General features: G+C 57.0%; 2 protein-coding genes and 1 pseudogene across 2 annotated transcripts; all 3 read right to left on the bottom strand.

Annotated features, from left to right (window-relative positions):
• Window positions 1-4,598: 4,598 nt before the first annotated feature.
• Window positions 4,599-11,399, bottom strand: LOC131092992 (Fc receptor-like protein 2; annotated as a pseudogene).
• A 26,038-nt stretch (window positions 11,400-37,437) lies between these two features.
• LOC131092990 (Fc receptor-like protein 4) lies at window positions 37,438-44,111 on the bottom strand. The gene is made up of 12 exons (XM_058039996.1): window positions 44,049-44,111; window positions 41,416-41,497; window positions 40,717-40,737; window positions 40,401-40,631; window positions 39,924-40,178; window positions 39,545-39,823; window positions 38,711-38,980; window positions 38,319-38,621; window positions 38,148-38,231; window positions 37,758-37,779; window positions 37,588-37,667; window positions 37,438-37,502 (listed from the first exon to the last, which is right to left on the bottom strand). The coding sequence occupies exons 1-12, from the start codon at window positions 44,109-44,111 to the stop codon at window positions 37,438-37,440; spliced, it is 1,755 nt and encodes a 584-aa protein (XP_057895979.1).
• A 15,653-nt stretch (window positions 44,112-59,764) lies between these two features.
• LOC131092989 (Fc receptor-like protein 2) lies at window positions 59,765-65,643 on the bottom strand. The gene is made up of 12 exons (XM_058039995.1): window positions 65,593-65,643; window positions 64,066-64,147; window positions 63,364-63,384; window positions 63,045-63,275; window positions 62,568-62,822; window positions 62,189-62,467; window positions 61,357-61,626; window positions 60,966-61,268; window positions 60,800-60,886; window positions 60,237-60,258; window positions 60,130-60,190; window positions 59,765-59,803 (listed from the first exon to the last, which is right to left on the bottom strand). Exons 1-12 carry the CDS (start codon window positions 65,641-65,643, stop codon window positions 59,765-59,767), a joined length of 1,701 nt encoding a protein of 566 aa, XP_057895978.1.
• Between the last annotated feature and the right edge of the window lie 3,943 nt (window positions 65,644-69,586).

The following is a 69,586-nucleotide window of genomic DNA, read 5'->3' as shown; positions in this document are numbered from 1 at the left end:
GCCTTCCTTATGAGTTTGGCCTGGGCCGTTTGGCTCAGGAGGTTCCTGGGCCAGGGCCATCACTTGGCCTCCTGATGTTTTTGGGGATTCTGGTTTGTCCTACCAGTCTGGGTCCCCCTTTGTGAGCCAGTTTTGGGGTTCCTGGTCCATCATGGGCCAGGGCCCCCAGGGCCTTTCCTTCTCTGGCACTGCTCTGCTCGGCTGGCTGCTGCTCTTTTGCTTTTCGATTAAAAAAAAAAAATAATTAAAAATTAAATAAAAAAGATTGAAAATGGTGGGCAGCAGCTCTGAAGCACTGAAGCACTGACTGAAGGGCCAGAAAAGGACATTCTAAAAATTGTACAAATTCAAATTGGTTTAAATTGTTTAAAATTGTGTTTAGACTGTCAATGGTTTTTGATAACTATTGATGGAACTCTTTTGCAGAAGTCTGTTTCAGGACCAAAAGGACTCTCAGATATTCCAAAAGAAACAACTTCAGCTGATGGACTGTTCCTGAAATTCATCTGCATGGACTCAAATTCTCTTTACATTGTATTTTGCATTTTTCTTATATTATAGCATTGTTTTAGTGATTTGTTAGTTATTGTATATTCTATAGGTGAAGAAATTTCCTGTTCATTCCACATGAGCATTTTTCTTTTATTTTATACAATTTAGAAAGGTGAGATGTCGCAGACATTTTTCCACAGAAATCCTTTCTTTCAGATTTCTGTGTCTTCTGGAAGGCAGAGGCCTCCGAAGAGAAGGTAAACAATTGTTATCAGCTGCTGTGGAATGCAATAGGATTCACCTTGATTGGCTCATTTTCTATGTTTATAATTAAGGGCCAATCACCAGTGCAAGCTAGGGGACTGAGTCCCTGGACACAACTTTGATTGGGATTCCTTTCTATCTATTCTTAGCTTAGCTAGCAGCTCTGCAAAACTCTCTCTATATTCTTTTAGTATAGTCATAATGTATTATATATAATATCTTAATAAATCAAGCCTTCTGATCAAGATACAAGATTCACCGTCTCTCTCTCACCAGCTGCGACCCACTCAGGCGCAGTAATAATTCTTTGCTTCTCTCACTGTTTCTCCCAGGTTCAGAGAATGTGAATCCCACAGGGTAGGAGGGCCAAGCTGACCCTCTGAGTGAGCCCCTGATCCCTGCAAGAAATGCAAAGCAAAGCACTCCTGTTGTGTCACAGTTAGCTGCTTTTATTTGCAAAGGCTCCTCCCACAGGCTGATTTCTCGGGCATTTTTTCATAGATATTTTTCCTCGGGCATCTGTCCCACCAGCCAGTGGGGGTCACTCATAGCCGGATCACTGAAGCTTTCTCTCCCCTGATTCTCTGTTGTGTGAAGCCTTGCCAGGGACAGGGTTCCCAGCACATGTACAACGACAGAGTCATTTTTCACCTCAGGGTTAGCATATGTTGAGACATAAATCAAAATCAGATTTGATCCTCTTAAGCCCAGTGTGCTTAGTGGCTCTGCAGTCCCCATCCCAGTGCTCCCAGTAAGGTGGCTTACTGGTACCCATCCCAGTTTCAAGGGGGCACAGGACCTGGTTCCCTGCTCCTGGGACAAAAACGCAGCTCTTTGGTTAAACTGGCAGAAATGGTGTTTCTTTGTTCAGCTCTGTCAAGGAAGCTGAACAAGGGGGGAACCTGCCTTGGAATGGAAAATACAATCCCCTTCTCTCTGAACTATTATAATTTTGAAATTACAGGGCTTTTAGGTAAAGATGTGGGAACAGGAATAACAGTTCTTTACTGGTATATATTGACAGAAACAAGTTAATGGAAGTTGACTTTTACTGGATATTATATGAATTGATATTACATTATTGATTATACTGTTGAATAAATATTGCGATTTTGTTCAGATAGCGAAAAGTATTGTGGAGTGGCTGATGTTGTTGTGGTGGCCATCCAAGGGTGGGGCCCAGCCATGGCCCAGCCCCACTGCACAGGGATGGTCATTGCCCAGCCCTGTTTTGCCCAGCCCCAGGGGGCAGCCAGGACTCGAAGGTCCCCCCTGCCCCTTGGATTTGATTCTGGCAGCTTTAGAGCTGCTGCAGAGGTGAGAATTCTGTGGGGGGAAAGGCCTGTCTGTGGTTTGCTCAGCCCTGCAAGAAGCACAAACCCCAAAGGGAGCCCAAGCAGTGGCTCTGGGAGGGCCTTTGATGGTTTTCAGAGCAGGGCTGGCTGGAAATCCTGCCCTCCAGGGGAGGCTGTGGGAGATCCCGTCAAGAAATGCAGCAATTGATCATTTGTTCGTCTTGGTAAGAGAGTGAGAGACCTCCAGCACTACGGCAAGTCCCACAACAATCTGCTCCAGAAGCTCACCTGGACCCTCCTTCTTGAACAAAACCTGCAGCCTTCTGGAACCTCATGGAAACAATGTTTGGGCTCAGGCTGTGGCCATCAAAAAAGAGGAAAATGTTTGGAAATGTCGCACAGGGGCTCTTGCCCTGGCTGTGGCAGAGCTCTGGGGAGTGACCTTGTGTGGATTCCAGGTGTCCCCAAAGCTGCTCCTTCCCTGCCCGCCTCACCTAACTGAAAGCCTGAGGGTTTGCAGGAATTGTGGTGTAAAGCCACCAGAGGTGCTGTTGTGGACCCAAGACCTGCCTGGGGTCAGGTGCTGCCTTCCTTCCATTCGGGATCATGGAGAGCAGTCACAGGTGTTGCGCAGGGCGTGTGTTTGGCGCCGGGACACTGCTACGCTGCCAGTGGGCACTGGGATCCAACCTGCTGCCTTAGCGGCTTCTGCCCACTGCCGGTGGTGGTGCCGGGAGCGATTGGTGCCCGTGAGTTTGCAAAAGGAACGATTTCCCCTCCTCCCTCCCGTCCGAGGCCGCCATGGCCCCTGAGGGGATGGAGCTGGACCAGGGCGCCCCCTGCTGGCCGGGAATGCTCCCTGCAGCGCCCCCGCTGGCCCCGGGTATAATGGCTGCAAAAACCAACAGCGCTGAGCGGGATGGAAAGTTCTGGGTTTGTGTTGTTTGTTCTGTTCTGGTTTATAAACTTCCCACTGAAGAGCTGTTATTCCTTTTCTTACACTTTTGCCTTTAGGCCCCATCATTTTTGAAATTAAAAAATCTTTTTGACATGTGTTGTCTTTTGATTCCAGGAGAGTTCCCATTTTCCTTGGCAGATATTTCTCATTTAAATGAGGTGCCAACTCCTGGGTTCCAGCCTGGATGGGACAGACACCCCAAGGGGAGACACGGTCAGGCACTTACCCACCTCATGCTCTGCTTTTTAAGCCAGTTGGGCCACCAAGGGCCCTCTCCCCAGGTGGCACTTCTGGTCACCCGGCCACTAAGGAGCTGGCTTTGGCCGAGCATCACACTTTCCTCAGTGTGCCACAGCTGGCAGACTGATGAACAGACAGGGCCCTGTCTCACCAAAAGCAGGGCCTTACCCATCCCTTCCACACATAGGTGTTCCAAAATGTCTCCAGACATCAAGCTTTTCCTGTTGCTGACACACTGTGGGATCTCAGCACCTCAGGATGGAGGTGCAGAGTGGCCAAGAACACCCTTGGGGGGCTCGGGAGTCCTGGAATGTTGCCAGAAGTGTCTGGTGGCTGGACTTTGATCCTACACAGGAGATGACACCTGTATGAGGACTGAGAGGATTTCACTGGGGTGAATGGTGAAGGGATAAGTTAATTAGAGTGTAAAACACAGGGTTTAGGATTTCTGTACAGGGGGGGTCTACAGAAGTAAGATGGAGGAATTGGGGCGTGTCCTGTCCTTCTTCTTCTTCTTCTTGGCCTCCATCTTCTGTGGTGATGTTGGCACTTTGCGATTGGTCTTTACTAGAAGTGCACCGGTTAATAAGGGTAGAAGGTATTGGGGAAAAATTATAAATATTGTATACGTAACTTCGGGTATAAAGATAAGTGACCGCCCCGGGGGCACGCCGTGTGCCCATGGCTGACTTGCTGTGCAGACCTCTGTCGGGCTGAAAGAAAATCTTTTAGATAAACAATTAATAAACACCGAGACCGAAACAAGATCAGAAGTCTCTTCTCGTCCTTTGAAGCGCCGGGCTGTCCAAGGCCACCCTGGGCCTTTCCAGGCCACCTAAACAGCCGAGAAACCGACAACACCCCACCCTGTGGCATGGCCTGATCCCGACTGCCCTGGCAAAGGAGGAGGCTCTGGAACACCCACAGGGACTTTGTGTCATCCTGGTGTGGGGAACACAGCAGATGAGGGGCTCAGGACAGGGGACTAGAGAATGCAGAGCCTCCTGAAAGCCACTTTGGCCATCAGAGCAAGGGAAGTGAGTACATCAGGGCCCTGCCAGCTTCCTCTGCTGGAGGAAACGTGCTTGGGCGAGTGTTCAGGGTATGTTCCTTTTTGGTGTCTTTCCCTGGAAATTGTTCCTTGTGTGACTATTGGGACTCTGAACCTTGTTGCTGTTGCTGTTGGTTTTATTCTCTCTGGTTGCTGTGTCAGGAAATTGTTCCTCTCTCAGCCCTTTGGGATCCTTGTGCCCCCACAGGGAGGCAGAGGGGCAGTTTTGAGTGGCAGCACACACACGAGTGGGTGCCCATGGGTGGGGACCCTCAGTCCCCCCGAGTTCCCCCCAGTGTCACAGCACATTCCCGTAGATGTCACCAGGTTCCTGCGGTCGCCCCTGGTGTCCCCGCAGCTCCGCGTAGGTCACCTGGGGATCCTGGAAGGTGGTGGCATGGGGGGACACTGTGAGAGACATGGGCTGTGGGATCTGGGTGGGGTGACACTCGTGGGTCATGTGTTCCCCTGCGTGTGTCCCCCCCGTACTCACCCCCTGCCCTCTTGGTGATCATGACGCGGGTGTACAGAACCTCCCCCTCCTCTGGGGGGGCCAGGGGATCCGGGGGGGCCCTGAGGGAATAAAGGGGATGTGGGGGAGGGGATGGGAGGTCTTGGGGATTGGGATAAAACAGGAGAGTGTGGTTTGAGCCCCGCACTCACATGTCCTGGTTCTTCCTGGCAGCTGCAATGGAAGTAGGGGCGGGGCGACTGTGGGGTCCCAGGGCCCTGACCCCTCTTAGGATTCCTGAACCCCTTCAAGACCTCCAAGTACTCCTGAAGCCCTCCAGAGCCTCCCTCGTGTCCCCAGACAACTCACACTCAAGAACCCAAATCCCAGGAGGGACAGAGACTCCTCCCAAAATCCCCAGGGCCTTAGAAAGAATCCCCAACATCCCTGCAGGACCATCCAGCACCTCCCCAAACCCTACAGGAACCCTAGCCAAAGTCACAATTGTGGTGCTGTGGGTATTTCCCTATGGTTTCTCCAATTCTGTGGGCCTCTACAGCTCCCCGGGCGCCCTGTCCCCCCATTGTCACCCACCCACACTGTGCGATCGGTGGCAGGCCACAATGACACCCACGAGCAGGAGCAGGAACAAAAGGGCCCCACCGACCCCTGCAGCCACTGCAAGAAACAGAGGGGGACACATCAGGATCACCCATAACCCCTGGGGTCCTGCACTCCCTGGTGACCCCATGTGACCCCCCCTGTGACCCTGGGTGAGCCAGGTGTCACCTCCAGGGCCAGCTCAGGGCTGAGTGCCTGGAACACGCGATGCCCGTCCTGTCCCAGCTGGTTGGTGGCCACGCACTGGTAGGTGCCCGAATGTCCAACATCGATGACCCTGAGCTCCAGGAGGGGACCCTAGGCCACCTCCTGCCCATTGTGCAGCCAGGTGAAGGTGACAGGGGCTGAGCCCACCTGCACCCAGCAGCGCAGGGTCACATTGTCACCTGCATGCACCTGGTGTGACAGGGGACCAGGGGTGATGGTGGCATTGTCCACGGGCACTGCCGGGACAGAGACAGGGTTGGCACCTGGCGAGGTGGGATGGGGGTGCGGTGGGTGGGGTCATCCCCAGCCTGAGGGTCCTGCTCACCCAGGACGGTGACATTCAGGGGGTCACTCTCGGCCACGCTGTTCCCGTCACTGACCCGGCACCGGTACTGGCCGCTGTCATTGTCCCCAAGGTGTCCCAGCTCCAGGTAGGGGCCGATGCCCAGCAGTGCCCCCGAGCCCTCCTGGTGCCAGGAGAAGGACACGGGACCTGTCCCTATGGTCACTGCACAGCTCAGCACCAGGCTCTCGCCGAGTGCCACCTGTCCCCCAGGGGGCTGCACTGACAGGGACACCGCCGAGGGCGGGACCCCTGCGGGAGAGTGGGACACCAGGGGACAGTGAGGGACCCGGGGGGGTGTCCAGGAGGGGCAGGGGAATTCCAGTGAGGGAGAGGGGGTGCCGAGATTGGGTGGAGGGAGTCTTAGAAAGGAACCCTGAGAGATGATAAGGGGGTCAGGGAGGGAACACCTGGAGAGGGAGGTGGGCAACACCAGGAAGGGTACGGGGACCATGGGAGGGGATGGTGAGACTTGGGCAATGTGCAGAGACCTCAGAGAGGGGTGGAGGGACCCAGGGATGGGGGAGGGGACCCAACGAAGGATGGAGGGAAACACAAGCCAGGAATGGGGGGAGCTTAGGAGCAACCCGGGGCAGCGATGGCAGGCACAGAAAATGCACCAGGGAAGGATGAGGGTACCCATGTACGGGCTGGGGGTCCTGGGGAGAGACCCGAGAAAGGATGGGGGCGGGTCAGGGAGGGATCTGGAAAAGGTTGGGTGCCCCAGAGCAGGCATCAGGGAGGGCTGGAGGGTGCCAGGCAGTGTGGGGGAACCGAGGCATCTGTGGGGGCTCCCCGTGCCCATCCCCACACTCACTGCACACCGTGACAAGGAGCCGGTTGTTGCTCTTCTGCACGGACCCCCTCCTCGGACTGCACCTCACAGCCATAATGCCCTGAGTGGGAGACCCTCACAGCGGGCAGCAGCAGCTGCGGGGACCCCTGCGGGTCCCCCACCACCTGCCCGTCCCGGTAAAACACGTGCAGGAGGGGGGCTCGGGGCCGCAGGGGGTGGGGGTGCTGAGGCAGCTGAGAGTCTGGGGGGACCCCTCAGTGAGCTCGCGGGGACCCTCCAGCACTGGGACCGAGAAGAGCTCTGGGAAGGAGAGGAGAGGTGAGGACTGTGAATCTGAGTGCACTGGGAAGTGGCTTTGGGGTTGTCAAGATATTGGAGTTCCAGCCGTGTGGGTGCTCACCTTGCACTCTCACTGTCACTGGTGCTGACCGTGACTGCCAGGACCCCACCAAGCCCTCCCATCTGTAGCGGCCGCTGTGGTGCAGCTGCAGAGGTGAAAGGGACAGCTTGTTCCCCCTGAGGGACCCCGCGAGATCTTTCTCCTCCCGGTAAAATTGCACCCTGGTGAGATGGTTGTCCTGCCGGCACCGGCAGCGCAGTGTCACGGTGTCCCCCTCGAGCAGTGCCCGGGCTGGAACCTGCAGCACCAGCTGGTCTGTGGGACAGGAAGGTCACATCTCACTGTTGAGACTGGTCTGGGGTGGGTGCCCATAGAACCGGGGATATGCGGGTGCTCTGTGGTGCTCTGGTATGCACTGGGATGTCCCTGTGTGCAGGGCACAGGCTCTTGTCACATGAGGGGTGTGACGCCACCTAGGGAATGGAGCCCACCCTTACCGCTCTGGGGCCCCCATGATCATTAAAGGTCTCCCCTCACCATCTAAGACGGTCACGGGGGGGCTGCGCCCGGTGCTGGGTCTGTCACACGTGTAGGTGCCACTCTCGGTGACACTGAGGCGGTTGTGTCCCTCCTGCCACCAACGCTGCCCGTCCTTGTACCAGGTGGTGGCACCGGCAGTCCCCGAGCCCTGGCAGGTCAGTGTCACCCGGTCCCACAGCACTGCTGGCCTCCAGGGAGGCTCCACCAGGAGCTGGGTGGTCTGGGCACCTGTGGGTGACAGGGGACACCAGCCTGCCCGGGCCAGTGTGGGGCTGGGGACAGCGGGGTGGGGCCATGGCATCCCCTGAGGACTCACCAGCAAGGCCGAGGGTCTGGGCTGGAAGGGAGAAGGGACAGGGCTCAGTGGGGGTGTCACCATGGGGACAGAGACACATGGGGTACAGGGTGTGGTGGCTGTCCCCAAACTGTCCCCATGGGGACAGATGCTCTTGTGGGAAAGTGTGTGGTGGTCCCCAAAAGTCTGGACAGGCAGGGGGACATGTCTCTGTCACAGCCACCTATGTACCACATCCACGTGGCACAGACAGCTTGGGAACAGGGACGTCGAGGCCACCCTGGGCTGAGGCAGAACATGGGGACACTGTGGACACCGTGGGCATGAGGACACCACGGACACAGCCCATGCTGGCCCACGTCACCCTCACCAGCTCATGATCCCATCCCTGTGATCCCATCCCCATGGCCACATCCTCATGGTTCTTGTCCCTGCATCCCAGTTCCCTTGTCCCTATCCCTGGAGCTGCCTGAGCCCAAAGGTGCCAGTTCCCACATTCCTGTCTCCACATCCCCATCCCCATCCCCATCCCCAAATTCCCGCCCCCTGTTCCTGTCCCCAAAGCCACCCTACATCCCCAGACACACCCAGTTCCACTGTGGGTAACATGGACTGGCTCTGCTGTTATTGGGGACCTCAGGGGACCCCACCACTCCCCTGTGCCCCCTTCCCTCCCCATTCCCAGGGTATCATGCCCGTGCCCGGGGCACTCACCCCACAGGAGCAGCGCCACCTTCCCGGCCATCCCGTTGTCCCCAGCCATGTGCACTGGCTGTCACTCGCTGCTGTGGCCACCGCTCCTCTGGCTGGCGGCTCTTCGGATGAAGGGGAGGGAAGCGAGGTCAGGTTTCGACCTCATGCATAGGTGGCCCTTGGTGGGGGCAGGGTGGCCACAGGCTGGGGACAGGCTGGGGACACGGGTGGGTGGGACAAAATGGGTCATGGGGTTCCCAGGAGTTGGGAACTCGGTGGTTTTGGGGAGGCAGGAATGGGGTCACTGGTAAATTGGGTCCTGATGAGGGGGAATATCCGTCAATGGGGGTGCCATTGGAATGAGCGTCTCCATACCTGGGGGGACTCAGGGATGGGAGTCCCAGGGGAATGTGGGCTCCAAGGATTTGAGTTCATGGGATGGGAGAATGGAGGGTCCTAGGAAGATTTCAGGGGATGGAATGAACGGGAAGGGGTTCCTTGGGAATGGGGTGCTGGGCCATGGAGATCCTAGGGAATGTCAGTGTTGGGATGGGGGCTGCAGAGAGAGTGGGACATAAAGAAAGGAGGTCCCATGTTTCTGTTCCCGGGGGAATGGGGATTCCAGGGATGGGCAGTGGCTGGTTGAGCCCATGGGTTGTAACTCCTTCCCTGGGTGCTTCAGATTTTGGGGTGACCCACAGCCAGCAACACCCCCACATGGTGCCGGTGTCCAGGGTGTCATCCCAGAGAGATTCTGAGCTGCTCTGGGTCTGTGTCCCCCAGCCTCCAGTGATTTTTCCCTCTCTTTATTCCATTTCCATCATTTTACCCCTCAATTTCACAAACCCCAGTTCGTGCCTTGATGGTCCTTGGGGGCACCTGGAGCAGGAATCATGCTGGGGGAAGCCCAGGGTGGGGGAAGCCCAGGGTGGGGGAAGCAGGGGTGAGGGATGCAAGGAGGGCTGGGGAGGCTCTGGGGGATGGGGGAGTGCAGCTTTTACCCCCCAACACTTTCACTTTCTGTCTCCCGCAGAAGAAGGAAAAGGCCATTTGACACCTTTCTCACATGGGGGGGAAGGGTTCTGTCCTTAGGGGGCACATCCAGGGGGCTCCTGTCCTGGGGGAATCCTGTCCCAGGGAGGACACATGCTGGGGAAGAGGGTCCTGTCATGGAGCTTGGCAGCTTTGGGGGGGTCCAGACTTCTCCATTCTTGCTCGTCCCCTGCTGGATCTGAGCCAGCAAGAGCAGCTGGGGAATGGAACCCTGAGCAGGAAGGAGGCCCCAAACTCCTGCTCCTTGAAGCCAGTGGCCATCCAAGGGTGGGGCCCAGCCATGGCCCAGCCCCACTGCACAGGGATGGCCATTGCCCAGCCCTCTTCTGGCCAGCCCCAGGTGGCAGCCAGCACCTGAGGGTCCCCATTATCCCCTTGGCTTTGATTCTGGCAGCTTTAGAGCTGCTGCCGAGGTGAGAATTCTGTGGGGGCAGAAAAGGCCTGCCTGTGGTTTGTTCAGCTCTGCAAGAAGCACAAACCCCAAAGGGAGCCCAAGCAGTGTCTCTGTGAGGGCCTTTGATGGTTTTCAGAGCAGGGCTGGCTGGAAACCGCCCCTGCAGCGGCAGCTGTGCGGGAACCAGTCTGGAAATGCAGCAATTGATCATTTTGTGCCTCTGCCCAAGGGACTGAGAGAGTCCCATAACTACTGCAAAGACAACAACAATTGGGCTCCCTTTGGGTTTTTGTGCTGCTTTAAGGTATGAGGAAAGCACAGGCAGGCCTTTTCCACCCACAGAATTCTCACCTCTGCAGCAGCTCTAAAGCTGCCAGAATAAAAGCCAAGGGGATAATGGGGACCCTCAGGTGCTGGCTGCCACCTGGGGCTGGCCAGAGCAAGGCTGGGCAATGGCCATCCCTGTGCAGTGGGGCTGGGCCATGGCTGGGCCCCAGCCTTGCATTAACAGGGGTCCCCAGGATGTGCCACCCCTGGGACAGGGACCCAGCCAGGAATGTGCAGGGATATTTCCAGAACTGTCGCCCCCTGGGACAGGACCCCCCATGCCAGGATGTGTCACCCCCTGGGATGGGATACCCCTACAACACGAGCCCCTGGATGTGCCAGTCCAGGACCGAACCACCCCCCCCCCCTTTGTAACCTTTGCCACTCAGCACAAATGACCTCTTCCTTCTTGTCCAGGAAAAAGAAAGTGAAACTGTTGAGTTGGTGAAGCTGAACACCTCCATCTCCCACAGCCTCCCCACCATTCCCTGCACCCCCAATCCCCATTTTCCTCCTCCCCTGGGTGCCCCCAACCCCTTCCCTGCTCAAGTGCTCCCCAGGATTGCTGAGCCAGGAACTGGTATTGGGGCTACATGGCACAAAATTGAAGAAAATAAGGAAAAAAGAGAAATAAAGAGAGGAAAAAGTCCAGGGCAGGGGAGGGCACAGAAGCAGAGCTACCCAGGACCTCCATGTGATGCCTACCTAGGAAATGAGCAACCCAGGCGGGCAGTGCTGGGCCCTCGGTCACCCCAAAATGTGAGGCATCCAGGGAAGGAGCTGTGACCCCTGGGCCCCCCCAGCTGCTGCCCATCCCTGGCATCCCCATTCCCATGGGACTCCAACCATGGGACCCTATTTCCTTCTGTCCCCCCTTCTCTGGGACTCCCAACCTTTCACTGCAATTTCTCAGAACTTCCATTCCCAAGGAATCCCATCCCGGTAATTCCAGAGCCATGGACCCCCCACTCCCTTGGGGACCTTGATTTCCCCAGGGCCCCCATTCTCACAGGGCCCCCCTTACCCCAGGCACCCCCATCCTATGCCACCACCCCATGATCAGAAATCCCTGGAGAACAAGTTGTTCATGGACCCTCATCCCCACATGTGAGTCTACCTAACCCTGGGCACCCCATTCCCCTGGACAACCATCCCTGGCTCCCTACACCACCTCAGCCTCAAATTCTGGCAACACCATTTCCCCACCATGTCCCACCATCCCCCCCATTAACCACAAGGTCCCCACCCTGCCCCCATCCTGTCCCCACCCTGCCTCCACCAGGTGCCACCTACACATGGGGACAGACGTGACCTCGCTTCCTTCCCCTTCATTCGAAGAGCCGCCAGCCAGGGGAGTGGTGGCCACAGCAGCGAGTGACAGCCAGTGCACATGGCTGGGGACAGTGGGATGGCCGGGAAGGTGGCGCTGCTCCTGTGGGGTGAGTGCCCGGGGCATGGGCCTGACACCCTGGGGATGGGCTGTGGTGAGGCAGAGACTGGTGGGGAGGGGGCAGAGGGGGGCTGTGGTGTTCACTGAGGTCCCCAGTGCCAGGAGAGTCAATGCATGAGGTGACCAAGGTCGTGGGGTTGCCCTGGGGAGAGGAGAGGGGATTAAGGAACATGGGGACAATAAAGGGGGGACAGGGATTTGGGGAGGCATCATGGGACTGGTGAAGGTGTGGGGACATGGGCAGGGTGCCGGGGGGGCCAGGACAGGAACTGGGGGAAAAGCACCATGCAGATGGGCCCTGGGTACAGAGACCGCAGGACTGGTGGGGGTGACCTCTGCTGGCACGGGGTGGTCCTGGCATCGCCATTCCCACGCTGTCCATGGTGTCCCTGTGTCCTGCCTCAGCCTGAGGTTGCCTTGGAGCCCCAGTTCCTGAGAGGTCCATGCCACTCTGGTGTCCCCACAGGAGAAATCTGGGGATGATGCCAAAACCCATTCTCTGGGTTCTGCTGGACTGACAGAGTCACCCCCACTGAGCCCTGTCCCTTCTCCCTTCCAGCCCAGACCCTCGGCCTTGCTGGTGAGTCCTCAGGGGATGCCATGGCCCCACCCTGCTGTCCCCAGCCCCACACTGGTCCTGGCAGGCTGGTGTCCCCTGTCACCCGCAGGCACCCAGACCACCTGGGTCATCATGGAGCCCCCCTGGATGCCAGCAATGCTGTGGGACCGGGTGACACTGACCTGCCAGGGCTCAGGGACTGCTGGTGCCACCACCTGGTACAAGGATGGGCAGCGCTGGTGGCAGCAGGGATGTGACCTCCTCACTGTCACTGAGAATGGCACCTACACATGTGACAGACCTGGCACTGGGCTCAGTCTCCCCATGAGAGTCTTAGATGGTAAGGGGGGTTGAGTGTCCCCATCCTGGCACCTGCGGGAACCCCAAGGGCTCTGGGTGGGCTCCGCTCCATGGGTCACCTCCTGTATGACAAGAGCACATCCCCTGCATATGGGGACACCCCAAAGCATGCCAGTGTGGAGGGGCCCCTGTGTTGGAATTGGGGCCCCCTAGTGTGCTGGCTGTGACCCACTAGGGGGGTCGCTATTGGGTGGTGCCTTCAGGACCCTCCAAGCCCTCCTGATGTGACAGGACCTACTTGTTCCCCAGACTGGCTGGTGCTCCAACTACCAGCATGGCCACTGCTGGAGGGGGACAGGGTGACACTGCGCTGCCGGGACCGGTAGAACAACCTGGTCACCTGAGTGTCCTTCTACTGTGAGAAGAAGCAGCTGGTGGAGCTCTGAAATGGGACAGAGCTGACCCTGTTCCCTCTGCAGCTGCACCACAGTGGGCGCTACCACTGCAGGGGCTGGCTGAAAGACAGGGAGTGGGTGGTGTCCGTGCCGGTGACAGTGACAGTGCATGGTGAGAACCCCACAGCGTCCACCCCAACACCCCCACAGCCCCTCCCCAAGGACTTGGGGTCACTGTCCCCACGGCCTCCAGTCTCCTGCCCTGAACTCCTCCCTGTGCAGGTGCTGGAGGGTCCCCCTGAGCCATCCTTCAGCTCCCCCTGACTCTCAGCTGCCTCAGCACCCCCAGCCCCCTGTGGCCCCGAGCCCCCCTCCTGCACGTGTTCTACCGGGACGGGCAGGTGGTGGGGGGCCCACAGGGGTCCCTGCAGCTGCTGGTGCCCACCGTGGGGGTCTCCCACTCGGGGAATTACAGCTCGCAGGTGTGTTCCGAGGGTGGGGCCATGCAGAAGAGCCCCCGTGCCGCATCACAATGCGCATTGAGTGCGGTGATGGGCACAGGGAGCCCCCACATCCTCCTCGGGTCCCCAGCCTGGGCACCTCCATGTTCCCCAGACAACTTTCTTGGGTCCTTCCACCACTCCCCTTGTCTCCACACATCCATGGCATAACCTTGGCCCCACTATCCCCGATCACACTCATCCCCTCCCATCCCTATCCCCCCACACCAGCTGGCAGCCCCTCTCTGTGGTCTCAGCCCATTCTGTGTCCCTGCAGGGCCTGTGGACAATGCCACCATCACCCCCGGTCCTCTGGCACTTGAGGTGTGTGCTGGTGACAATGTGACCCTGCGCTGCTCGGTGCAGGTGGGCTCAGCCCCTGTCACCTTCACCTGGCTGCACAATGGGCAGGAGGTGGCCCAGGGTCCCCTCCTGGAGCTCAGAGCAGTCGATGTGGGACATTCGGGCACCTACCAGTGCGTGGCCACCAACGAGCTGGGACAGGATGGACACCGTGTGTTTCGGGCACTCAGCCCAGATTTGGCCCTGTTGGTGACACCGTGGGGACACAGGGACACAGGTGAGGTCACACAGGGTCATTCAGGATTGCAGGAACCCTGGGGTGATGGGTGATCCTGATGTGTCCCCCTCTGTTTCTTGCAGTGGCCGCAGGGGTCAGTTGGGCCCTTTTCCTCCTGCTGCTGCTCGTGGGTGTCATTGCGGCTTGGCACCAGTGGCACTGTGTGGGTGGGTGACAATGGGGGAATGAAGGTCGTGGAGAGAGGTGGGAACGCGCCCGAGAAGGGGGGTCATAGGGTGACACACACAGCCCCTAAACTGGGAGAGGCTCACCCCCCAATGACCATTGCTCAGAGCCCTGGGAGCTGTTGGAGGGTCTTGCAGGGAGGTTGGTGATTCTATCAGGGGTCCCCCTCTCTGCCAGGCTCAGGGTTCTCAGGGCTCAGGGTGTTGGTGCATGTGGGGTGGCTCAGGGATATTAGTGGGGGCATCAGGGATACTGGGGTGCCTGGGGAGAATTGTGTGTCTGGTGGTGGTTCAGCATTCCCAAGGGTGGATGGGGGCCCCTGGGTCTCCAAAGTCACCCCTCCAGTTTTCCTTTGCAGATGCCAGGAAGCACCAGGAAAGGTGAGTGCAGCCTCCAGCCATGATACACCTTTTATCCAAACTCCCAGCACCTCCCATCCTTTTCCACACACCCCCTTATTCCCACAGGGCACCCCCAGACCCCCTGGCACCCCCAGTGGAGGATCCTCAGGCGACGTACATGGAGCTGCAAAGGCAACCGTGGGAATGCAGCGACATCTATGACAATCTACACCAAAAGTTGTGATGCTCTGGGAAGCGGGAGGCCCTGGGTGACACTGGGGGTGCTCCCTCCATGGCTCCTGTGGTTGCCCATCCTTCCAAGGGAGGTGGTCATGGCTCAGGGGGAGGCTACACAGGGCACCCTGTGCTCCCCATTTCCTCTCCCAGTACCCCCAAGGGCTCCCCCATCCCTTTGCTCGTACCTGCAGGGGCTCCCCAGCCCCATCCAAGTGCCCAAGTACCCTCAGGGACTGCCCCATTCTCTCCCCACAGTGCTTCCAGTACCCCCAGGGCTTCTCCATTCCCTTTCCAACTACCCCTGTCCCTTCCCACTGTACAAGGGGGAGTCGAGAGGATTCTTGCTGAAAGGTTTCTCGGGTGAAAAAGAAGCACAAAGATGGCAATAATATATCAGAGAACTATTTATTGATAAAGGAGGGTAAGTGTTCTTACTGAATGTGGAGAGAAGGGAGTAGAAAGGGACAAGGATAGAGAGAGAACCAGAAGACAGGGACAGCGTTACCACAAGGATCCCGGGCGCTCTGTGAGCATCAGCTGGGCAGATGGACTGTGTGTGCTGCAAGCCAGGGCGAGTCCACTTGGCTTTTGTGAGTGCCTGGGCGTGATTTCCAAGGACGGCACCTGCGTGTCTCTGGCATGGGCGAGCAATGGCTGCAGGCTGGCTGCTGCGGGCTGGCTGCGGGCTGGTGCTGCGGCACTGGTGGCTCTGGGCTGGCTGCCGCGGGCTGGGGCTGCGGTGGGCAGGTGCAGTAGGCTCGGTGCTGTGGGCAGCATGGGAAACATGGCAGAGGCGGCGGGTGGCTGCAGGCAGCATCTGCTCCATTGGAGAGCAATGAAGGAACGTCCAGGATGAGCAGGAATGAGCTGCCTTGGGAAAGCAGCAAAGCAGGGAAGAACAGATGCGATAGGGAAGAAGGACCACCAGGAGGTAAAGGCGAGGGGGGAGTATCGGTGATAATTTTGCTGCATGTCTGGGAGAAATGATGCATCTGACTCCATCTTATCCGAAGGCTAATTAAGTACTTTATTTACTGTACTATTCTGTATTATATTGCATTACATCTAAACTGAATCTGCCAAGCACTCAGCTGCACTCCACTGCACACAATCTCATGACTGTCAGCCAACAGTCCCCACACACACACACCTGGATTCAATTGGTCAGTGAATCAAAACACTCTCACCAGAATACAATTAGCAATTCCCTTCAGGTAAACAATGTTCCACAATGTATTCCACGTGTGAAAAACACAGGAGCAGAAAATGAGATGAGAATTGTTTGGATCATTCTTTGCTTCTCTCACTGCTTCTCCCAGGTTCAGAGAATGTGAATCCCACAGGGGAGGAGAGCCAAACTGACCCTCCGAGCGAGCCCCTGATCCCACCAAGATACCCAAAGCAAAACACTCCTGTTGTGTCACAGTTTGCTGCTTTTATTTGCAAAGGCTCCTCCCACAGCCTGATTTCTCGGGCATTTTTTCATAGATATTTTTCCTCGGGCATCTGTCCCACCAGCCAGTGGGGGTCACTCACAGCCCGATCACTGAAGCTTTCTCTCCCCTGATTGTCTGTTGTGTGAAGCCTTGCCAGGGACAGGCTTCCCAGCACATGTACAACCCACAGAGTCATTTTTCACCTCAGGTGTAGCACATGTTGAGACATAAATCAAAATCAGATTTGATCCTCTTAAGCCCAGCGTGCTTAGTGGCTCTGCAATCCCCCTCCCAGTGCTCCCAATGAGATGTCTTACTGGTACCCATCCCAGTTCCAAGAGGATACAGGACCTGCTTCCCTGCTCCTGGGACAAAAATTCAGCTCTTTGGTTAAACTGGAAGAAATGGTATTTCTATGTTCAGCTCTATCAAGGAAGCTGAAAAGGTGGGAACCTCCGGTGGAATGGAAAATACGACCCCCTTCTCTCTGAACTATTATAATTTTGAAATTACAGGGCTTTTAGGTAAAGATGTGGGAACAGCAATAACAGTTATTTACGGGTATATATTGACAGAAACAAGTTAATGGAAGTTGACATTTACTGGATATTATATGAATTGATATTACATTATTGATTATACTGTTGATTAAATACTGCGATGTTGTTCAGATACTGAAAAGTATTATGGAGTGGCTGATGTAGTTGTTGTGGCCATCCAAGGGTGGGGCCCAGCCATGGCCCAGCCCCACTGCACAGGGATGGCCATTGCCCAGCCCTGCTCTGGCCAGACCCAGATGGCAGCCAGGACTCGAAGGTCCCCCCTGCCACCTTGGCTTTGATTCTGGCAGCTTTAGAGCTGCTGTAAAGGTGAGAATTCTTTGGGTGGTAAAAGGTCTGCCTGTGGTTTGCCCAGCCCTGCAAGAAGCACAAAACCCAAAGGGAGCCCAAGCAGTTGCTCTGTGAGGGCCTTTGATGGTTTTCAGAGCAGGGCTAGCTGGAAATTCCCCCCTGCAGGGGCAGCTGTGCAAGAAACCAGTCCAGAAATGCAGCAATTGATCATTTTGTCCCTTGCAGCAAGGGTCTGAGATAGCCCCAAAAGCCTTGCATATCCCGCAACAATCTGCTCAACAACCTGATCAGGTCCCTGCTCCTTCCTGTCTCAAACCTGCAGCCCTTTAGAATGTCCTGGGAAGAGTGTTTGGCTTCGGGCCATGGCTGCCAGACAAGAGGGAAAAGTGTGGAAATATTGAGCTGTGGCTCTGGCTGCAGCTGTGGTGGGGCTGTGGGGAGGGATGCTGTGTGGATTCCAGGCTTCCCCAAAGCTGCTCCATCCCTGCCCTCCTCACCTGATCGAGAGGCTGAGGGTTTGCAGGAATTGTGGTGTAAAGCCACCAGAGGTGCTGCTGTGGACCCGAGATGAGCCTGAGACCAGGCGCTGCCTTCCTTCCATTCAGGATCATGGAGAGCAGCCACGGGTGTTGCGCAGGGCGTGTGCCTGCCCCTGGGACACTGCTACGCTGCCAGTGGGCACTGGGATCCAACCTGCTGCCCTGGTGGCTCCTGCCCGCTGCTGGTGGTGGTGCCGAGACCGATTGCTGCCCGTGAGTTTGCAAAAGGAGTGATTTCCCCCCCTGCCTCCCATCCGAGGCTGCCATGGCCCCTGAGGGGATGGAGCTGGGCCGGGGCGCCCCCTGCTGGCCGGGAGTGCTCCCTGCAGCGCCCCCAGCTGGCCGCAATTATAACTGCCACAAAAACCAACAGCGCTGAGTGGGAGGGAAAGTTTCCGGTTTGTGTGGTTGGTTCTGTTCTGATTTATAAATTTCCCCGTGAAGAGCTGTTATTCCTTTTCCTACAGTTCTGCCTAGAAAACCCATCATCTTTGAAATTATAAAGAGTTTGTGATATGGGTCTTCTTTCCTTTCCAGGAATGTTCCCACTTTCCTGGGCACACAATTTTCATTTAAAGGAGTTGCCAACTCATGCATTTCAGTGTGGATGGGACAGACACCCCAAGAGAAGAAACAGTCAGGGACTTGGCCACTTCATGCTTTGTCCTTTAAGCCAGTTGGACCACCCAGGGCCCTCTCCCCAGGTGGCACTTAAGATCACCGGGCCACTCCAGAGCTGGCTTTGTCAAGCGTCACACTGTCCCCAATGTGCCATGGCTGACAGACTGATGGACAGATGGGGCCCTGTCTCACCAAAAGCAAGGTCTGGCCCAGCCCTGCCACACATAGCTGTTCCAAAATGTCTCCAGAAATTTTTTCTGGTCTCTGAGACAGCACCCTGTGCCATGGCCTGAACCCAACTGTCCTGGAAAAGGGGGAGGCTCAGGGACCCCCTCAGGGCATTTGTGAGATCCTGGTGTGGGGAACATGGCAGAGGAGGGGTTTGTGACAGGGGACAAGAGAATCCAGAGCCACCTGAAGGCCACTTTGACCATCAGAGCAAGGAAGGTCCAGGGCTCTGCCAGGTTTCTCTGGTGGAGAAAACGTCATGGGGGAGGGGGTGGGGGGAGTGTTTGGGGATTGTTCTTTGTTGGTGGCTTTCCCTGGAAACTATTCCTTGTGTGACCATTTGGACTCTGAACCTTGTTGCTGTTGCTGTTGGTTTTATTCGCTCTCATTGCTGTTTCAGGAAATTTTTCTTCTCTCAGCTCTTTGGGATCTTTGTGCCTCCATGGGAGTGGCAGGGAAATGGGCAGCAGCCCGTGGTTTTTTGTGGCAGTGCAGAACTGGAGAATCCCATTCCTAAAGCCTGACAAAGCTGAACAAAAACCATCTCTGCCAATTTAACCAAAGAGCTGCATTTTGGAATAAATAAGAACGAAATGGGTCAGGTGCTCCCTGGAACTGGGAGGAGCCTGGGGAGCCATGGGTGTACTGGGAGCACTGGGAGGGGGAAAGGGGAGCACTGGGTGCCCTGTGCAGCCCCCCTGACTCGTGGCCATCACCCCAGGCAGGATGGGCCACCACGGGAGCCATGGGATGGGGACTCCCAGTGTCCCCCATTGTCACAGGACATTCCCATGGATGTCACTGGTGTCCTGCAGTCGCCTGTGCGGTCCTGGCAGCTCTGCGTGGGTCACCTGGGGGTCCTTGGGGGGGACAGTAAGAGACACCTGGCTTGGGGTGACAGCCATGGGTTACATGCCCAAGTCCCCACCCATCCCCCATACTCACCCCCTGCCCCCTCATGTCCAGCTCCTCCCTCAACTCCAGGGGATAAGGGTGTTCCAGGGGCTCCTGTGGGGATAAGGGGGGGTCTGAGGGGTGTCTGGGGAGGGCAGAGTCATGGCTGGAACTCCCCACTCTCCTGTCCTGGGATTTCCTGAGACATGCAAGAAAAAGAGGATGGGGTGATCATGGGGTGTCCTGGGCCCCAACTCCACCTAGGACCTTTAAATGCCCACTGGAGCCCTGAGCCCCCACCAGACACTGATTTCTACTGGACGGCCAGGCCCCTGCATCCCAAAGCACCCCTGAGGAGCCCCAGAACACCTGAGGCTCCCAGGTACTCCAACCCCCTCCCCAGGAAACCTGACCGCCTGAGCACCCCTCAAGCCTCCAGGAACCCCAAAAATGGAATGCAGAGAAGCCTCCAAACTGCTTCAGAATCCCTGAGGAACTCTTAACATCCCTGCACAACTCTCCAACACCTCCCTAAAAGCCCCCAGGAGATCCCAGTGTCACCCCAATATTCCTCAAGGCCCTTCCTGGGACAGCCCAGGACCCTCCAAAAGACCCCCAAAGCTGTGAGCACCCCAAGGAAAGGTCATTGGGGGCTCAGATTCCTCCAGCTCAGGGGCTTTGGGTGATGCCCCAACTGCCCACCCAGTGTGTGGGGCTTCCCCCCAGTTACTGTAGGACCTTGTACCCGCCGCATTGTCACCCACCCCGGCGGTGCCACCAGTGACAGCCCCCGATGACAGCCAGGAGCAGGAGCAGGAACAGGAGGGTCCTCCTGACATTCACAGCCACTGCTGGAGACAGAGGGGACTACATTGGGGTCATCCTGAACTGCAGGAGTCCTGAACACCCTGGTGACACCATGTGACCCCACCTGTGACCCAGGGTGAGCCAACTGTCACCTCCAGGGCCAGCTCAGGGCTGAGTGCCCGGAACACGCGGTGCCCGTCCTGTCCCAGCTGGTTGGTGGCCACGCACTGGTAGGTGCCCGAATGTCCCACATCGATGTCCCTGAGCTCCAGGAGGGGACCCTGGGCCACCTCCTGCCCGTTGTGCAGCCAGGTGAAGGTGACAGGGGCTGAGCCCACCTGCCCTGAGCAGCCCAGGGTCACGTTGTCACCTGCACTCACCTGGTGTGGCAGCGGGCCAGGGGTGATGGTGGCATTGGCCACGGGCACTGCCGGGACAGAGACAGGGCTGGCACCTGGTGAGTTGGAATGGGGTTGCTGTGGGTGGGGTCATCCCCAGCCCGAGGGTCTTGCTCACCCAGGATGGTGACATTCAGGGGGTCACTCTCGGCCACGCTGTTCCCGTCACTGACCCGGCACCGGTACTGGCTGCTGTCATTGTCCCCAACGTGGCGCAGCTCCAGGCGGGGGCTGGTGCCCAGCAGTGCCCCTGAGCCCTCCCGGTGCCAGGAGAAGGACAGGGGACCTGTCCTTATGGCCACCGCACAGCTCAGCACCAGGCTGTCCCCGAGTGCCACCTGTCCCCCAGGGGGCTGCACTGACAGGGACACCCCCGAGGGCGGGACCCCTGATGGAGAGTGGGACACCAGGGGACAGTGAGGGACCCGGGGGGGGTGTCAAGGAGGGGCAGGGGAATTCCAGTGAGGGAGAGGGGGTGCAGAGATTGGGTGAGGGGGGCTTAGAAAGGAACCTCGAGAGATGATAAGGGGGTCAGGGAGGGAACACCTGGAGAGGGAGGTGGGCAACACCAGGAAGGGTACGGGGAGCATGGGAAGGGATGGTGAGACTTGGGCAATGTGCAGAGACCTCAGAGAGGGGTGGAGGGACCCAGGGATGGGGGAGGGGACCCAACGAAGGATGGAGGGAAACACAAGCCAGGAATGGGGGGAGCTTAGGAGCAACCCGGGGCAGCGATGGCAGGCACAGAAAATGCACCAGGGAAGGATGAAGGTACCCATGTACGGGCTGGGGGTCCCGGGGAGAGACCCGAGAAAGGACGGGGGGGGCAGGGAGGGATCTGGAAAAGGTTGGGTGCCCCAGAGCAGGCGTCAGGGAGGCCTGGGGGGTGCCAGGCAGTGTGGGGGAACCGAGGCATCTGTGGGGGCTCCCTGTGCCCATCCCTGCACTCACTGCACAACGTGACACGGAGCCGGTTGCTGCTCTTCTGCATGGACCCCCCCTGGGACCGCACCTCGCAGCCATAATTCCCCGAGTGGAGACCCTCACAGTGGGCACCAGCAGCTGCGGGGACTCTTGTGGGCCCCCCACCACCTGCCCTTCCCGGTAGAACACGTGCAGGAGGGGGGCTCGGGGCCGCAGGGGGCTGGGGGTGCTGAGGCAGCTGAGAGTCAGGGGGGACCCCATGGTGGGCTCGGGGGGACCCTCCAGCACTGGGACCGAGAAGAGCTCTGGGAAGGAGAGGAGAGGTGAGGACTGTGAGTCTGAGTGCACTGGGAAGTGGCTTTGGGAGTGTCAAAATATTAAAGTTCCAGCCATGGGCGTGCTCACCATGCACTGTCAATGTCACTGGTCCTGACCGTGACTGCCCAGACCTCACCACGCCCTCACATCTGTAGCGGCCGCTGTGGTGCAGCTGCAGAGGTGAAAGGGACAGCTTGTTCCCGCTGAGGGACCCCCTGATTTCCTTCTCCTCCCGGTAAAATCGCACCCTGGTGAGATGGTTGTCCTGCCGGCACCGGCAGCGCAGTGTCAAGGTGTCCCCCTCCAGCAGTGCCCACGCTGGCACCTGCAGCACCAGCTGGTCTGTGGGACAGGAAGGTCACATCTCACTGTTGAGACTGGTCTGGGGTGGGTGCCCATAGCACCGGGGACATGCGGGTGCTCTGGGGTGCTCTGGGGTGCACTGGGATGTCCCTGTGTGCAGGGGACTGGCTCTTGTCACACAAGGGGTGTGAGGCCATCCACGGAATGGAGCCCACCCATACCGTTCTGGGGCCCCCATGATCATTAAAGGTTTCCCCTCACCATCTAAGACTGTCAAGGCGGGGCTGCGCCCAGTGCCAGGTCTGTCACATGTGTAGGTGCCACTCTCAGTGACACTGAGGCGGTCCTGTCCCTCCTGCCACCAACGCTGCCCGTCCTTGTACCAGGCGGTGGCACCAGCAGGCCCCGAGCCCTGGCAGGTCAGTGTCACCCGGTCCCACAGTGCCGCCGGCCTCCAGGGGGGCTCCACCAGGAGCTGGGTGGTCTGGGCACCTGTGGGTGACAGGGGACACCAGCCTGCCCGGGCCAGTGTGGGGCTGGGGACAGCGGGGTGGGGCCATGGCATCCCCTGAGGACTCACCAGCAAGGCCGAGGGTCTGGGCTGGAAGGGAGAAGGGACAGGGCTCAGTGGGGGTGTCACCATGGGGACAGAGACACATGGGGTACAGGGTGTGGTGGCTGTCCCCAAACTGTCCCCATGGGGACAGATGCTCTTGTGGGAAAGTGTGTGGGTGGTCCCCAAAAGTCTGGACAGGCAGGGGGACATGTCTGTGTCACAGCCACCCGTGTACCACATCCATGTGGCACAGACACTTTGGGAACAGGGACGTCGAGGCCACCCAGGGCTAAGGCAGAACATGGGGACACTGAGAACACCCCAGGCACGAGGACACCACGGACACAGCCCATGCTGGCCCAGGTCACCCCCACCTGCTCATTATCCCATCCCCATGATCCCATCCCCATGGCCACATCCTCACCGTTCTTGTCCCTGCATCCCAGTTCCCTTGTCCCTATCCCCGGAGCTGCCTGAGCCCAAAGGTGCCAGTCCCCACATCCCTGTCCCCACATCCCCATCCCCAAATACCTGCCCCGTCTTCCTGTCCCCAAAGCCACCCTACATACCCAGTCACACCCAGGTCCACTGTGGGTAACATGGACTGGCACTGCTGGCACTGGGCACCTCAGGGGACCCCACAGCCCCCATGTGCCCCTTTTCCTCCCTATCTCAGGGGTGTCAGGCCTGTGCCCAGGGCACTCACCCCACAGGAGCAGCGCCACCTTCCCAGCCATCCCGGTGTCCCCAGCCATGTGCACTGGCTGTCACTCGCTGCTGTGGCCACCGCTCCCCTGGCTGGTGGCTCTTCGGATGAAGGGGAAGGAAGCGAGGTCACATCTCGTCCCCATATGTAGGTGGCCCTTGCAGTGGGCAGGCTGGGGACAGGATAGGGCAGGGTGGGGACCTTGTGGGACATGGAGGGGCCAGAATTTGGAGTCTGAGGTGGTGTAGGGTGCCAGGGATGGGTGTCCAGAGCAATGGGGTGCCCCGGGATGGGGTCCCATGGGAATGGGGGTCCCAGTGGATGGATAGACTCAGACATGGGGATGAAGGTGCCAGAACAATATAGCCTCCTGGGATTTGTGATCATGGGATGGGGGCCAAGGGATGGGGGTGGCAGGGCAATGGGGAACCCTGTGAGAATGGGGGCCCTGGTGGAATCAATATCCCCAAGGGAATGGGGCTCCCAGGGACTGGAATTACCAGGATGGGGTTCTTTGGGGTAGGAGATCGTGAGGAACTGCAGTCCAGGGAAGGGGTTTTAGGGAAGGAGGGACAAAAGGAAATCAGATTCCCATGACTGGGGTCCCAACTGAATAGGGGTGCCAGGGATGGGAAGTGGCTTGGGGGGCATGGGGGTCACAGCTCCTTCTCTGGGTGTCACAGATTTTGGGGTGACCCGTGGCCAGGTGCTGCCCCCTTGGGATGCTCATTCCTTGTGCAGGTAGCACATGGGGGTCCTGGGTAGCTCTGCTTCTGTGCCCTCCCCTGCCCTTGAATTTTTCTTTCTTTATTTCTGTTTTTTTCCTTATTTTCCTCACTTTTATGCCATGTCTCCTCAACCCCAGTTCCTGGCTCAGCAATCCCAGGAATCACCTGAGCAGGGAACGCATTGGAGGGAGCCAGGGGAGGGGGATAATGGGGAGTAGGGAGTGCATTGAAGGGTGGGGAGGCTGTGGGGGATGGAGGTGTTGGGCTGCGCCCCCACAACACTTTTACTATCATTTTCCTGGACAAAAAGGAAGAGGCTGTTTGTGCTGAGAGTCAGAGGGCAAAGGGAAGCAGTGTCTGTCCTGGGAGGGCACATCCGGGAGGGTCCTGCCCTGTGAGGTCCGTGTTGTGGGGTTGATCTGGGGGGATCCAGTCTAGGGGGTGACACATCCTGGCATGGGGTGTCCTGTTCCGGGTGTGGCAATTCCAGAAATGTCCCTGCACATTCCTTGCCGGGTGCCTGTCCCAGGGGTGACACATCCTGGGGACCCCTGTCAATGCAAGGCTGGGGCCCAGCTTTGGCCCAGCCCCACTGCACAGGGATGGCCATTGCCCAGCCCTGCTCTGGCCAGCCCCAGGGGGCAGCCAGCACCTGAGGGTCCCCCCTGCCCCCTTGGCTTTGATTCTGGCAGCTTTAGAGCTGCTGCAGAGGTGAGAATTCTGTGGGGGAAAAAGGCCTGCCTGTGGTTTGCTCAGCTCTGCAAGAAGCACAAACTCCAAAGGGAGATCAAGCAGTGGCTCTGTGAGGTCGTTTGATGGTTTTCAGAGCAGGACTGGCTGGAAACTCCCCATGCAAGGGCAGCTGTGGAGGAATCAGTTCGAAAATGTGACAATTGGTCATTTTGTCCCTCTCAGCAAGGGACTGTGAGAGCCCCAGCACTACTGCAAATTCCACATCAACCTGCTCAACAACCTGAGCTGGACCCTCCCTCTTGAACAAAACCTGCAGCCCTTTGGTACCTCCAAGAAAGAATGTTTTTGATCTGGATGTGCACAGCAGAAGAGAGGGGAAAGTGTGGCAATATTGAGCAGGGGCTGCACACAAGGGGCTGGGGAGCAGGGGTGTCACAGCAGGAGCAGGGAGTTCCCAAGCAGGGGAATTCAGGGCCGGCTGGAGTGGATTTACTGGGGAATCAGACCCTGAGGCACACCCTGGGTCACCCCGAGCCCGATGGTCCCGCTCACCCAGGACGGTGACATTCAGGGGGTCACTCTCGGCCACACTGTCCCCGTCGCTGACTCGGCACCGGTGCTGGCCGCTGTCATTGTCCCCAACGTGGCGCAGCTCCAGGGAGGGGCTGGTGCCCAGTGGTGGCCCCAAGCCCTCCCGGTGCCAGGAGAAGAACAGGGGATCTGTCCCAGCAGTCACCTTACAGCTCAGCATCTGGCAGTGCCCGAGTGCCACCTGTCCCCGGGGGGCTGCGTCCAAAGTGACACCCCCGAGAGATGAACCCCTGCAGGAGGGGAGGGGGACAGGAGGGGACAATGAGGGACCTGGGGGGGTCGGGGAGGGGCAGGAGGATCACAGTGAGGGAGAGGAGGCGCAGAGATGGGGGGACTTGGAAAAAGGGAGATAGAGGGTTCTGGGAGGGGACACCTGGAGAGGGAGGGGGGCAACACCAGGAAGGGTATGGGGATCATGGGAGGGGATGGTGTGACCTGAGGAACGTGTGGGGACCTCAGAGAGGGGTGGGGGGATGCAAGGAGGAGTGAAGGGACCCGGTGAGGGATGGGGAGACACGGGCCAGGAATGGAAGACCTGGGGAGGGACCCGGGGCAGGAATGGCAGGACAGAGAAGAGGTGTTGGGGAGGATGGGGGTAGGTACACATGTAGGGCTGGGGTACCCGGGGAAAGACCCGAGAAATACTGGGAGAGGCAGAGATGGATCTAGGAAAGGTTGGGAGCCACAGGGCAGGTGTCAAGGAGGGCTGAAGATACATAGGCAGTGCTGGGGTAGCCAACGAGGCTGTGGGGGCTCCCCATGCCCACCCCACACTCAGCAGTGAGCACCATGATACAGAGCCGGAGCCGCCCCCTCAGAGCGCACCTGGCAGCTGTAATTCCCCAAGTGTGAGACCCCCACGGCGGGCACCAGCAGCTGCGGGGACCCCTGCGGGACCCCACCACCTGCCCGTCCCGGTAGAACACGTGCAGGAGGGGGGCTCTGGGCCGCAGGGGGCTGGGGATGCTGAGGCAGCTGAGAGTCAGGGGGGACTCCTCAGTGGGCTCAGGGGGACCGTCCAGCACCAGCACTGAGAAGAGCTCTGGGAAGGAGAGGGGAGGTGAGGACTGGGACTCTGAGTGTGCTGGGAAGTGGCTTTGGAGTTGTCAGGAGTTTGGAGTTCCAGCCATGGGGGTGCTGACCATACACTGCCACTGTCACTGGCACCGACTGTGCGCACATTGACATTTCAGCATCCAGCCAGCCCCTGCAGCTGTAGTGGCCACTGTGGTGCAGCTGCAGGGGGGACAGGGACAGATTGGCCCCATAGCGGGACCTCCCCAACTCCTTGTCCTCATGGTAGAATCGCACTCCAGTCCCACCAGGACCAGCAGCGCAGTGTCACCGTGTCCCCCTCCAGCAGCTCCCGTGCCGGTACCTGCAGCACCAGCCAGTCGGGGTGACATGGGTGTCCTGTCACACTGGGGGTCCCATTTTCATAGGGATCCCCTCACTGGATCACACCCAGCGCACCAGGAGTCCCCAACTCCAACACTGGGATTCCCCCACTCTGGGATGTCCCTAGAGCAGTGGACAGGCTCTGATCACACAGGAGGTGACCCATGGAGCAGAGCTCACCCAGAGCCCTTGGGGTTCCCGTGAGTGCAAGCCCGGGGAGACCCAAAGTCCCCTCACCGTCTGGGACTGTCAATGGTGGGCTGCACCCGGTGCCGGGTCTGTCACACACGTAGGTGCTTTTCACGTGGACAGTGAAGTGGTCATGTCCCTCCTGCCCCGAGCGCTGCCCATCCTTGTACCAGATGGTGTCATCGATGGTCCCCGAGGCCTGGCAGGTCAGTGTCACCCGGTCCCACAGCACTGCCGACCGCCAGGGAGGCTCCACCAGGAGCTGGGTGGTCTGGGCACCTGTGGGTGACAGGGAACACCAGCCTGCCTGGGCCAGCGTGGGGCTGGGGAAAGCAGATCCTGTGGGAAAGTGTGTCTGGGTGGTCCCCAAAATATATTTGGCAAAGCAGGGGGACATGTCTGTGTCACAGCCACCCGTGCACTACATCTGTGTGGCACAGACACCTTGGCACCATGGACACTGAGGCCACCCTGGGCTGAGGCATATCTCACCTCATGAGGCATACTCACCCCATGATGCATCCTCACTATTCTTGTCCCCTTCTGTCCCTGAATCCCAGTTCCCTTGTCCCTATGCCCAGAGCTCCCTGAGCCTAAAGGTGCCAGTCCCCACATCCCTGTCCCCACATCCCCATCCCCAAAGCCACCCTACATCCCCAGTCCCATCCAGGTCCACTGTGGGTAACATGGACTGGCACTGCTGGCATTGGGGACCTCAGGGGACCCAACAGACCCCCTGTGCCCCTCCCCTCTCCATCCCTGGGGTGTCAGGCCCGTGCCCGGGGCACTCACCCCACAGGAGCAGCGCCACCTTCCCGGCCATCCCAGTGTCCCCAGCCATGTGCACTGGCTGTCACTCGCTGCCAGGGGTGGCTGTCCCCTGGCTGGCAGCTCTTTGGATGAAGGGGAAGGAAACGAGGTCAGGTCTCATCCCTATGTGTAGGTGGCACCTGGTGGGGGCAGGGTGGCCACAAGCTGGGCACAGGCTGTGGGCAGGTTGGGGAATGGATGGGGACAAGCCTGAGTGTGACACAGTGGGACATGGGGTCTCCAGGAGTGGGGGGCTCAGGGGTTTTGGGGATGTGGGGATCGGTGTCCAGGGGTATTGGCAGTCCCAGGGATGGGGTCCCTGGGAATGGGGGTGCTGAGGAGGGGGAGACACTGGGAATGGGGGTCCCCAAAACTGAGGGGTCTTGGATGGGAGTGCCAGAGCAACGTGAGTTCCAGGGACTTGGGGTCATGGGATGGGGATGCTGGGGGAAGGGGGGATCCTGTGGGAATGGGGGTCCTGTGAAAATCAAGGTCCTGTGGGAAGGGAATTTTAGGGATAGAATAAAGAGCAGAGGGTTCCTTGAGTATGAGGACTCCTGGGCCATGGAGATCCTGGGGAATGTGAGTACTGGGATATGGGTTCCACAGAGGGTGGGGACATAAGATATGGGGTACCCTTGATTTGATTTCCAGAGGAATGGAGGTGCCAGGGACAGGCAGTGGGTGGGTGGGCACACAGGTCCCAGCTCCTTCCCTGAGTGTATCAGATTTTTCGGCGACCCAGAGCCCAGCACAGCCCCCACAAGGAGCCTGCAGCCTGGGCATCATCCCAGACAGATTCTGAGGGGCTCTGGGTGTGTGGAGCTGTCGCCGACCGACACGAAAGAACACACACACCACCACTTTCAGGTGAAGGGAAAAAAGGGAAAGTTTTATTCTCTGACTCCACTATTTATAGTTTTACAAGAGTGACAGTGGATTGGAAGGTGACAGTGACACCTCTGCAATGCCACAGGTCAAACCAACCGTTCATCAACTCTCTCCTCCTCCATAAAGGAATGAAAAAACAATGAGTTGTTTACAGAAAGTGTGTGGGAAAGTTCACTACAAGAATGTCAACATCAGAAGGCTTAGAAAATCCTAGAAAACCAGGGCGACATCTCACCCTTTTCCATTTAAAAAGAAAAAAGGAAAAAATGTGAAAAGGAAAAATATGAACAACGTTCAGTGTCCACTTGCAGAGGAATCATCAGAGTGATCACTCTCAGCGTCTATATCCGAATCATCACTCAATGATTCCCCCGCTTGATGCCTTTCAGGTTGGTCACGGTTTCCATCTTGCTCATCAGCTGGATTCTGTCTCTGCGGTCGCAGATCAGGGCGAACACATTTGGAAGGTATCCAGTGTACCCCAGTATCTGTGGACATGCAAGCATACCCGCACGCCGAAGTGATAAGGTCATAGGGGCCTTCCCCCTGTTTAGTGACTAAATTCCGCACCCGAACCTTTGCTCGAGGCTGATGTGCCTCGTCTGCCGCCTGCAATGAGAGATGGTGATTCAAAATGATAGGGTTATTTGAGTTATGTGGCACAGTGAGATGATTGATTGTACACCAAGCTTTTGCCAACCGACTGTGCGGGGTTTCACCCTGCATTCCCCGTTTTTGTTTTTGAAGAACCTGCTTCAGAGTACCATGAGCGCGTTCTACAATAGCTTAACCAGTCGGAGAATGAGGGATACCAAACTTGTGCGAGACACCCCACAACTGCAGGAACTGCCGCACCTTTTGCGATGCGTAAGCAGGACCATTGTCGGTTTTCACAGCAGAAGGTATGCCCAGAACAGCAAAGGCCTGCCTCCAGTGGGCAAGGACATCACGGGCCTTCTCCCCAGTGTGAGCAGTAGCCCACATCGCAGAGGAGAACGTGTCCACAGTGACATGCACATACTTGAGCCGGCCAAACTCGGCAACCTGGGTGACATCGGTCTGCCCTAAGGCCTCTGGGATTTACCCCTGCTGGCAGAGGCGGAGCAAGTGCATGGCAGTCATCACATGACTCGACAATGTCACGAGCCTCAGTTGGCGTCAGCTGAAACTGCTTCTGCAGGGTATGTGCGTTCTGGTGGAAAAACCCATGTGATGCCTTGGCCTGTGCGAGTGTATCAGGCTGAGGCGCTACCCACCCTGGGTTAGCCAACTTGTCAGCCCTCGCGTTACCTTCCACTATTAAACCTGGCAAATTGGTGTGACTCCTCACATGCAGAACATAGAATGGATGAACTCGGGCCTGAATGGCACACCACAAGGTCTTCAGTAGATGAAACAAGGCAGGATTACTGACCTCCTTCAAAACCGAATGACCCAACCGCTGTGCGATATCAGCCACATAGGCTGAATCCGTGACCAAGTTGAAAGGTTCCTGGGAAAATTTTTCAAATGCCATGACAGCAGCCCGCAGTTCAACCAATTGGGCTGACCCATTCTCATGGCCTTCCAGAACCTGCCACTCAGATCCATCCCTCCAGTTAACAATGGCCTTTCCTGTTCTCCCTGAACCGTCAGTGAAGACGGTGGGTCCTTGCATGGGTTCCTGACTATTCTTGGGCCGCAAAGAAATTTGTGTGGATTTCACCATATGCAACAGCCTATGGCTGGGCAGATGATAAGTGATCTACCCTGAAAAATTTTCCAGAACACTCTGCAGGGACACACTGTTTGCAAAGCTCCAGTCAAAATCCTCCCGTTGCACCGGGAGTATGATCTTTGCAGGATCCGCACCCATCAACTCCAAACACCGTTGTTGGCATTTGATTATCAAGTGAGCAATTAGCTCAAACAATGTAGTTGCCGTCTTCTGCGGCTGATGGGGCAGGAAAACCTATTCCAGAACGTGCAAGGAATCAGACCATTTGTCACTCCATTGACCAATGATACCTGTGGGATGCGAGTCTGGAGTGGTGATGAACAGAGTGACATCAATGGAGGGATCAATGCGATAAACCTGACAAGCCGAAACAGCTTGCTGAACCACCTCCAACGCCTTACGCGCCTCAGGGGTCAGTGTGCGAGGCGACTTTAGATCAGAGTCTCCTTTCAACAAATCATACAGAGGAGACAGCTGTGCATTGGTTAATCCCAAATACGGACGTAACCAAGTGATGACACCTATCAATTTCTGAGCATTTTTCAGTGTCTTCACAGAATGCACAAATTGCACCTCCTGGTGACAGATTGTCCGTTCCAAAATTTTGACCCCCAAGTACTTCCAAGGTGGTTTTTGTTGAACCTTTTCTGGAGCCACCTGCAGTCCATGAGCATGCAAAGCATCGAGCAACCGAGGCTGAATCCTCAGCAGCTCATCCTGGGTGGACGCGGCCACCAAAATGTCGTCCATATAATGATACAGACGCGCATCAGGAAACTGCTTGCAAACTCCAGACAAGGCACGGGCTACATACCACTGGCATATGGCAGGAGAATTACGCATGCCCTGAGGCAATGTCCTCCATTGATATCTCTGTGTGGGCTCAGCCTCGTTAATCGCTGGCACCGAGAAGGCAAATTTCGGTCTGTCATCAGGATGCAAAGGAATCGAAAAAAAACAATCCTTCAGATCCACAATGAGGACCGGCCAGCCTGCAGGAAGCATGGTAGGCGATGGCATGCCCGCCTGCAATGGTCCCATGCTTTCCATCACGGCATTGACCTTTCGAAGGTCTTGCAACAACCTCCATTTCCCAGATTTCTTTTTTATACAGAAGACAGGAGTGTTCCAAGGACTGTTAGAAGGCTCCAGATGACCCTGGTCCAACTGCTCCTGCACCAAATTCCGAAGGACGACTAATTTATCATCAGGGAGGGGCCACTGCTTCTCCCAAATGGGTTTGTCCACCAGCCACCGTATAGGAGGCATAGGACACTCTGCGCCCTTCACTGCAGTGGCCCCCATCAAAAATCCGTCCCAATACGCACCCCCAGGCAGACAGAACATCCCTCCCCCAGAGGTTGGCAGGAGTAGAAGTAACATGAGGCCTAACCCAGGCCATCTGTCCCTCTGCGTTCGTGACCAGCACAGGCTGCTGGGCCACGTAACATTGCGCCGTCCCTCCCAGGCCCGCGACAGACGTCCCCACTGGATCCAGGGGCCACTCTGAGGGCCAGGCGGCAAGAGAGAGAACAGTGATGTCAGCACCACTGTCGAGAAGCCCGCGGAAGTGGATTTCTGACGGTGTTGCACCAGGAACGGACAGGGTACACAGCATCTCGGGACGGTCCTTGGTCAGGACAGCAGTCCAGTGAACCTGAGGCGGCCCAGTGGATCCAAAACCACCAGCTCCATGTGACCGGTCATCTGTCCTGTAAACAGAAGACTTAAAAGGCACAAGTTGAGCAAGCCGTGTCCCTTTTGGAATTGTGACAGGGGGAGTAGGTGTGGAAACCATGGCACAAATCTGCCCTGTAAAATCTGCTTCAATGAGCCCCAGGTGCACAATGATGCCCTGAAGGGTGGCACAGGACCTCCCTATAAGGAGAGCACTCATGCCCCCACCCGAGGGACCAAAGGCATCCAGGGGAACCTTGCGTATCTCAGACGAGTCTAAGACAACTGTTGCTGCGGTGCAGACATCCACGCCTGCTGATTGGCGGGTGCTGGCTGCAAGCCGGCAAAGGAGACCTCCATCGGCACCTGGGTCTGGAGAGAAGCTTGTGTCTGAGCGCGCCCCTCCTGCTGCGCGCTCCGCCTCACGTTTCCCGAACCCGGTAATGCCTGGCCATTAGCATGAACAGTCACCTTACAAACGTTAGACATGTGATTCAGCCTACCACACTGACCACACAAGAACATGGGGAATTTAACCTTCTGCACCTTCTTCCCCCACTTCCTGCTAGGCTGCGCATTCCCCTGCTGCAGCCGCCTGCTCTGCAGTGCTGCCCAGACCGGCTGTACAGCGGCGGCCACAGCGGCCAACTTCCGACGTGAGGGGATGATGTTCGCACAGGCTTCTGCCATCTCCCAGATACTAGGATCACCAGGCATAGCCGCTATAACCTTATTACAAGCTTCATTACAATTGCACTTGACAAGGTTTGCAATTGTGACGTCCCTCGCCACAGGATCAGGCACCTGCCTCTCCACGGACGCAATCAACCTCGCCGCAAATACCACAAAAGGCTCATCATCCCCCTGGACAACGGTTGAAAACGGCTGCTTCAGAGCAGCCATTTCTAGGGTCTGCACAATCGCTCCCATGCCCAGTGTTTTGCATTGCTGAAGCACAAGGGGATTGTATCCAACCTGCCCCTGAACACTCTCATAACGCTCTGTCCCCATTAGCATGTCAGCAACCACTCCATGCCTGGGGTCCTCCAGCGCCAGTGCAGCATTCTGCCTCACCGCTTGGGCCACCAGACGAGCCCACTTGGTCTCAAAAACACCAAATTGCACAGGGTCAAAAAGAGAATGTGCCACACAACAGACATCGTGAGGTGTCAGTGTGTCCTTAGCAAGTCTCCGAAGAATGTGCATAACCTCAGCAGACCCCAAACTATGCTGAGCAACCGCTTCACGGAATTCCTTCTCCAGCTTATATGCAAGGGATTCATAAGTGTTATGAGTGACGCCCCTGAGCACAGGGAAAGCCTGAGGAACCCCTGGCAAAGCCACCGCACCTGCTGTGTCCCAATCCTTGGGCCCCCAGAGACAAGAGGGAGTGGTTGACTGGGAACCGGGGCAACACCACTCGTCCCTGAGCCCTCTGCAGCACCGACAGAGCCAAAGAAATCTGCCCGCCGACCCTGCAGATGCCGGGAGGAGATAAGTTCATTCATCTCGTCAGTCTTGGTTTTTGCCTCTGGCCAGAAACGTTCAGGGTACCTCGGACGCAAGGTCACCTGGCACACAGGAAGCGTCTAAAGACCTGACGAGAGAGCGCTATGGCCCCGGGCACCCACCGGCCGTGTTCGCAGCTGCACTAAAGGTAAACACCCCAGTCCTCTGCTGTGCACCAGCTCTGGCAGAGGCCGCCTCGGCGTCCGCAGCTGCCGGCACGGCCCGCAAATCAGGCCTGGCGCCGGACGAGACCGACACGGCCACGGATGAGACCGGCGCGGGGCCCCCATCCCCCGATATGGGGGCTGGGTGGAATGCCGAGGGAGGCGCGGCCCGCGGAGCCGCGTCACTGCGAGGCGGCATAAAGGAGCCGGGCAAGCCCCCTATGAGAGCCCGCCCCAAGCCGCAAGGTCCCGCAGCAGGCACCGCCCCCACCGAGCAGAGAGGGACAGGCTGCCCACCCACCGGAGTGGGGCCGGGCGGAGCACCGACCGACACCCCGCCTCTGGCTGCCTTCACCGGCTGCGCATGCCCAGCAGGCTGCGCAGACCCAGAGGCGGGCAACGTCCCGCCCCCGACTGTCTCCACCGACTGCGCATGCCCAGCAGGCTGCTCAGACCCGGAGGAAGGCGAAATCACTTCCCCCACTGAGGAACCCGACTCGGAGGTGGGAGAGTCCACCCCCACCTTGCTCAGGGGGAATCTGGTGGACACACCGCAGTTCAGACAACAGGTAGTCACCGCAGCAGCCTCAAATCGGGGCGGAGGCTGACCCTTAAAGGCCAGGAAGGCACACAGAGAGGGCAACCCGTCCCCCGCCCCGCCACCCGCACAGGGCGAGGCGGGGCGAGGACCGCCTGCGGAATCCAGAGAGCCCCCCGGACCCGAGACCAACTGGCTGTGAGCCCAATCCACCCCAGGAGGATAATGGCCACTCGCCAGCACATCGTTGTGGGGCGGGGAAGGGAACTCCATATCACCCAGGAGCTCAATCTCCTCCTCATCCACATCTGAGGTAGAAGGGCTTCCTGGTAACTCCGAGGGGTACAAGAACCAGACCCCCGCCAAAGCTCCTCACATTTCTTCCACTGCACCAGCAGCAGTCCCACATCTACCGTGCAATCATCAAAGAGGGTCTCCATGAGATGGATCTCCAGGAGAGACCACTCCTGCTTATTAAACACCTTCACAGGATCCGAAAAAAACCCTCGCTCTCGGGCCCACAGAATCAATCTCTCAAAACCATCCCAGGAAACAGACACCTGTTTCAACTGCAGGACCTCCCTCCAGAGATCCAAAATGAGGGAATCATCCTGGAAAACCACAGAGGTTTCCATTGCCCCAAGAACAACAGGCAAAGCACCAAAAGGGGGGGGGGGGGATTTCTCACCGCAGCGCGCTGTTCGTATATCAGCCTAGGCTGCAATACACTTCGGCGGTCACCAGATGTCGCCGACCGACACGAAAGAACACACACACCACCGCTTTCAGGTGAAGGGAAAAAAGGGAAAGTTTTATTCTCTGACTCCACTATTTATAGTTTTACAAGAGTGACAGTGGATTGGAAGGTGACAGTGACACCTCTGCAATGCCACAGGTCAAACCAACCGTTCATCAACTCTCTCCTCCTCCATAAAGGAATGAAAAAACAATGAGTTGTTTACAGAAAGTGTGTGGGAAAGTTCACTACAAGAATGTCAACATCAGAAGGCTTAGAAAATCCTAGAAAACCAGGGCGACATGGAGCTGCTGCAGAGGTGAGAATTCTGTGGAGGAAAAAGGCCTGCCTGTGGTTTGCCCAACCCTGCAATAAGCACAAAACTACAAAGGCAGTCCAAGCAGTGGGCTCTGCTATCGGAGGGCCTTTGATGGTTTTCAGAGCAGGCCTGGCTGGAAACCCCCCCGGGAGGGGCAGCTGTGACGGAACCAGCCCGGAAATGTAGCAATTGATCATTTGTTCCTCTTTGTAAGGGACAGAGAGAACCACAAAACTACTGCACAATCCACAACATTCTGCTCAACATCCTGACCTGGACCCTCCTTCTTGAACAAAACCTGCAGCCTTCTGGAAACTCATGGAAAGAATGTTTGGGTTCGGGATGTGTCTGCCAGATATGAGGGAAAAGTGTGGAAATACCGAGCAGGGGCTCTGCCCACAGCTGTGCTGGGGCTGCGGTGAGTGACCCTGTCTAGATTTCAGGTGTCCCTACAGCTGCTCCATCCCTGTCCTCCTCACCTGAGTGAAAGGCTGAGGCTTTGCAGGAATTCTGGTGTAAATCCAGCAGAGGTGCTGCTGTGGACCCAAGACCTGCCTGGGGTCAGGTGCTGCCTTCCTTCCCTTCGGGATCATGGAGAGCAGTCGCGGGTGTTGTGCAGGGCGTGTGCCTGACCCTGGGACACTGCTACGCTGCCAGTGGGCACTGGGATCCAACCTGCTGCCTTGGTGGCTTCTGCCCGCTGCCGGTGGTGGTGCCAGGAGCGATTGGTGCCCGTGAGTTTGCAAAAGGAGAGATTTCCCCTCCTGACTCCTGTCCGAGGCTGCCATGGCCCCTGGAGGGGATGGAGCTGGACCGCGGAGCCCCCTGCTGGCCGGGAGTGCTCCCTGCAGCTCCCCCTGCTGGCCAGGAGTGCTCCCTGCAGCGCCCCTGCTGGCCGGGAGTGCTGCCTGCAGCACCCCCTGCTGGCCCAGGTTATAACTGCCACAAAAACCAACAGCGCTGAGTGGGAGGGAAAGTTCTGGGTTTGTGTTGATGGTTCTGTTGTGGTTTATAAATTTCCCAGTAAAAAGCTGTTATTCATTCTCCAACACTTTGGTATCCCCATAAACTTGGAAATTAAAAGAAATTTAGAGATGGCTCGTCTTTCCATTCCAGGAACATTCTCAGTTTCCTTGGCAAATATTTCTCATTTAAATGAGTTGCCAACTCCTGGGTTCCAGCGTGGATGTGACAGACACCCCAAGAAGGGACAGGATCGGGGATTGGGGCACCTCATGCTCTGCCTTTTAAGCCAGTTGGGGCACCAAGGGCCCTCTCCTCAGATGGCACTTCTGGTCACCCAACCACTCCGGAGCTGGCTTTGGCAGAGCATCACACTGTCCCCAGTGTGCCACAGCTGACAGACTGATGGAAAGATGGAGCCCTGTCTCACCAAAAGCAAGGCCTGACACACATAGGTGTTCCAAAATGTCTTCAGACATGAAACTTTTCCTGTCTCTGACACCCTACCATGTACCATGGCCTGAACCCAACTGCCCTGGCAAAGGAGGAGGCTCTGGAAGCCCCACAGGGCCTTTGTGACATCCTTGTGTGGGGAACACGGCACAGGAGGGGGTTGGGACAGGGGACAAGAGAATCCAGAGCCTCCTGAAGGCTGCTGTGGCTGTCAGAGCAAGGAAGGTCCAGAACCCTGCCAGGTTCCTCTGGTGGAGGAAACATGCTTGGGGGAGTGTTTGGGGTTTGTCCCTTTTTGGGTGCTTTCCCTGGAAATCTTTCCTTGTGTGGCCATTTGGAGTCTGAATCTTGTTGCTGTTGCTGTTGGTTTTATTCTCTATCGTTGCTATTTCAGGAAATTGGCCTCTCAGCCCTTTGGGATCTTTGTGCCCCCACAGGGAGGCAGAGGGGCAGTTTTTCGTGGCAGCACACACACGAGTGGGTGCCCATGGATGGGGACCCCCAGTGCCCCGCAGTTCCCCCCAGTGTCACAGCACATTCCCGTAGATGTCACCGGGTTCCCGCGGTCGCCCCTAGTGTCCCTGCAGCTCCGCGTAGGTCACCTGGGGATCCTTGAGGGTGGTGGCACAGGGGGACGCTGCGAGAGACACGGGCTGTGGGATCTGGGTTGAGTGACACTCGTGGGTGACGTGTCCTTCTGCGTGTGTCCCCCCCGTACTCACCCCCTGCCCTCTTGGTGACCACGACGTGGGTGTACAGCACCTCCCCCTCCTCTGGGGGGGCCAGGGGATCCGGGGAGGTCCTGAGGGAATATAGGGGATGTGGGGGAGGGGATGGGAGGTCTTGGGGGTTTGGGTAAAAGGGGAGAGTGTGGTTTGAGCCCCCCACTCACCTTTCCTGGTTCTTCCTGGTGGCTGCAATGGAAGCAGGGGAGGAGTGACTATGGGGTCCCAGGACCCTGACCCCTCTCAGGATTCCTGGACCCCTTCAAGACCTCCCAGTATCCCTGAAGTCCCCCAGAATCCATGAGCCTCCCCAGTGTCCCCAAACAACTCACACTCAAGAACCCAAATCCCAGGAGGGACAGAGACTTCCCCAAAAACCCCCAGGGCCCTAGAAAGAATCCTCAACATCCCTGCAGGACCATTCAGCACCTCCCCAAACCCTGCAAGACCTCTAGCCAAAGTCACAATTGTGGTGCTGTGGGTATTTCCCTGTGGTTTCTCCAATTCTGTGGGCCTCTACAGCTCCCTGGAACCCCCATGCCCCCATTGTCACCCACCCACACAGTGCCACCGGTGCCAGGTCACAATGACACCCATGAGCAGGAGCAGGAAGAAAAGGACCCCACCGACCCCTGTGGCCACTGCAGGAAACAGAGGGGGACACATCAGGGTCGCCCATCACCCCATTGGTCCTGCACTGCCTGATGACCTCACTTGTGTCACCCCACCTGTGACCCAGGATGAGCCAGGTGTCACCTCCAGGGCCAGCTCAGGGCTGAGTGCCCGGAACACGCGGTGCCCATCCTGTCCCAGCTGGTTGGTGGCCACGCACTGGTAGGTGCCCGAATGTCCAACATCGATGTCCCTGAGCTCCAGGAGGGGACCCTGGGCCACATGCTGCCCATTGTGCAGCCAGGTGAAGGTGACAGGGGCTGAGCCCACCTGCACCGAGCAGCGCAGGGTCATGTTGTCACCTGCATGCACCTGGTGTGCCAGGGGACAGGGAGTGATGGTGGCATTGGCCACGGGCACTGCGGGGATAGAGACAGGGCTGGCACCTGGCGAGGTGGGATGGGGTTGCTGTGGGTGGGGTCATCCCCAGCCCGAGGGTCTTGCTCACCCAGGATGGTGACATTCAGGGGGTCACTCTCAGCCACGCTGTTCCCGTCACTGACCCGGCACCGGTACTGGCCGCTGTCATTGTCCCCAACGTGGCGCAGCTCCAGGCGGGGGCCGGTGCCCACCAGTGTTCCCGAGCCCTCCCGGTGCCAGTAGAAGGACAGGGGACCTGTCCCTATGGCCACCGCACAGCTCAGCCCGAGGCTGTCCCCGAGTGCCACCTGTCCCCCAGGGGGCTGCACTGACAGGGACACCCCCGAGGGTGGGACCCCTGCTGGAGAGTGGGACACCAGGGAACAGTGAGGGACCCGGGGGTGTGTCAAGGAGGGGCAGGGGATTTCCAGTGAGGGAGAGGGGGTGCAGAGATTGGGGGAGGGGGGCTTAGAAATGAACACCGAGAGATGATAAGGGGGTCAGGGAAGGAACATCTGGAGAAGGAGGTGGGCAACACCAGGAAGGGTACGGGAACCATGGGAGGGGATGGTTAGAACTGGGCAATGTGCAGAGACCTCAGAGAGGGGTGGAGGGACCCAGGGATGGGGGAGGGGACCCAACGAAGGATGGAGGGAAACACAAGCCAGGAATGGGGGGAGCTTAGGAGAGGCCCGGGGCAGCGATGGCAGGACACAGAAAATGCACCAGGGAAGGATGAGGGTACCCGTGTACAGACTGGGGGTCCCGAGGAGAGACCCGAGAAAGGACGGGGGGGCGCAGGGAGGGATCTGGAAAAGGTTGGGTGCCCCAGAGCAGGCATCAGGGAGGGTTGGAAGATGCCAGGCAGTGTGGGGGTCCCGAGGCATCTGTGGGGGCTCCCCGTGCCCATCCCCGCACTCACTGCACACCGTGACGCGGAGCCGGTTGCTGCTCTTCTGCACGGACCCCCCCTTGGAGTGCACCTCACAGCCATAATGCCCCGAGTGGGAGACCCTCACAGTGGGCACCAGCAGCTGCGGGGACCTCTGTGGGCTTCCCACCACCTGCCCGTCCCGGTAGAACACATGCAGGAGGGGGGCACCGGGCCGCAGGGGGCTGGGGGTGCTGAGGCAGCTGAGAGTCAGGGGGGACCCCTCAGTGAGCTCGCGGGGACCCTCCAGCTCTGGGACCGAGAAGAGCTCTGGGAAGGAGTGGAGAGGTGAGGACTGTGAGTCTGAGTGCACTGGGAAGTGGCTTTGGGGTTGTCAAGATATTGGAGTTCCAGCCGTGTGGGTGCTCACCATGCACTGTCACTGTCACTGCTGCTGAACATGACTGCCAGGACCCCACCAAGCCCTCACATCTGTAGCGGCCGCTGTGGTGCAGCTGCAGAGGTGAAAGGGACAGCTCAGTCCCCTTGAGGGACCCCCCGAGATCCTTCTCCTCCCAGTAAAATCGCACCCTGGTGAGATGGTTGTCCTGCCAGCACCGGCAGCGCAGTGTCAAGGTGTCCCCCTCCAGCAGTGCCCACGCTGGCACCTGCAGCACCAGCTGGTCTGTGGGACAGGAAGGTCACATCTCACTGATGAGACTGGTCTGGGGTGGGTGCCCATAGCACCGGGGACATGTGGGTGCTCTGGGGTGATCTGGGGTGCACTGGGATGTCCCTGTGTGCAGGGCACAAGCTCTTGTCACACGAGGGGTGTGAGACCACCCACAGAATAGAGCCCACCCTTACCGCTCTGGGGCCCCCATGATCATTAAAGGTTTCCCCTCACCATCTAAGACTGTCAAGGGGGGGCTGCGCCCAGTGCCGGGTCTGTCACATGTGTAGGTGCCACTCTCGGTGACAGTGAGGCGATCCTGTCCCTTCTGCCAACAATGCTGCCCGTCCTTGTACCAGGTGGTGGCACCGGCAGTCCCCGAGCCCTGGCAGGTCAGTGTCACCCGGTCCCACAGCACCGCTGGCCTCCAGCGGGGCTCCACCAGGAGCTGGGTGGTCTGGGCACCTGTGGGTGAAAGGGGACACCAGCCTGCCAGGGCCAATCCCCTGGGCACAGCGAATTGGGGACGAGGCATCCCCTGAGGACTCACCAGCGAGGCCAAGGGTCTGGGCTGGAAGGGAGAAGGGACAAGGCTCAGTGGGGGTGTCACCATGGGGACAGAGGCACACAGGGTACAGGGTGTGGTGGCTGTCCCCAAAGTGTCCCCGTGGGGACAGATGCTCTTGTGGGAAAGTGTGTGGTGGTCCCCAAAAGTCTGGACAGGCAGGGGGACATGTCTGTGTCACAGCCACCCGTGCACCATATCTCTGCGGCACAGACACTTTGGGAAGAGGGACGCCGAGGCCACCCTGGGCTGAGGCAGAACATGGGGACACTGAGAACACCCCAGGCACGATGACACCACGGACACAGCCCATGCTGGCCCAGGTCATCCCCACCAGCTCATGATCCCATCCCAGTGATCCCATCCCCATGGCCACATCCTCATGGTTCTTGTCCCTGCATCCCAGTTGCCTTGTCCCTACCCCCGGAGCTGCCTGAGCCCAAAGGTGCCAGTCCCCACATTCCTGTCCCCACATCCCCATCCCCAAATTCCTGCCCTCTCTTCCTGTCCCCAAAGCCACCCTACATCCCCAGTCACACCCAGGTCCACTGTGGGTAACATGGACTGGCTCTGCTGGCAATGGGGACCTCAGGGGACCCCACACACCCCTGTGCCCCCTCCCCTCCCCATCCCTGGGGTGTCAGGCCTGTGCCTGGGGCACTCACCCCACAGGAGCAGTGCCACCTTCCCGGCCATCCCGTTGTCCCCAGACATGTGCACTGGCTGTCACTCGCTGCTGTGGCCACCGCTCCCCTGGCTGGCGGCTCTTCGGATGAAGGGGAAGGAAGCGAGGTCAGGTCTCGACCTCATGCGTAGGTGGCCCTTGGTGGGGGCAGGGTGGCCACAGGCTGGGGACACGTGTGGGTGGGACAAAATGGGTCATGTTGTTCCCAGGAGTGGGGAACTCGGTGGTTTTGGGGAGGCAGGAATGGGGTCACTAGTAAATGGGGTCTTGAGGAGGGGGAATATCCAGCAATCGGGGTGCCATTGGAATGGGCGTCTCCATACCTGGGGGGACTCAGGGATGGGAGTCCCAGGGGAATGTGGGATCCAAGGATTTGAGTTCATGGGATGGGAGAATGGTTGGTGCTAGGAAGATTTCAGGGGATGGAATGAACGGGAAGGAGTTCCTTGGGAATGGGGTGCTGGGCCATGGAGATACTAGGGAATGTCAGTGTTGGGATGGGGGCTGCAGAAGCAGTGGGACATAAGGAATGGAGGTCCCATGTTTCTGTTCCCGGGGGAATGGGGATTCCAGGGATGGGCAGTGGCTGGGTGAGCCCATGGGTTGCAGCTCCTTCCCTGGGTGCTTCAGATTTTGGGTGACCCAGAGCCAGCACCATCCCCACATGGTGTCGGTGTCCAGGGGGTCACCCCAGACAGATTCTGAGCTGCTCTGGGCCTGTGTCCCCCATCCTCCAGTGATTTTTCCCTCTCTTTATTCCATTTCCATCATTTTACCCCTCAATTTCACAACCCCCCAGTTTGTGCCTTGATGGTCCTTGGGGGCACCTGGAGCAGGGAACAGGCGGGGGGAAGCCCAGGGTGGGGAAAGCCCAGGGTGGGGGAAGCCCAGCGTGGGGGAAGCCCAGGGGTGAGGTGTCTTCAGGGAGGGCTGGGGAGGCTGTGGGGGATGGGGGAGTGCAGCTTTTACCCCCCAACACTTTCACTTTCTGTCTCCTGCAGAAGAAGGAAAAGGCCATTTGACACCTTTCTCACGTGGTGGGGAGGGTTCTGTCCTTAGGGGGCACATCCAGGGGGCTCCTGTCTCGGGGGGATCCTGTCCCAGGGGGGACACATGCTGGGGAAGAGGGTCCTGTCCTGGAGCTTGGCAGCTTCAGAGGGGTCCAGACTTCTCCATTCTTGCTTGTCCCCTGCTGGATCTGAGCCAGCAAGAGCAGCTGGGGAATGGAACCCTGAGCAGGAAGGAGGTCCCAAACTCCTGCTCCTTGAAGCCAGTGGCCATCCAAGGGTGCGGCCCAGCCATGGCCCAGCCCCACTGCACAGGGATGGCCATTGCCCAGCCCTGCTCTGGCCAGCCCCAGGGGGCAGCCAGCACCTGAGGGTCCCCATTGTCCCTTTTGTTTTGATTCTGGCAGCTTTAGAGCTGCAGCAGAGGTGAGAATTCTGTGGGGGGAAAGGCCTGTCTGTGGTTTGCTCAACACTGCAAGAAGCACCAACGCCAAAGGGAGCCCAAGCAGTGTCTCTGTGAGGGCCTTTGATGGTTTTCAGAGCAGGGCTGGCTGGAAACCGCCCCTGCAGGGGCAGCTGTGGGGGAACCAGTCTGGAAATGCAGCAATTGATCATTTTGTGCCTTTGCCCAAGGGACTGAGAGAGTCCCATAACTACTGCAAAGGCAACAACAATTGGGCTCCTTTTGTGTTATTGTGCTGCTTTAATGGGTGAGGAAAGCACAGGCAGGTCCTTTTCCACCCACAGAATTCTCACCTCTGCAGCAGCTCTAAAGCTGCCAGAATCAAAGCCAAGGGGGCAGGGGGGGACCCTCAGGTGCTGGCTGCCCCCTGGGGCTGGGCAGAGCAGGGCTGGGCAATGGCCATCCCTGTGCAGTGGGGCTGGGCCATGGCTGGGCCCCAGCCTTGCATGGACAGGGGTCCCCAGGATGTGCCACCCCTGGGAGAGGCACCCTGCCAGGAATGTGCAGGGACATTTCTGGAACCGCCACCCCCTGGGACAGGACCCCCCCATGCCAGGATGTGTAACCCCCTGGGACAGGATCCCCTCAGGACAGGACCCTTCTGGATGTGCCCCCCAGGACAGAAACTCCCCCGTTTCCCATCTCACTCTTAGCACAAATGGCCTCTTCCTTCTTGTCCAGGAAAAAGAAAATGTAGAGAGGGCACAGCCCAATGCCTCCATCCCCAAAATCTCCCCCTCCCTCCCTGAAGCCACTGCTCCGCATTTTCCCTCTCCCCTGGGTGCCCCCAACCCCTTCCTTGCTCAGGTGCTCCCCGGGATTGCTGAGCCAGGAACCGGGGCTGAGTGGACATGGCACAAACGTGAAGAAAAAAAGGAAAAAAGAGAAATAAAGAGAGGAAAATTCAAAGGCAGGGGAGGGCGCAGAAGCAGAGGTACCCAAGACCCCCATGTGATGCCTGCTCAGAAAAGGAGTACCCCAGGAGGGGCAGTGCTGGGCCCTCGGTCACCCCAAAATCTGAGGGATTCAGGGAAGGAGCTGAGACACCTGTGCCCATCCAGAAACTGCTCATCCCTGGCAGCCCCCATTGTCCTGGAAACCAACCATGGGCGCCCCATTCCTTAAGTCCCACCTTGACTGGGACCCCCATCCCAGTACTGACATTCCCCAGGATCTCCATGGCCAAGCACCCCATTTCCAAGGAACCATCTCCACTTCTCTCCATTCCCCGAAATCCTCTTTCCTCCAGGACCTTGATTCTCCCAGGATCCCCTTTCCCACAGGACTCCCATTCCCCCAGCGTCCCCGTCCCATGGCCCCAAACCCCTGGAGCCCACGTTCCCCCAGGACTCCCATCCCTGAGTCCCCCCAGCCCTGGGCACCCCCATTCCCTTGGCCCCCCCATCCCCATTGATTCCCCCTCCTCAGGACCTCCATTTCCCAGGACACCCATCCCCACGTCCTCAAACCCACCAAGCCCCCCCCTCCTGGGAACCCCTATCACACCTTGCGCCACCCAGCCTTGTCCCCAGCCTGTGCCCAGCTTGTGGCCACCCTGCCCCCACCAAGGGCCACCTACACATGGGGACGGACATGACCTCGCTTCCTTCCCCTTCATCCGAAGAGCCACCAGCCAGGGGAGGGGTGGCCACAGCAGCGAGTGACAGCCAGTGCACATGGCTGGGGACACCGGGATGGCTGGGAAGGTGGCACTGCTCCTGTGGGGTGAGTGCCCCGGGCATGGGCCTGACACCCTGGGGATGGGGAGGGGAGGGGGCACAGGGGGGCTGTGGGGTCCCCTGATGTCCCCAATGCCAGCAGGGCACAGAGCCCAGTGTGACCAGAGTTGTGGGGTGGCTTTGGGGACAGGAACACAGAACAGGAACAAAGAACTCAGATGTGGGGACAGCGGGATGGAATGTGGGGACAAGGATGTGGCAGAAGGAACCTTGGAGCTTGAGCAGCTGTGGGGACAGGGACACAAAGATGTAGGGACAGGGACAACAGGATTGGTACCATGTGCTTGGGCCATGGGTCCAGGCGCCATTGGAATGCGATGATGGGCACAGGGCCATGGGGATGTGGGGATGGGGTGGCAGGGGTAACCTGTGCTAACATGGGGCCCCATGCATGAGCATGGCTTGACTGCTGTGTCCCTGTCCTTGAGACATCTGTGCCACACCAGTGCCCCCACAGAGACTGGCAACAGCCCCTAAACCCCATGCCTCTGTGCCTCTGTTCCTGCAGTGCCACCCCCACCCAGCCCTGTCCCTTCTCCCTTCCAGCCCAGACCCTCGGCCTCGCTGGTGAGTCCTCGGGGGATGCCATGGCCCCACCCTGCTGTCCCCAGCCCCACACTGGCCCTGGCAGGCTGGTGTCTTCTGTCACCCACAGGTGCCCATACCACCCAGCTCCTGGTGGAGCCCCCCTGGAGGCCAGCAGTGCTGTGGGACCGGATGACACTGACCTGCCAGGGCTCAGGGACTGCTGGTGCCACCATCTGGTACAAGGATGGGCAGCGCTGGGGGCAGGAAAGGCGCGATCACGTCACTGTCACTGAGATTGGACCTACCCGTGTGACAGACCTGGCACCGGGCTCAGTTCTCCCGTGAGAGTCTCAGACGGTGAGGGGGATTTGGGTGTCCCAAGCCTGGCACCCACGGGGTGTCTGAGGGCTCTGGGTGGTCTCTGTTCCATTGGTCACCTGCTGTGTGACCAGAGCCCATCCCCCGCTCTTGGGACATCCCAGAGCATCCCAGTGTAGAGGGACCCCCATGTTGGAACTGGGGACCCCTGGTGCTCTGGGTGTGACATAATGGGGGGTCCTGGTGCCCTTGGGTGTGACAGGACCCCTCTGTCCCCCAGACCCACTGGTGCTGCAGGTGCCAGCGTGGACGCTGCTGGAGGGGGACACACTGACACTGCGCTGCCGGGGCCGGTGGAACAACGTGGTCACCTCGGTGTCCTTCTACCATGAAGGGAAGAAACTGAGGGGACTTCGTCATAGTATAAAGCTGTCCCTGTCCTCCCTGCAGCTGAGCCAAAGTGGCAAGTACAGCTGCAGGTGCTGGGTGGGATCCTGGGGGCAGCAGGATTCACCGCAAGTGACAGTGACAGTGCAAGGTGAGCATCCCAGAGCATCCCAGTGTGGGGGAACCCGTGTTGGAATTGGGGACCCCTTGTACACTGGGTGTGACCCAATGGGGGGATCCCCATGCAAATGCGACCCTGTTGTGACAGCACCCCCCTGTCCTGCAGCCCGGTTAGAGTTGTGGGTGTCAGCACGGGAGCTGCTGGAGGGGGACACGGTGATACTGCGCTGCCAGCGCTGGCGGGACTATCCTGTCACCAAGGTGCGATTCTTCCATGGAGTCAAGGAGGTGGAGGGGTCCCGTAGTGGGACCGAGCTGTTGTTGTCCCCTCTGCAGCTGCACCACAGTGGAAACTACAGCTGCAGGGGCTTGGTGGATTCCGAAATGTCATCGTGGGCACAGTCGGCACCAGTGACAGTGACAGTGCACGGTGAGAACCCCCATGGCTGGAACTCCAATCTCCTGACGCCCCCAAAGCCACTTCCCAGCACACTCAGAGTCACAGTCCTCACCTCCCCTCTCCTTCCCAGAGCTCTTCTCAGTGCCTGTGCTGGAGGGTCCCCTCGAGCCCATCGTGGGGTCCCCCCTGACTCTCAGCTGCCTCAGCACCCCCAGCCCCCTGCGGCCCCGAGCCCCCCTCCTGCACGTGTTCTACCAAGATGGGCAGGTGGTGGGGGGCCCTCAGGGGTCCCCACAGCTGCTGGTGCCCACCGTGGGGGTCTCCAACTCGGGGAATTACAGCTGCCAGGTGCACTCTGACATGGGGTCCGTGCGAAAAAGCAGCGCCTGGATCCACATCACGGTGCGCAGGGAGTGTGGGGATGGGCACAGGGAGCCCCCAGAGACGCCCTGAGTGCCTTGGTTGGAGACCTCAAGGTCTCCCTGACACCTTTCTTGGGTCCTCCCACCTCTCTCCTGTGCCCTTCACCCCCCCTTGATGTGACCCCATCCCCAACATCCCCCATAGCCTTGTCCCTATCCCCCCATACCAGGTGCCAGCCCCTCCCTGTGGCCTCAGCCCTGTCTTTGTCCCTGCAGTGCCTGTGGCCAATGCCACCATCACCCCCGGTCACCTGTCACACCAGATACATGCAGGTGACAACGTGACCCTGCACTGCTCGGTGCAGGTGGGCTCAGCCCCTGTCACCTTCACCTGGCTGCACGACGGGCAGGATGTGGCCTGGGGTCCCCTCCTGGAGCTCAGGGACATTGATGTGGGACATTCAGGCACCTACCAGTGTGTGGCCACCAACCAGCTGGGACAGGACGGGCACCGCGTGTTCCGGGCACTCAGCCCTGAGCTGGCCCTGGAGGTGACACCTGGCTCACCCTGGGTCACAGGTGGGTTCACACAGGATCACCAGGGTGTGCAAGACCCTTGGGGTGATGGGTGATCCTGATGTGACCCCCCTCTGTTTCTTGCAGTGGCCGCAGGGGTCGGTGGGGCCCTTTTGTTCCTGCTCCTGCTTGTGGCTGTCATTGTGGCCTGGCACTGGAGGCACCGTGTGGGTGGGTGACAATGGGGGGACAGGGGTCATGGAGAGGGGTGTCAAGGGCCCCAGAGAAGAGGAGCCATAGGGCAGCACCCACAGCCCTTGACTTGGGAGGGGCTGAGTCCTCAGTGGTCATGGCTCAGAGCTGTTGGAGGGTCCTGCCGGCATGTTGGGGGTTCTGTCAGGGGTCCCAATCCCTGCCAGGGTTGGGGATCTGGGGGCTCAGTGTGGTGGTGCAAGTGGGGTGGGTCAGGGATACTGGGGGGGCATCAGGGATACTGGGGGGGCCTGGGGAGAATTGTGTGTCTGGTGGTGGTTCAGCATTCCCAAGGGTGGATGGGGGCCCCTGGGTCTCCAAAGTCACCCCTCCAGTTTTCCTTTGCAGATGCCAGGAAGCACCAGGAAAGGTGAGTGCAGCCTCCAGCCATGATACACCCAAACCCCAGCACCTCCCATCCCCTTCCACATACCCACTTATTCCCACAGGGCCCGAGCAGACTCCCTGACATCCCTAATGGAGGATCCTCAGGCGACGTACATGGAGCTGCACAGGCAACCGTGGGAACCCAGTGACATCTATGACGATCTACAGCAAAAGTTGTGATGCTCTGGGAAGTGGGAGCACTGGGTGACACTGGGGGTGCTCCCTCCATGGCTCCTGTGGTTGCCCATCCTTCCAAGGGAGGTGGTCATGGGTCAGGGGGAGGCTACACAGGGCACCCTGTGCTCCCCATTTCCTCTCCCAGTACCCCCAAGGGCTCCCCCACCGCTTCGATCGTACCTGCAGGGGCTCCCCAGCCCCATCCAAGTGCCCAAGTACCCTCAGGGACTGCCCCATTCTCTCCCCACAGTGCTTGCAGTGCACCCAGGGCTTCCCCATTTCCCCTCCTACTACCCCTGTCCCATTCCACTGGAAAAGGGGGAGTTGGGGAGGATTCTTGCTGAAAGGTTTCTAAGGTGAAAATGAAGCACAAAAGTGGCAACATTATATCTGAGAACTGTTTATTGATAAAGGAGGATAAGCGTTCATACCAAAGGGGGATAGAAGGGAGCAGAAAAGGAAAAGGATAGAGACAGATACAGAAGTCAGGGACAGCGTTACCACAAGGAGCCCGGGCGCTCTGTGGGCATCAGCTGGGCAGATGGAGTGTGTGTGCTGCAAGCCAGGGCGAGCCCACATGGCTTTTGTGAGTGGCTGAGCATGATTTCCAAGGACGGCACCTGCGTGTCTCTGGCATGGGCGAGCGATGGCTGCAGGCTGGCTGCTGCGGGCTGGCTGCAGGCCGGTGCTGCAGCACTGGTGGCTCTGGGCTGGCTGCCGTGGGCTGGGGCTGCGGTGGGCAGGTGCAGCAGGCTCGGTGCTGTGGGCAGCATGGGAAACGCAGCAGAGTCAGCGGGTGGGTGCAGGCAGCATCCGCTCCATTTGGGAGCAATGAAGGAATGTCCAGGACGAGCAAGAAAGAGCTGCCTCATGGAAGCAGCGAAGTAGGGAAGAACATGTGTGGACAGGGAAGAAGAACCACCGGGAGGAAAAGGCGGTTTGGGGGTAGTATCAGTGGTATTTTTGCCCAACATCTGGGAGGAATGATGCATCTGACTTCATCTTATCAGAAGGCTAATTAAGTACTTTATTATACTATATTATTGTATATTATATTACATTACATCTAAACTGAATCTGCCAAGCACTCAACTGCACTCCACTGAACACAATCTCATGACTGTCAGCCAACAGTCCCCACACACACACACCTGGATTCAATTGGTCAGTGAATCAAAACACTCACACCAGAATCCAATCACAAATTCCCTTCAGGTAAACAATCTTCCACAATGCATTCCACTTGTCAACAACACAGGGGCAGTAAATGAGATAAGAATTGTTTGGATCATCCTTTGCCTCTCCCAGTGCTTCTCCCCGGTTCAGAGAATGTCAGTCCCACAGGGGAGGAGGGCGAAACTGGCCCTCCGAGCAAGCCCCTGATCCCTCCAGGAAACCCAAAGCAAAATGCTCCTGTTGTGTCACAGTTAGCTGCTTTTACTTGCAAAGGCTCCTCTCACAGCCTGATTTCCCTGGCACTTTTCCCCAGACATTTTTCCCAGGCATCTGTCCCACCAGCCAGTGGGGGTCACTCACATCCCGATCACTGATGCTTTCTTTCCCCTGATTCTCTGTTGTGTGAAGCCTCGCCTAGGACATGGTTCCCAGCACATGGACAGCCCACAGAGTCATTTTTCACCTCATGTGTAACATATGTTGAGACATAAATCAAAATCAGATTTGGTCCTCTTTACCCCGATGTGCTTAGTAGCTCTGCAATCCCCCTTCCAGTGCTCCCAATGAGGTGGCTTACTGGTGCCCGTCCCAGTTCCAAGGGGGCACAGGACCTGGTTCCCTGCTCCTGGGACAAAAATGCAGATCTTTGGTTAAACTGGCAGAAATGGTATTTCTTTGTTCAGCTCTGTCAAGGAAGCTGAACAAGGTGGGAACCTCACTTGGAAAGGAAAACACGACCCCCTTCTCTCTGAACTATTATAACTTTGGAAATTACAGGGCTTTTAGGTAAATATGTGGGAACAGGAATAACAGTTCTTTACTGGTAGATATTGACAGAAACAAGTTAATGGAAGCTGACTTTTACTGGATATTATATGAATTGATATTATATTATTGATTATACTGTTGAATAAATATTGTGATGTTGCTCAGATAGTGAAAAGTATTGTGGAGTGGCTGATGTTGTTGTGGTGGCCGGGAGTGCTCCCTTCGGCTCCCTCCGCTGGCCGTGGTTATAACTGCCACAAAAACCAACAGCGCTGAGCGGGAGGGAAAGTTCTGGATTTGTGTTGTTGGTTCTGTTCTGGTTTATCAATTTCCCAGGAAAGAGCTGGTATTCCTTTTCCTACACTTTGGCCTGGAAGCCAGATCATCATTGAAATTAAAAAAAAATTCTGAGATGGGTTTTCCATTCCAGGAATTTCCCCCAGTTTCCTTGGCAGATATTTCTCATTTAAATGAGTTGCCAACTTCTGGGTTCCTGCCTGGATGGGACAGGCACCCCATGAGCAGATAGGGTCAGGGACTTGGCTACCTCATGCTCTGCCTTTTAAGCCAGTTCGGTCACCAAGGGCCCTCTCCTCAGCTGGCACTTCTGGTCATCCAGCCACTCAGGAGTTGGCTTTGTCAAAGCGTCACACTTTCCCCAGTGTGCCATGGCTGACAGATGATGGACAGACTGTTGTGGTGTGCTTTAATGTCCCATTTTAGACTTCCAGGTCACTTCCCCAGGTGTGCCTGTACCTCTCTCCCTTCCCCCTTGCCCCCATGCTGAGTAAGTCCTGTCAATCAGGCTCAACATTCCAGCAAGGCGTCATGTGATTGGTCAAGTTCAAAGGATGCCCCTCAGGCCTGGGGGTCATTGGCCTTTCTGGGTGTCATCTTCCCCTGAGACCATGCCCCTCTCACCGGGTTGGTGGCTCACCTGTACCTCCCCTCCCCCTGTCCCTGAGCTTAAAAGGTGAATCAGATCATGCGGCAAAGATTTCTGTTGGAGCAGTTGCTCACGTTCAGACCTCTGTAACCATGGAATAAACCTCTGGACATTAAACCCTCCAGCAGAATCCTCTCCCTTTTCTCTTCACCATCACCTGAAGCCATTCCTCCTGAGGTAAACGGGGTTCCTAACAAGCCTGGACTTGTTCAGTGCCCAGCTGCAATCTCCAGGAAGCCAAGATATCTCTGGGGTGACACACCGCAGTTTCTGCCTTTGGCCCAGCAGCAAGGGTCAGACTGGCCCAGGCACAATCTAACTGATAATATTGGGAGCCATATTCCAATATTTGGTGTCCCTGAGGTGGGCTAAGCGACTCTGCAGCCCGAGACGGACTCGCAGCTCCTCAGAGAAGCTTCTGGCAGCCGTGCATCCAGCTGAAAAGGGCTTTGGTTGCATCACCCTCAGCTAGAGACTTCGGGAATATTCCCAGAAGAAGTTTCGTGGACTGTTCGGCACTTCTGGAAAGCCCAGCTCCTTTCTGGTGAGGAGATTTTCCAGAGGGAGGACAGGGTAGCCTCTCTTGCCCATAGAGAGGTCCTATTCCGGTGAGGAGACCTGCCTTAGACCCCAGCCAGCTACAGCTTCCATTTCGAGTGAGTATCTTTGCTCTCGGTAGAGCAGAAGCTCAAAAACAGACTCTGCCGTGAGTTCTGTTCCTTTTTTTTGCCTTTGCATTTTTGGCTGCGCAGCCCCACAGACGGGAATTCATTGCATTCTAGCTTTTAGCTTTCTGCTGCGTGTGTTACTCTCTTTTGGAATTCGCGCCGGAGTGGGAGTGCTCTCTGCCCTTCCCCCCGGCTCTGCAGCGCAGCGTGCTCGGCTCTCTCCACGTGGTCGGGGGATCCCTCTCTCTCTCTCTCTCTCTCTCTCTCTCTTTCTCTCTCTCTCTCTCCCTCTCTCTCTCTCTGTGTTGGGGAGGGGGGGCTCTCGGCTCTCTTGCCGCGGGGGACTCTCTTTCTCTCTTTCTGTGCAGGGGAAGGGGGGGTTCTCTGCACACGCGTCGCGGGGGGCCCCGGTTTCGGCTTGCCACGTGGCGTGGCTGCTCTCTCTGCTCCGCGGGGGGGCTGCATTCCACGGCGGGGGAGGCTTTGTTTCCACCTCAGCTGGGCAGGGCGTGCCCTGCTGCTGCTGCCCGGGAATTTTAAAAGCAGTATCTACAGCTGCATTGTGAAGCTTTTGTCTGTTCGTTATCGCTTTCCTATCTGTGTTTTTTTTTTTTTTAGAAATCGGTAGCTGATTTTAGCTTTGTTTTTGGTCCGGCGGGATTTAGTACTTTGCTTTTTTACATCTAACATGGGTTTGAAACTCAGCATTGTACAAAAAGGGATGTATTATAATATTATTAGCATTTTAGACAGCGGTAATGTCAAATTCTCAAAGGGAAAATTGAAACAGTTTATAAGATGGCTTTTCCTCCACTTCCCACAAATCTCCCCTGAAGAAATCCACAATATTCAATTCTGGGATAAAGTTGGGAATGAATTGATAACCTTAGGACAATCTGGCAATGCACCCTCAGCTAAATTTGTGTTTTGGAGTTTACAAATTCAAACAGCATTGCTCAAACAAAAGGAAATGGAGAAAAAGCCAAATGTAAAGCCATGTACCTCTGCTCTCCCTGTTTCTCCCCCTCCTAGCTCTAAAACCCCTAATCCTCTTTCCCCAAAACTTGGTATTTTAAAGAGAGCACACTCATTGGGAAGTCGACTCCCAGAGTCTGTTAAAACTCCTGAGTTGCCCTGTCCACAAGGCCCTGGCCAGGCTGCGTAGAACCTTCCCCAATCCCTTGTGTCCCATCCTCTGAAACCCAGAGTACGTGTCAGCTTTCCAGAGAGCAGTGATGCCCAAAATGGCCCCCAGTCCCTAGGGGGTCCACAAGATGGTGGATGCCACGTGGCATCTTCCCAAACCTGGTCTTCTTCTTCCCCAAATCCTCTTAAGCATCCGGAAACTCCAGCCCCATCCCCCTCTCCTCCTGTTCCTCGTGATACCTTTCCCCCTCCCCCTCCCTTTCCTGCAATACCCTCAGCTCCACCCCTCTACTCCTCCCAGGGGGCATCTGCTGACATGATGTCACCAGATGTCCCCGCCCCCTTCCTGCCCCTTGACCCCGCCCCTTGTTCCCACGGTGTCCCTGCCCCCTGCTTGCCCCCTGACCCCGCCCCCTGTTCCCACAGTTTCCCCGCCCCTTGCCGTCCCCCTGTCACCGCCCCCTCCCTGGGTTCCCACGATGGGGACACACCCACTGCCATTCCCCAAACCTGTATCTGTGATCCCAATGCTTCCAATTCAAGGGATACAGAGCAGGGAACGGCAGACCTAATGCATAGTCCCATGTTGTCACTGGCTCCTGTTACCTTTCAGCCTGCAGCTCATGGGGGAGCAGCTCCAACTGCTAATTGGAGTTCTTTTGGACGACAATTGATTAAAGACATCTGTAAGTCTCATAAAGAATATGGTCCACACAGTCCATATTTCCGTGGCCTTTTAAATTCTGAACTGAGTAGGACTGTGGTGATTCCACGTGATTTAAAACAGCTTTTTTCCTGTCTCATGACCTCCATGGAATTCAAATTATGGGAAATAGCATGGAAACAAATGCTGAATGATGCTCTCCCAGGCTTGCATGCTGATCCAAACACAGCCAAAGACAACAGTGGTAACCCTATCACCATTGAGCACCTCTGTGGTGAGGGCCAATGGTCTTCTCCCTCGATCCAAGCTACTGCAATTCCTGCAGAAACACTCGAGAAAGTAAAAGAAGCAGCTGAAAAAGCGTTCTTTTCCCTACAACCTGAGGGGCCTTTTGAGCCCTATAGTAAAATTAAACAGCTATCATCAGAGCCTTTTTTGAAATTTGTAGAAAGGTTAACTAGAGCTATTGAAATACAAGTTAAAAAAGAGAATGCTAGGGAAGCAATTTTAGAGGAAATGGCATTTACAAATGCAAATGAACAGTGTCAAGCGGCAATCCTGAGCCTTCCTATAGAATCTCACCCCACACTAAAAGATAGGCTTCTAGTCTGTAACAGGAAAGTGCCTCTGATGAGTGTGGCTGAAGACACCAGACCAAGGCTGCTGCCAAGACCACCTCAGCGCGTCGCCGTTGCCAGCCCTGCGCCTTTACCCTCAGCACAACAGTACCCTGGGCAGCAGCGGAGACCAGCAATGGCTGAGCCCACAAAACCATGCCTGCTTTGTAACAACCTAGGGCACTGGAGTAACCAGTGCCCCCTGAAAAGCGAATTTGATGAATTTAGAAATGGCAGGGGAGGAGAACTACAAGCCCTCCCTGGGGGTCAACAACAACAAAAAAACTGAAAAGGGAGCGCCCGCCTGCCAGGCATGCAGACACAAAAAGAGCAGGCCAAGGGAAGAAGGGTAGCAAAATAAATCAAGCGCGTGATGATATTCATGTTTGTGTAAGTGAAGCAGGTGCTTCAAAGACTGTGTATGATTTAGATGATCCTGTGTTAACCACGTCTTCTGTCAATGAGCCTGACAGGTTGCAGCTGACAGAGTCACTCCACCTGGAGAACACTGACTGGCATTTTGTCTCTGTTAATCCTGAACAGAAAGGTACTTGGAACCGGATTCGTTGTAAGTACATCGTCATTGGGGACACCAAACACACACCACAAGAGATCAGAATTGCTCCGGGAATGACAACATCAGATCCTGAGCAATTCGTTCTCGGCCTGCATTGTTTCCACCCACCCCTGTTTCTTCCCAAGGGACAAATTGTTGCACAAGCTATCCCTGTGCCATCTTTACCTGAAAATATCGAAAAACAAGGGCCCACAGTCGCCCAGGTCCCACTTATTGGGAAAAACAAACCCAAATTATGGTGTAATGTCAGTGGGGGTGGGGAGTCTAAACGCATTGAGATGCTTGTAGACACAGGTGCAGACTGCACAGTGATGCCAGTACAAGACTGGCCAGCACATTGGCCTTTGCAAAATGTTGCAGGTCATCTTCGAGGTGTAGGAGGTCTGCAATTGGCAAGACAATCCAAAAGCATTATTCAATTTGAGGGACCAAACGGACAATTGGCAAATATCCGTCCATTTGTGTTAGATTTTTCGGAACCTTTGTTAGGGAGAGATTTAATGGCTCAGTGGGGTGTCACAATTGATATTCCAGACTCTCCACAGCATATTTGTACAGCAGTCACTGAACAACAGCGCCCCACCCAAAAACTGAAGTGGAAAACAGACAAACCAGTTGATGTAAAACAGTGGCTGCACAGTAAACAAAAAATAAAGGTGCTTGAAGAACTAGTGGAAGAGCAACTAAAAAAGGGCCACATTGTGGAGACCATGTCCCCATGGAACTCCCCAGTGTTTGTCATCCAAAAAGCTGACAAAAAGAGATGGCGACTCCTCTGCAACCTCCGACAAATTAATAATGTAATTGAAGATATGGGTTCTCCCCAACCTGGTATGCCATCCCCAACAATGCTTCCCCAAGATTGGAAACTGGCTGCTATTGATATTAAAGATTGTTTTTTCCAAATCCCCTTGCACCCTGACGATGCACCGCGTTTTGCATTCTCTGTCCCTTCCATTAATATGGAATCACCTATGAAAAGGTACCATTGGACCATTCTTCCTCAGGGATTAAAGGTATCTCCAGCTATCTGCCAGTGGTATGTCTCTTCCCTGCTTTCCCCAGTACGTGCAGCCGCAGAGAAGGCCATCATCTATCATTATATGGATGATATCCTTGTGTGTGCCCCCAATGATGATTTACTCACACATGTGCTTGACCTAACGATCGATGCATTGATTGTTGCAGGGTTCGAGCTCCAGGAAAAGAAAATTCAAAAGATGCCACCTTGGAAGTATTTGGGCTTAGAAATTGGAAATAGGACCATTATTCCTCAAAAACTAGAAATCAATCCAAGGATCAAGACCCTTGCGGATGTCCACAAGTTGTGTGGGTCTTTGAATTGGGTAAGACCATGGCTCGGTCTGACTAACGAAGACCTTGCCCCTCTTTTCAATTTATTGAAAGGGGGAGAGGACCCAGGTGCTCCTAGGTCTATTACCCCAGAGGCACGGAAAGCTCTAGAAAAGGTTCAGATTGCAATGTCCACAAGACAGGCCAACTGATGCTGGCCTGACCTGCCATTCAAATTTATCATCCTAGGTAAGTTGCCACACCTCCATGGAATTATTTTCCAGTGGGAGGAAAAACAAACACCTAAGGCAAAGAACACACCAAAAAAGGACCGGGACCAGAGGGACCCTCTCTTGATCATAGAATGGGTTTTCCTCAGTCACAAAAGGTCCAAGAGACTGACGAAGCCTCAGGAGCTGGTAGCAGAACTGATCCGGAAAGCAAGGACCCGGATCAGGGAGTTAGCAGGATGTGATTTTAAATGCATTCACATTCCAGTTGAGTTAAAATCAGGTCAAATTACTATGAAAATACTGGAACAATTGTTTCAAGAAAATGAAGTGTTGCAGTTTGCTCTGGATTCCTACTCAGGACAAATTTCAGTAGTGCGGCCCGCTCACAAATTGTTCGAACAAGATGTTCAATTTACCTTAAAATTGAGAAGTGCTCTAAGTAGGAGACCTTTAAAAAGGGCTCTAACTGTCTTCACAGATGCATCCGGGAGGTCCCACAAGTCTGTTATGACTTGGAAGGATCCTCAAACCCAGCAGTGGGAGACAGACATTGCTGAGGTGGAAGGTTCACCTCAGGTTGCTGAATTGGCTGCAGTTGTTAGGGCCTTTGAAAGGTTCTCAGAACCATTTAATCTGATTACAGACTCTGCATATGTGGCAGGAGTAGTATCCAGGGCAGATCAAGCAATACTGCAAGATGTGTCTAACATCGCACTTTTCGAATTGCTCTCAAAACTGGTAAAGTTAGTCACTCACCGAGAGCAACCTTTTTATGTGATGCATGTCAGGTCACACACTGACTTGCCAGGGTTTATCGCTGAAGGCAACAGAAGGGCAGATGCTCTTGCTGCACCTGTAGTGATGGCCACTCTCCCAAATGTTTTTGAACAGGAAAAAATCAGCCACCAGCTTTTCCACCAAAATGCACCTGGCCTGGTTTGTCAGTGTAACATCACTCGAGAACAGGCCAAAGCGATTGTGGCCACATGCCCAAATTGCCAGCAACATGCACTCCCTACAGTGAGTACGGGAGCAAACCCAAGGGGACTGAACAGTTGTGAACTGTGGCAAACAGATGTAACACACATACAGTCTTTTGGACGGCAGAAATATGTTCATATTAGTGTAGATACCTTTTCTGGAGCGGTCTATGCTTCTGCCCACACAGGAGAATCATCTATCGATGCTATTAAGCACCTCTTACAGGCTTTTTCTTTCATGGGCATCCCCAAGGAGCTGAAAACTGATAATGGGCCTGCTTATAAATCCAAGGAATTCGGGAGCTTCCTGCAGCAATGGGGAGTAGAGCACAAAACTGGCATCCCCTACTCCCCTACAGGTCAAGCCATTGGAGAAAGAACTCACTGTGATATTAAAAGTGTCCTGGACCAGCAACAACAGGTTCTGAAGGTAGAACCTCCCCACATCCGGTTATCCAGGGTGCTATTCACAATCAATTTCCTGAATTGTTCTTTTGACAGCCTGAACCCACCCATCCTATACCACTTTGGGGGGAGCAATCATAGGTTAATGAAAGAAAAACCTCCGGTTTTAGTAAAGGACCCTGAGACTTGGAAAATGGTGGGAACTTACAAATTGGTTACTTGAGGACGTGGATACGCCTGTGTGTCCACCTCCTCTGGTGTAAGGTGGGTTCCTTCCAAATGGGTACGCCCTATGTTCCCAAGGTCTCAGAGAAATCCACAGAAGCACCCCAGGTTGCTCACGCTGCCTGGAGAAAAAAACGCCGCACGCGTTCTCTGGAGGAAATTCCATTTAAGCCTCCTATCTGGAATAGTTTGTAATATATGTTTGTTTCAAGTTTTTGTACCAGTTTAGATCCCACTGTTCGTGTGTAGCCTCGAGACGCCGTGAGACCGAACCTGCTTCTCGTCCTACTCGTGATCATCCCACCTGTGACCTCCTGCATAGTGCCGCAGCCCAAACCACATATGGACTACCTTGACAGAGGCTCCCGGACATCAACAGAGAAACTGACAACGGGCTGAATGGACTGTTCAAAGGCTGGGGACTCTCGGGCTGGTTGGGATCTATTCTGAAAACTGTGTTTTTAGTGCTGTTTATTTTAGTTACTGTAGTTGTTAGCATTGTTTTTGGACTAATCAAACGCATGGTCCTCAAGTTAATTTCAAGCTCATCTCCCCCTCCTGAGGTCTACCATTTGGAAGCCCTCAGTGCTCCAATAGATGACCTGGAAGCTTCAGTGGAAAACACTCACCCTCCTGTAGAGGAAGAACTGGTTTGCCAACCATGGTTTAGCAATCATTCTGCACCACAAACACAGTCCTCTTCTTTTTAAACAAAACTAGGGGGAGATGTTGTGGCGTGCTGTAATGTCCCATTTTAGAATTCCAGGTCACTTTCCCAGGTGTGCCAATACCTCTCTCCCTTCCCCCTTGCCCCCATGCTGAGTGAGTCCTGTCAATCAGGCTTAGCATTCCAGCAAGGCGTCGTGTGATTGGTCAAGTTCAAAGGATGCCCCTATGCCCAGAGGTCATTGGCCTGTCTGGGTGTCATCTTCCCCTGAGACCCTGCCCCTCTCACCTGGTTGGTGGCTCACCTGTACCTCCCCTCCCCCTGTCCCTGAGCTTAAAAGGTGAATCAGATCATGCAGCGAAGATTCTGTTGGAGCAGTTGCTCGCGTTCAGGCCTCTGTAACCATGGAATAAACCTCTGGACATTAAACCCTCCAGCAGAATCCTCTCCTTTTTCTCTTCACCATTGCCTGAATCCATTTCTCCTGAGGTAAACGGGGTTCCTAACAAGCCTGGACTCGTTCAGTGCCCAGCTGCAACCACCAGCAAGCCAAGGTATCTCTGGGGTGATACACCGCAGTTGCTGCCTTTGGCCCAGCAGCGAGGGTCAGACTGGCCCAGGCACAATCTAACTGGTAATATTGGGATTTATATTCCAATAACAGATGGTGCCCTGTCTCACCACAAGCAAGGCCTGACCGACCCCTGCCACACACAGCTGTTCGAAAATGTCTCCAACTTCAAATTTTTCCTGTCTCTGACACCCTGCCCTGTGCCGTGGCCTGATTTTGACTGCCCTGGGAAAGTGGGAGGCTCAGGAACCTCCTCAGTGCCTTTTTGAGGTCCTCGTGTGGGGAACATGGCAGAGGAGGGGTTTGGGACAGGGGACAAGAGAATCCAGAGCCTCCTGAAGGCCACTTTGGCCATCAGAGCAAGAAAGGTCCAGGGCTCTGCCAGATTCCTCTGGTGGAGGAAATGTGATGGGGGGGGGGAAGTGTTCGGGGATTGTTCTTTGTTGGTGGTTTTGCCTGGAAATCGTTCCTTGTGTGACAATTTGGGCTCTGAACCTTGTTGCTGTTGCTGTTGGTTTTGTTCTTTCATTGCTGATTCAGGAAATTTTTCTTCTCTCAGACTTTAGGGATCTTTGTGCCTCCATGGGGAGCGGTAGGGAAAGGGGCAGCAGCCCCTGGGTTTTAGTGGCAACACAGAACTGGAGAATCCCATTCCTAAAGCTCAACAAAGCTGAACAAACACCATCTCTGCCAATTTATCCAAAAAGCTGCATTTTGGACTAAATAAAAAGGAAATGGGTCCAGTGTCCCCTAGCACTAGGACGAGGCTGGCAAGCCATGGGTGTACTGGGAGCACTGGGAGGGGGAAAGGGGAGCACTGGGTGCCCTGTGCAGCCCCCCCTGACCCGTGATCATCACCCCAGGCAGGATGGGCCACCATGGGAGCCATGGGACGGGGACTCCCAGTGTCCCCCATTGTCGCAGGATGTTCCCATGGATGTCACTGGTGTCCTGCAGTCACCCATGTGGTCCTGGCAGCTCTGCATGGGTCACCTGGGGGTCCTTGGGGGGGGGCAGGAAGAGACACCTGGCTTAGGGTGACATCCATAGGTGACATGTCCATGTCCCCACATATCCCCCATAGTCACCCCCTGCCCCCTCATGTCCAGCCCCTCCCCCACCTCCAAGGGATAAGGGGGTTCTGGGAGGCCCTGTGGGGATAAGGGGGGGTCTGAGGGGTGTCTGGGGAGGGGGTCAGGCAAAGTCATGGCTGGAACTCCCCACTCACCTGTCCTGGGATTTCCTGAGAGCTGCAAGAAGAGGAGGATGGGGTGATCATGGGGTCCCCTGGGCCCCAACTCCACCTGGGTCCTTTAAATGTCCACTGGAGCCCTGAGCCCCCACCAGACACTGATTTCTACTGGACTGCCAGGCCCCTGCCCCACAAAGCACCCCTGTGGAGCCCCAGAACACCTGAGGCACCCATGTACTCCAGCCCCCTTCCCAGGAACCCTGAACCCCTGAGTACCCCTCAAGCCTCCAGGAACCCCAAGAATGGAATGCAGAGAAGCTTCCAAACTGCTCCAGGACCCCTGAGGATCTCTTAACATCCCTGCACAACTCTCCAACACCTCCCTAAAAGCCCCCAGGAGATCCCAGTGTCACCCCAATATTCCTCAAGGCCCTTCATGGGACAGCCCAGGACCCTCCAAAAGACCCCCAAGCAAAGGTCACTTGGGGGCTAAGCTTCCTCCATATCTGGGGCTTTGGGTGATGCCCCAACAGACCCCCAGTGTGTGGGGCTTCCCCCCAGTTCCTGTAGGACCTTGTACCCCCCCCATTGTCACGCACCCTGGTGGTGCCACCAGTGACAGCCCCCGATGACAGCCAGGAGCAGGAGCAGGAACAGGAGGGTCCTGCCGACATTCACAGCCACTGCTGGGGACAGAGGGGACACATTGGGGTCACTCTGAACTGCAGGAGTCCTGAACACCCTGGTGACCCCCTGAGACCCCACCTGTGAGGCAGGGTGAGCCAGGTGTCACCTCCAGGGCCAGTTCAATGCTGAGTGCCCGGAACACGCGGTGCCCGTCCTGTCCCAGCTGGTTGGTGGCCACGCACTGGTAGGTGCCTGAATGTCCCACATCGATGTCCCTGTGCTCCAGAAGGGGACCCCGGGCCACCTCCTGCCCGTTGTGCAGCCAGGTGAAGGTGACAGGGGCTGAGCCCACCTGCACTGAGCAGTGCAGGGTCACGTTGTCACCTGCACTCACCTGGTGTGACAGGGGACTGAGGGTGATGGTGGAATTGGCCACGGGCACTGCCGGGACAGAGGCGGTGCTTGTACCTGGTGAGTTGGAATGGGGTGCGGTGGGTGGGGTCATCCCCAGCCCGAGGGTCCTGCTCACCCAGGATGGTGACATTCAGGGGGTCACTCTCAGCCACGCTGTTCCCGTCACTGACCCGGCACCGGTACTGGCCGCTGTCATTGTCCCCAACGTGGCGCAGCTCCAGGTGGGGGCCGGTGCCCAGCAGTGTCCCCGAGCCCTCCCGGTACCAGGAGAAGGACAGGGGACCTGTCCATATGGCCACTGCACAGCTCAGCACCAGGCTGTCCCCGAGTGCCACCTGTCCCCCAAGGGGCTGCGCTGACAGGGACACCCCCGAGGGCGGGACCCCTGCGGGAGAGTGGGACACCAGGGGACAGTGAGGGAACCGGGGGGAGTCAAGGAGGGGCAGGGGAATTCCAGTGAGGGAGAGGGGGTACAGAGATTGGGGGAGGGAGGCTTAGAAAGGAACCCCGAGGGATGATAAGGGGGTCAGGGAGGGAACACCTGGAGAGGGAGGTGGGAAACACCAGGAAGGGTACGGGGACCATGGGGGGGGATGGTGAGACTTGGGCAATGTGCAGAGACCTCAGAGAGGGGTGGAGGGACCCAGGGATGGGGGAGGGGACCCAACAAAGGATGGAGGGAAACACAAGCCAGGAATGGGGGGAGCTTAGGAGCAACCCAGGGCAGCGATGGCAGGACACAGAAAATGCACCAGGGAAGGATGAGGGTACCCATGTACAGGGTAGGGGTCCCGAGGAGAGACCCGAGAAAGGATGGGGGGGGCAGGGAGGGATCTGGAAAAGGTTGGGTGCCCCAGAGCAGGCGTGAGGGAGGGCTAAGAGATGCCAGGCAGTGTGGGGGTCCCGAGGCATCTGTGGGGGCTCCTCGTGCCCATCCCCACACTCACTGCACACCGTGACGCGGAGCCGGTTGCTGCTCTTCTGTACGGACCCCCCCTGGGAGCGCACCTCACAGCCATAATTCCCTGAGTAGGAGACCCCCACAGCGGGCACCAGCATCTGCGGGGACCGCTGTGGGCCCCCCACCACCTGCCCATCCTGATAGAACACGTGCAGGAGGGGGGCTCGGGGCCGCAGGGGGCTGGGGGTGCTGAGGCAGCTGAGAGTCAGGGGGGATCCCACGGTGAGCTTGCGGGGAGCCTCCAGCACTGGGACCGAGAAGAGCTCTGGGAAGGAGAGGAGAGGGGAGGACTGTGACTCTGAGAGCGCTGGGAAGTGGCTTTGGGAGTGTCAAAATATTAAAGTTCCAGCCATGGGCGTGGTCACCATGCACTGTCACTGTCACTGGTGCTGAACGTGACGGCCAGAACCCCACCAAGCCCTCACATCGGTAGCGGCCGCTGTGGTGCAGCTGCAGAGGTGAAAGGGACAGCTTGTTCCCACTGAGGGACCCCCTGATTTCCTTCTCCTCCCGATAAAATCGCACCCTGGTGAGATGGTTTTCCTGCCGGCACCGGCAGCGCAGTGTCAAGGTGTCCCCCTCCAGCAGTGCCCACGCTGGCACCTGCAGCACCAGCTGGTCTGTGGGACAGGAAGGTCACATCTCACTGATGAGACTGGTCTGAGGTGGGTGCCCATAGCACCGGGGACATGCGGGTGCACTGGGCTGCTCTGGGGTGCACTGGGATGTCCCTGTGTGCAGGGCACAGGCTCTTGCCACGCAAGTGGTGTGAGGCCATCCACGGAATGGAGCCCACCCTTACCGCTCTGGGGCCCCCATGATCATTAAAGGTTTCCCCTCACCATCTAAGACTGTCAAGGGGAGGCTGCGCCCAGTGCCGGGTCTGTCACATGTGTAGGTGCCACTCTCGGTGACAGTGAGGCGGTCCTGTCCCTTCTGCCACCAACGCTGCCGGTCCTTGTACCAGGTGGTGGCACCGGCAGTCCCCGAGCCCTGGCAGGTCAGTGTCACCCGGTCCCAAAGCACCGCTGGCCTCCAGGGAGGCTCCACCAGGACCTGGGTGGTCTGGGCACCTGTGGGTGACAGGGGACACCAGCCTGCCAGGGCCAGTGTGGGGCTGGGGACAGCGGATTGGGGCCATGGCATCCCCTGAGGACTCACCAGTGACGCCGAGGGTCTGGGCTGGAAGGGAGAAGGGACAGGGCTCAGTGGGGGTGTCGCCATGGGGACAGAGGCACATGGGGTACAGGGTGTGGTGGCTGTCCCCAAACTGTCCCCGTGGGGACAGATGCTCTTGTGGGAAAGTGTGTGGGTGGTCCCCAAAAGTCTGGAAAGGCAGGGGGACATGTCTGTGTCACAGCCACCCGTGTACCACATCCATGTGGCACAGACACTTTGGGAACAGGGACGCCGAGGCCACCCCGGGCTGAGGCAGAACATGGGGACACTGAGAACACCCCGGGCATGAGGACACCACGGACACAGCCCATGCTGGCCCAGGTCACCCCCACCAGCTCATGATCCCATCCCCGTGATCCCATCCCCATGGCCACATCCTCATGGTTCTTGTCCCTGCATCCCAGTTTGCTTGTCCCTATCTCCGGAGCTACCTGAGCCCAAAGGTGCCAGTCCCCACATTCCTGTCCCCACATCCCCATCCCCAAATTCCTGCCCCCTCTTCCTGTACCGAAAGCCACTCTACATCCCCAGTCCTACCAAGGTCCACTGTGGGTATCATGGACTGGCTCTGCTGGCATTGGGGACCTCAGGGGACCCCACAGCCCCCCTGTGCCCCCTTCCCTCCCCATCCCCAGGGTGTCAGGCCCGTGCCCCGGGGCACTCACCCCACAGGAGCAGCGCCACCTTCCCAGCCATCCCGGTGTCCCCAGCCATGTGCACTGGCTGTCACTCGCTGCTGTGGCCACCGCTCCCCTGGCTGGCGGCTCTTTGGATGAAGGGGAAGGAAGCGAGGTCACGTCTGTCCCCACATGTAGGTGGCCCTTGGTGGGGGCAGGGTGGCCACAAGCTGGGCACAGGCTGGGGACAAGTCTGCATAGTCTGAGGACATGTTGGGGGATGGTGTTGCCAGGAGTGGGGGGCTCAGGGGATGTGGAGAACCAAGATCGGTGTCCAGGAGAATGGTGGTCCAGGGGAATTGGGTTCTCCATGCCTGGGGGGATTCAGGGATGGGGTGCTGTAAGAACATGGTCCCCAAGGATTTGGGGTCATGGCATGTGGGTGCCAGGGTTGGGGGTGCTGGGGGAAAATGGGGACCCTCGGGAATAAGGGTTGTGGGGGAAGAAGCAGCCCATGGGGTGGGATCAAGGCAATGGTGGTGCTGGGCAATGGCAGTCCTGGGATGGGTGTCCCCAGGGAGGAGAGACCAAGGCCATGGGGGTCCCATGGTTGGGTTGCCAGGGGAATGGGGGTTTCAGGGATGGGCAGTGGCGCAATGGACGCAGGGATCTCAGCTCCTTCCCTGGGTACTTCAGATTTTGGTTGTTTAACAGCCTAACAAAGCCAACCTGGGGTGCTCGTTCCCTGGGCAGAAACACGTGGGGGTCCTGGATAGCTCTACCTCTGTGCCCTCCCCCACCCTTGAATTTTTCCTCTCTTTATTTCTCTTTGTTGCTTATTTTCCTCATTTTTGTACCATGTCCCCTCACCCCCATTCCTGACTCAGCAATCTCAGGGAGCACCTGAGCAGAGAAGGCGTTGGAGGGACCAGGGGAGTCATAAAATGGGGTGTGGGGGATGCAGGGATGGCGGGGGGAGGCTGTGGGTGATAGAGGCGTTGGGCTGTGCCTCCTCAACACTTTCACTTTCCTTTTCCTTGCCAAGAAAGAAGAGGCTATTGGTGCTCAATTTCAGATGTGAAAGTGGGGGGTTCTGTCCTAGGGTAGCACATCCAGGGGCTCCTGTCCTGAGGGGATCCTGTCCCAGGGGTGGCACATCCTGGGGACCCCTGTCAATGCAAGGATGGGGCCCAGCCATGGCCCAGCCCCACTGCACAGGGATGGCCATTGCCCAGCCCTGCTCTGCCCAGCCCCAGGTGGCAGCCAGCACCTGAGGGTCCCTCCTGCCCCCTTGGCTTTGATTCTGGCAGCTTTAGAGCTGCTGCAGAGGTGAGAATTCTGTGGGTAGAAACAGGCCTGCCTGTGGTTTGCTCAGCCCTGCAAGAAGAACAAAACCCAAAGGGAGCCCAAGCAGTGGCTCTGTGAGGGCCTTTGATGGTTTTCAGAGCAGGGCTGGCTGGAAACACCCCCTGCAGGGGCAGCTGTGGGAGAACCAGTCTGGAAATGTAGCAATTGATCATTTTGTCCCTGTCCCCAAGGGACTGAGTCCCAGACTGGTGTGCAAATCCCACAACAATCTTCTGAACAACCTGACCTGGACCCTCCTCCTCCTCCCTGCCTTGCCGTGCATGGACAGTGGCCGCATGCCCCGCACCCACCACAGCCGCTCTCTCACTGCCCTCCACGCCTGGATGGGGAGAGAAAATTGAGCAAAGGGTTCCTGGGTTGAGACAAGGACCAGAAGAGATCACTCATCAAATCCTGTCATGGGTAAAACTGCCTCGGAATTAGAGATACGAATTGAATTTATTGCTGACAAAATCAGAGCAGGATAAGGATAAGTCAAATAAATGCTTCAATACTCCTTCTCCCTGTTATGTATGACTATGTAGTCATTGGTTTTCACTATTATATTGGGTTTTTGCAAATTATTTTGATACAATACAGTTTGTAATAAGTTCTTAACTGCTTTTGGTACACTACAGTTTGTCAGCCTTTTCACTCTAAACTCTGTGTAGAATATATATTTAAATGTGATAAAAATATTATAGTTTAGGCTCTCCCAAAATATCAAAATAGAGACAATGTGCTGTGTATTACAACATTAACTGTTGCAGTAGTAGCTAAAGCCTTTTTTTGCGTAACTAAGTGACAATGGTGAGAATAACTCAGATAACTTTGTGAAATAGCTAATGTTGATTAAATGTACTGGCGGAGTTTCTCATCTGTACGATAGGAACACATTGAAAAGTAGCAAGTGAAAAAACATCAAAAGAAAGAATGCAAAGAGGAATTTGCCACTGACCGTTCAGTTATCAAGAACTGTCAAACCACAGAACAGGGGGGCCTTGTGAGGACATAAAATATGTAAATTTAATCTGCAGTATGGCACGTACTTTATGAAAATTAATCAAGGGTCAAACCATGTAAAAGGATTCCTGTAATGCATAAACTGGAAAGAATGTTTAAATATGTATAACTCTTCCAATTATATATTTCAAAATATATACAATGAAAAGGTATGGAAGAGGAATTGTTGTAGATAACGATGTGCCTCTGGCAGTTGCAGGCACCCAGTATGCTGTTTAATGTCCCTTTTATTTGTTATTAAACATGAAAAATTTTAAAGAGTGAACCTTGTTTCTCACAGTTTAATCAAAAGCATCATTTTGGGTACAGTAAGAGGGAAAAATGTTGTGTGCTCCACCAACACTGGGAGAGGGAAGGAGGAGCCCAAGGGGTCCTCTGAAGGGGAATAAGAGACCCCTGAGGGGAATCCATGCACCCAGTGCCCCCCTGTGCCCCCAGTGTCACAGCACGTCATTGTAGTCACGGGGGTCCTGCTGTCCCTCGTGGGGTCCCGACAGCTCCGCGTTGGTCACTTCTGGATCCTGAGGTGGGGTAGGGCTGGGGGACACCTGTGGGGGCCCAGAGAGTGACAGCAGTTGTGGGCATCTGGGTGGGGGTGACACCCGTGTGTGACATGTCCCTGTCCCCCCCTGTACTCACCCTCTGCCCACTCAGGGCCCATGATGTGGGTGTTGAGCACAGCCCCCTCCTCTGGGGGGATCTGAGGAGGATGGGGAGGGCTCGGGGTGGTATCTGGGGAGGGGGAAAGGGGAGTCCCAGCCCGAGTCCCCCACTCACCTGTCCTGGAGCTTCCTGGCAGCTGCAAGGGAAAGGGAAGGGGGTGACCGAGGGGACCCCAGGACCCCTGAACCTTCCCGGGACCTCGGCAGATCCAACGACCAACGGGACACCCAAATCACCACAGTAGCCCTGGTTCCCACCAGATTCCTGATCTCTGCCCCCACTCTGGGGGCTCCCCCTCACTCCAGGACCCCCCTCCCCCATTGTCACCCACTCCAGCGGTGCCACCAGTGACAGCCCCCAATGACAGCCAGGAGCAGGAGCAGGAACAGGAGGGTCCTGCCGACATTCACAGCCACTGCTGGGGATAGAGGGGACACATTGGGGTCACTCTGAACTGCAGGCGTCCTGAACACCCTGATGACCCTGTGTGAACCCACCTGTGACCCAGGGTGAGCCAGGTGTCACCTCCAGGGCCAGCTCTGGGCTGAGTGCCCGGAACACGCGGTGCCCGTCCCGTCCTGTCCCAGCTGGTTTGTGGCCATGCACTGGTAGGTGCCCGAATGTCCCACATCAATGTCCCTGAGCTCCAGGAGGGGACCCCGGGCCACCTCCTGCCCGTTGTGCAGCCAGGTGAAGGTGACAGGGGCTGAGCCCACCTGCACTGAGCAGCGCAGGGTCACGTTGTGACCTGCGTGCACCTGGTGTGACAGGGGACCAGGGGTGATGGTGGCATTGGCCACGGGCACTGTGGGGACACAGACAGGGCTGAGGCCACAGGTAGGGGCTGGCAGCCAGTGTGGGGGGATAGGGACAGGGGGATGGGTGTGGTGGGGGATGTCGGGGATGGGGTCACACCACAGAGGGGTGAGGGGACACAGGGCAGGGGTGGAGGGACCAAAGAAAGGTTTCAGGGGGATGTGGAGGTCCCCAGGCAGGGCATTCGAGGAGGCTGTGGGGGCTCCCTGTGCCTATCCCCACACTCACTGCGCACCGTGACGTGGAGCTGGGTGCCTCTCGTCCACAAAACCCCCCCTCGGAGTGCACCTGGCAGCTGTAATTCCCCGAGTGGGAGACCCGCATGTTGAGCACCAGCAGCTACAGGGACCCCTGCAGGCCCCCCACCACCTGCCCATCCTGGCAGAACATGTGCAGGAGGGGGGCTCAGGGCCTCAGGGGGCTGGGGGTGCTGAGGCAGCTGAGAGTCAGGGGGGACCCCTCGGTGGGCTTGGGGGGACCCTCCAGCACTGGCACTGAGAAAAGCTCAGGGAAGGAGAGGGGAGGTGAGGACTGTGAGTGCACGGGGAAGTAGCTTTGGGATGTGAGGAGATTGGAGTTCCAGCCTTGTGGGTGCTCACCATGCACTGTCACTGTCACTGCTGCTGAGCAAGACATAAAGGACCTCACCAAGCCCCTGCAGCTGTAGCTGCCGCTGTGGTTCAGCTGCAGACGGGACAGGGACAACTCGGTCCTATCGATGGGCGCCATCAGATCCTTCTCATCCTGGTAAAATCGCACCTCAGTGACCGTGTTGTTAAACCAGCTCCGGCAGCGCAGTGTCACCGTGTCCCCCTCCAGCAGTGCCTGTGCTGACACCTGCAGCACCAGATCATCTGTGGGACAGGAGGGTCCCATCTCACTGAGAGGCTCAAGAAAGCTCTGAGGTGGGTGCCCCTGGCACCAGGGACATCTGGGTACACTGGGATGAGATGGGATGCACTGGGATGTCAAGGTGTCCTGGGGACAGGCTCTTGTCCTCAGAGCCATGGGGTGTGAGGCCACCCAACAACTGGAGCCGACCCAGACTTGTCAGGGACTTGAATTATTAAAGAACCCCCCTCACCATTTGAGACTGTCAAGGGGGGGCTGCGGCCGGTGCCCGGTCTGTCACATGTGTAGGTGCCACTCTCGGTGACAGTAAAGCACTCATGTCCCTCCTGCCACCAACGCTGCCCATCCTTGTACCAGGTGGTGGCACTGGTTGTCCCCAAGCTCTGGCAGGTCAGTGTCACCCGGTCCCACAGCACTGCTGGCCTCCAGGGGGGCTCCACCAGGAGCTGGGTGGTCTGGGCACCTGTGGGTGACAGGGGACACCAGCCTGCCAGGGCCACTGTGGGGCTGAGGACAGCGGGGTGGGGCCATGGCATCCCCTGAGGACTCACCAGCAAAGATGAAGGTCTGGGCTGGAAGGGAGAAGGGACAGGGCTGGTTGGGGGTGGCACTGCAGGGATAGCAGCGCTGGAGCATGGGGTGTGGGGGCTGTCCCCAAACTGTCTCCATAGGGACTGCAGTTCTTTTGAGAAAGTATGTCTGGGTGGTCTCGAAAAGATTTGGAGAGGCAGAGACAAATCTGTGTCACAGCCACCTGTGCACCACATCCCTGTGGCAGAGACACCTTGGGAACAGGGATACCAAGGCCACCCTGGGCTGAGGCAGAACATGGGGACACTGTGGACACCCCAGGCATGAGGACACCTTGGACACATCCCATGCTGTCC

This window comes from Melospiza georgiana, chromosome 23 (assembly GCF_028018845.1).
Source record: "Melospiza georgiana isolate bMelGeo1 chromosome 23, bMelGeo1.pri, whole genome shotgun sequence".
Classification (NCBI taxonomy): Eukaryota; Metazoa; Chordata; class Aves; order Passeriformes; family Passerellidae; genus Melospiza; species Melospiza georgiana.
The sequence above is the reverse complement of the archived record's forward strand: the minus strand, read 5'-3'. Positions and strand labels throughout refer to the sequence as shown.

What these genes read in the sequence shown, in the direction of transcription:
- LOC131092990 (XM_058039996.1), bottom strand. Translation starts at nt 44,111, where the DNA reads ATGGAGAGAAGTGGAGATGGTTCCTTGGAAATGGGGTGCTTGGCCATG. An exon ending in CCTGAATGTCACCATCCTGG is followed by an intron (nt 38,622 to 38,710) that starts GTGAGCAAGACC and finishes CTATCCCCGCAG; the next exon opens with TGCCCGTGGCCAATGCCACC. An exon ending in GCACCGGTGGCACTGTGTGG is followed by an intron (nt 37,780 to 38,147) that starts GTGGGTGACAAT and finishes CTTCCATTGCAG; the next exon opens with CCACCAGGAAGAACCAGGAA.
- LOC131092989 (XM_058039995.1), bottom strand. Translation starts at nt 65,643, where the DNA reads ATGCGGCCACTGTCCATGCACGGCAAGGCAGGGAGGAGGAGGAGGGTC. An exon ending in CCTGAATGTCACCATCCTGG is followed by an intron (nt 61,269 to 61,356) that starts GTGAGCAGGACC and finishes CTGTCCCGGCAG; the next exon opens with TGCCCGTGGCCAATTCCACC. An exon ending in TGGCTCACCCTGCCTCACAG is followed by an intron (nt 60,887 to 60,965) that starts GTGGGGTCTCAG and finishes CTCTGTCCCCAG; the next exon opens with CAGTGGCTGTGAATGTCGGC.